Consider the following 72,089-nt stretch of genomic DNA (forward strand, 5'->3'; position numbering starts at 1 on the left):
GACACTGGGGTCCTGCCTTTTTGGTATATATTTTGTATCTGGCAAGTGGAATCTCTCTCTGTTCTTGATTAGCATATGTGGTGCTTCTCTCCACTACACTCTTCCACCATGATGTTGTGCCTCACCTTGAGCTCTAAGGAATTGAGCCTGCTGTCCTTGGATTGAAACCTCTGAAGCTGTGAGCCCAAGACAAGCCTTTTCTCTTCCAAAATTGTTCCTGTCAGACCTTTTAGTCACAGCAGCAAAAAAGCTAACTAAAACTGAAATTGGAACTGAGAAGTGGGGCCTTTGCTGTGACCATGTTGTTTGGAAGCTTTTGGAGATTTTTGGAATTTGGGGGAGGAATTTGAGATGTTTAGTAGTGCAGGCTGGAAATGTTGTAGACTGTTGTAAGCAGAGCTTAATGGCTGATTCTGGTGGGAGCTCAGGATACCAGAATGCCAATAGAACCATGGATTGTAGACAGGGCTCAAGAGGGTTTAGAAAGACAACTGTATTGGAATTTGCAGTAGAGACCATTTGTGTTATGTTCTGAGTGAGAAATTGTCTGTATTTTGCAGAAGTCTGTGAGGCTGATTTAAAAGGCATGGACTCTCTAATCTGGTGAAAGAAGTATCTAGAAAACATAGAATTTGGGTGGTGGCATACATGTTGCTGGTGGATTTTAACCACGTTTATTGTGATAATCAAGAGCAGAAAAGCAGAGCAGAAAGATTGGAAAAACTTTAACTTGAAAGGTGGGAGTAAAACTGGGTAGTTGCACTTGTGAAAGACATTACCTACACTAAAATGCTAAAACTTTTTCCCAGAAACAATAAGAAAGATGGCTATAGAGCATCTCAGAAAATGGCAAGTTCATATCCATCTCAGACTCAAGAAAGTCAAAGTAAAAATTCTCTTGAGAAGAGACCAGTGGGGACCCCTTCTTGAAGAAGGAAACGTAGGAGTTTTTTCAACAGAGTAAAATACCCAAACACTCAGAGGCTGCCACAGCCAGGGTCCCTGGAGTCTTGGCTAGTGTTCAAGATGGTGGCAGACCTTGCTGTCAACCACTTGGTTCTGCAGGAATATAACATGGTGGAGTCTGGAGGTCAGGGAAGCCTTCATTGAGATTCCAAATGAAGGTGTGGGAGTCCAGAAAAAGTGCAGCAGCATCATAGTTCCTGCAAGCAAGGAGGGCAATGCATAAAGATGTGAGGAAGAAGCAAAAGCTCCAGACCATCAAGAATAAGAAATTCTAGTACCATGGAACATCCATTGAAAAAGACTGCAGCAACTGAGGTGAGTCAAACCAACAGAAAGGCCACGTGGGCTACAATCAACAAGGCCACAGGTTGGAGTTAAACAAGCCCTTTAGACAGTACATAATGCCATGTGCCCAGATGCCAGATGTGGAACTACAGGACTTGTTTGCCCAGCTGGATTTCAGACTTCCTGAAGTCCCTGTACATTTATATTTTGGATGCATGTACATTGCTTTTGATTATTTACAGGAGCTCATGATATGAGCCTACCCTGAGTCTCAGAGGAGATTTTTTAATATAAACTTTTGGGCAGCTTGAACTGTTCAGCCTATGGGAACTCTTGGAAATGGACTAAGTGTATTTTTCATAATGAGATGAACATGAGCTTTTGTGGGTCAGGTGTGGAATATTATTATTTATATATTAGTTGCCCCCCAAAAGCTCATGTGTAAGACAATGCAAGCATATTTTGAGGAGAAATTATTAAGGTATGAGCGCCTCAACCCAGTTAGTGGATTAATCCCCTGAAGTGACTATCTGAGTGAAAATGGAAACAGGTAGGGTGTGGCTTGAGGAGGTGGGTCATTGGGGGTATGCCTTTGGTGTATATATTTTGCCTGGCAAGTGGAGTCTCTGCTTACTGATTATCATGTGAACTGCTTCCTTCCATCACACTCTTCCACCATGATGTTCTGCCTCACATGGAGCCCTGAGAACTGGACCTTGCTGTCTATGGATTGAGACCTCTGAAACTATGAGTCCTAAATAAACTTTTCCTCTTCTACAATTGTTCTTCTCAGGTGTTTTATTCATAGCAGCAAAAAACTAACTAAAACATCAATAGAACAGAATAGAAGATATAAAGACAAAATCACATAGATATACAGCCGTCTGATACTCAAAAGGTGCTAAAAACAAGGTTAGAAAAATGATGATCTTTTTAACAAATGTTGCTAATGAAAACTGTATATTCATATGTACAAGAATGAAAGTAGATGCTTACTTTTCACCCTGACAAAAGTCAGCTCAAAGTGGATCTGATGCCTAGGAATTAGACCAGAAACTGCAACTGTTGGAGGAAAACATAAAGTCACCACTCCAATATATTGGAGCAGGCACCAACGTCCTTAGCAAAATCCTAAAGCTCAAAAGAAAATTTATAATCAATAATTAGGATGGCATCAAATTAAAAATCTTATGCACAATAAAGGGAACAATTAAGTGAATGAAAAGAAACCCTATAGAAATCTTTGCCAGCTACTCCTCCTAGAGGGATTAATGTCCAGAATATATAAAGAACTCAAAATACTTAACAAAAAGGGAAAAACCCAGTCAACAAGTGGGAAGAAAAACTAAACAGATATTTCTCAAAAGAAGAAATATAAAAAGCCAACAAATACATGCAAATTCTCAATATCTCCAGCAATCACGGAAATGGACATGAAAAAATACTGAGATTTTATCTCACTCAATTTAGAATGTCAATCATTGAGAATGCAAAGAATAATAAATGCTGGCAAGAATGATACATTCAAATATTTTGGTGGCACTGAAATCTAGTACAACCACTTTGGAATGTAGTTTGTAGATTTCTCCAAAGCCCAGGAAAGATCAACCCTATGACCCAGGTATCCTGTTCCTTGTCAGACATGAAAAATAAATAAATAAATAAAGAAAGAAAGAAAGAAAGAAAGCCATTACAGTGAAACAAGAATATCAATATTTATAGCAGTGCCATTCACTAATAATCAAGTTATGGGCCCAGCCCAGATACCCATTAATAAATGAATGAAAAAATAGGATATGCCATATATACACAATGGAGTTTTACTCAACCATGAAGAAGACTAAGATTATGGCATTTGCTAGGAAATGAATTGAACTGGAGAACATAACACTAAGTGAAATAAGTTAGACTTATAAAGTCAAAGATTGAATATTTTCCTTCACATACAGAAGCTAGAGCAAAATAAGAGAAAAAGATAGGTGGAGGGCAGTTACTTGAAAATAAAACACAAGATAGTGGAGTAGTATAAAAGGATAGAAGGGGAAGGAAAAGAGAGAAAAAGTACGAGACTGTGGAATAAAATGAACCACATTATTCTATGTATGTATTTGAATACAACACAGTGGCTGAGCATGGTGGCACACCCCTGTAATCCCAGAAACTCAGGTAACTGAAGAAAGAGAATTGATGGTCCAAAGCCAACTCAGTGAGACTCTGTTTCTAAATAAAATATTTTAAAAAGGGCTGGAAATGTGGTTCAGTGTTTAAACACCTCTGGGTTCAATCATCAGTACACCCACTAAAATTTTTTTAATACAACACAGTAGAGTTTTCCTTTTTGTATATCTATAAAATATCCATTAAAAACAATAAATTAATCAAAGAAAGACCAGTAGAACTAAAGAAGGGGATACGGGACAGTGGACAGAAAGAAAAGAGGAGGTAGTAGGGACTGAAAAGGAGCAAATTATTTTCTATGCATGTATTTATGTGAAAATGAATTCCACTATTATATGTAAGCATAATGCACTAATAAAAACATTTTTTAAATTGAAAAGAGAAGCCATATGATCCAGCAATTCTACTACTGAGAATATACCCAAAGAACATGAAATCAGTGTGCAAAAAGATACCTGCGTGCCCATGTTCATTGCAGCCCTATTCACAATAGCTAAGAAGTGGAAACAAGCTAGGTCTTCATAGATGAATGAATGAATAAATAAAATATATATTCATATATATACGTATATATTCATAAAGAAGAATGAGAAGGAGGAGGGATTGCAAGGTGGGGGGAGGGGAGGCAATGGAATGTGGAGTAATGGGGATTGAAATGAAGCAAATTACATTTCATGCATGTATGAATATGTCACAATAAACTCCACTACAATGTATAAGTATAAGGCACTGATAAAAAATATTTGAACTTTTTAAATGCAAGAGCCTAGAAGCTAGTGGAATGAAAAAACAGAAACAAAATCCTGTCATTTGCAACAACATGGATGGATCTGGAGGTCTATATGTTAAGTGAAATAAAACAGGCTCAAGTATTGCATATCATAAAAGTGTAGAATCTTAAAAATTGAGAGTACAATGGTATTGCCAAAGGTTTGGGAGACTATTGTGGACAGATGGCAAAAGTTTGATCAATGTGTACAAAATGACAATTGGATGAGAGCATTAAATATCAGTGTGCTATTGTACAGTGAGGAGACTATAGCTCACAATAATGACCTGTACATTTTTAAAAGTTATAATAATAATTTTCACCATGAAAGAAATGATAAGGGCTGGAGCTCTGGCTTAGTGGTAGAACACATGCCTAGCAAGTGTGAGGCACTGGAGTTGATGCCCAGTACCACATTAAAAAAACCTACATAAACAAAAAGTATTGTGTCCATCACAACTAAAAATATTTTAAATAAAATAAATGATAAATGTTTAAGGAAACAGATGTTTGGCCATATTCCAATACTATACAATGTATAATGTGTCAAAACATAAAAGGGTACACAAAATATGTACATTTTTAATGCTTTTATGTATGACCTAAAAACATTTCACTTAAATTATCAAAAAGTCATTTCCTGAAAGAATTTGTGCATACTGGACAGAAATCTGCATTTTAAGATGTTGCACAGGAGATGGATTTAAAGTTAAAGAATAAAACCCTCTAGTTTGCATAAATAATTCCAGATTTTCTGTTTGGTTGCTTGTTTTGGTTTTGTTCAACCAGTCCAACTCCTTCCATTATTATCCTGCATGTTCTTCACCTTTGGAATATCCTGCAGGTACAGTTATGTCAAACATTTTTTATATAATTAGGTACTTATAATTATGTACTTTCTTGTTCATAAGCTGTCCTTTTAATCATTTATTGTCTCAGGAATTCTTCTTCACAAGTTCAAAGTTTTACTTCTAGAGAGATGACTCTCCTGTCCTGTTCTACCAAGGAATAATTAAACATTTTCTGTGAAATTGTTTATGTGTCTCTCTCTCACTAACTGGAACATAAGACCTTATAACAGCAAACTCATATACTATCTCCAAATTTGTAATTAAGTACACAAATATATTGATATAAAAGGCCAAAATGCTATTTGAATAAATTAACAAATCTGATAAAATAAACTGTGGCATAAAAGTTCTGTTTCCTTCTTCCCTGTCCCTTATACTTGTTTCCATATTTCAAAAACTTTAAAATCACTGTCACTATTTAAACTGAAACAGAATTTCAGTTACCAACAGTCAGCATTTGCATTCAATATCCCTCTTTCCTTTATTTTAACCAAGAATATTTATCACTAACTTCTAGTGAAAATTTAGTCCTAACTAAGAAAACCATGCTCTGTTCTTTACACAGTAATATCAGAAAGCCTTTTACTTTTGAGATTCCAACATTCCTTTTCTAAAAAGGACAGATCATTGAAAGGTATATTTAGGGTCATGTGGAGATTATACCCACTGAAAGTCCACGGTTGACTTCTCAGAAAGCTCAAAGATCAGAATCATTCACAGAGTAATCTTTTAAGCCGCGTTCAGTTGTCAGCAAGTAGAAGTCTCTTTGCCAAATATTTCTGTAGCTTTATTGAAACTATCTGCCTGCCTAAACCCATTATTCTGCAGCAGTGAGTCACAGCCCATCTAGGAGAAAGTTGAATGAGGATCAACACATTACAGGTCTTGGTGAAAGGAAGCATTTTCTCCTTCTGAATTTACCTCCATAAAGTGATTCCTTCAGGTGATCCCCTGTTCAGCCTCAATGTCCTTTGATGAGCTCCTGGATCAAGCTGGAGGCCTGGGGAGATTCCAAATCTTTCAGTTAGTTCTCTTTTGTATCACCAACCTCCTAACATACCCACATATTGTACTGGAGAACTTCACTGCAGCAATTCCTGATCATCGCTGCTGGGTCCAGATTCTGGACAATGACACTGTCTCTGGTAATGACAACGGGATCCTCAGCCAAGATGCCCTCCTGAGGATCTCCATTCCCCTGGACTCGAACCTGAAACCAATGAAGTGTCGTCGCTTCATCCATCCCCAGTGGCATCTTCTTCACCTGAATGAAACTGTCGTCAACACAACTGAGCCAGACATAGAACCCTGTGTGGATGGTTGGGTGTATGACAGAAGCTACTTCACCTCCACCATCATAACTGAGGTAAGGTGCCTCATCTAAATATACTGTTTGTATGATCAAAGAGTTTGGAGGTAATACCAAGAAAAAGCTTGCTTTATACATTTAGTCCTTCTGCAGGTAGCAATTGCTTATCTACTTACACTTCGATGCTGTGGAGAATGTATAGTATTGGAGTGAATGAATTGAACAAACAAAACATATACCTATAATTATCATTTAATCTAGTGAAAAAGATCTATAATTTTAAAAGTATTCAAATGTTATACTAAGTCAGTTGTTCTCAGTGCTGAAAAACTGACCCTGAGAGCAAATAAATCAGAATCTCTGGGCATAGGATCCCAAAACTAGCATTTTTGATGTTCTTTTAGTGATTCAATGTGTGGCCAAGGATGAGAGATATTGTAATATTTGAAGTATGGACTGCTAAGAAAAGTCAAAGTCAGGACTCTAAGTCACTTACATGATGAGGAAAAATGTTAGGGTTTTAAAAATTTTGGGGAATTGTGCTTTTATATATTTTAATTGTAGTAGCTAAAGAATGTGTATAAGTTAATGGAATAAAGAGATTTGGTGACCTGAAGGTAAAAATGAATAAAGTCATGCAGAAAAAAGGTGCAGAATATTGGATGGTTATGAGGCAAGAGAGAGGCAAGTGCACTTGAAGGGCTAAAATAAGTGGAGAAAGGGCGACCAGGGGAGAGTGACTGTAGGTGAAGCTGGAGATCGGGGCAGGATCCACAAAGCAGAGATCATATGCGGGAGTTTGCACTCTGTTTTCACTGACTGCAAAGATTTTAAAGGCTCAAAACCTTCTAAAACTCCACTGTGCTTTTTTATTTTCCTCCAGTGGGACCTGGTTTGTGAATCCCTGTCATTAAAATCAGTGGTTCAAACTCTGTTTATGACTGGGTCACTGTTGGGAAGTCTGATATATAGCCTTCTTTCAGACAGGTGAGTGACACTTCTCTTTCTTTTAGACTCTTGGTAAAATTAAGTATTCAATAAATGCTTATTTCTTTATTTAAGAAATCTGATGAGCTCTCTGTGCTTTGCACTGAACTGTGTACTGGACTCACTTTCTGACTCTAGCAAATTAAGTATTAGCGCTTAATACATACACTGGAAGTTAAAACTTGTTGTGAAAAATTAATTTTTTTCTGCATTAAGGAGGACAGAAAAGGGTATGTTAATCATATTAGTTTCAGGGAGCAATTTGCAGAGTAAATCCAGAATGTGAGGTGTATGAGTAACAGTTCAACAAAGGGAAAGAAAGCAGAGTTCAGGGAGAAGGCACTTGCATGTTTAAAAGTATGTTCCTAGTCTTGGCAATATTCTGAACCACCTAGACCCTGTAAGATAAATGAGCATAGATACTTTAATACTGGTCATCATTTCACACATGCAGTGTAGGCACACATACAGAGGTAATCATCATTATAAAATCTAAATCTGAGGATTGAGTAGCACTGTGGCCCTGATGGGAATGGTAAGTCACTGGATCTGTAACCGGGATGCTGGTCCTTGTGAAATGACTTTAATAGGTAACATTTGTAGCCATAAAAGTTAATTATTAAGAAGTTAGGAGGATGAAACTTAAGAGGTGAGAAGTTTGTGGCTTCTAGCACCCTGGCAGAGCTACAGAAGGCAGTCAAACATGGCTGTCATTCACACATGTCTCCCACAAGAACACTGATGGTAGTGCTGATTCTTAGAGCCACCTAGTATTCTCAGTTCAAAATTGTGAACATACAACAGATAATTGGTGCCTCTATGGCTTTCTAGATCAGAGAGTTCATTTCCCCCTGGTTTTCAGGTCTCTGTACTACCAATTTGTATTGGAGAATGAATTAACAAAACATTTAAAAGAAATATATGAATAAGTAAAGGCTCAAAACCTTCTAAACTCCACTGTGCTTTTTAATTTTCCTCCAGTGGGAACTTTGAGCATAGATTCAGGTTACTAACCATAAACAGTAGAATAAAATGTATTATATTTATATAAATTTCTATTGAGCCACAAGAAAAAAGAAACTAATGCCACATGTAATAACAGGGGCAATATTACATAACCCAGGACTATATAATACATGATTTCAAGTTCCATGAAGACCAAAGCATACAGAATAATATATGGTGTTAAAGTTCATGATCTTAGATATCTTTGGTGAGAATGGTGTCCAGGAGAATGTCCAAGAACAACTTCATGAGACTGATGTTATATTGATTTAGGATTGGTTAAATAGAATGGTTTTGTGAAAATAATTAAACTTGTACACATTTGATGTCTACACTTTTACGTGTAATGTAAACCTCAATGAAATGCTTAATAAGGGATGTAACAATGGTAGGGATGTGACTATTGAATTAGAAGTATAATTTGATAGAAGGCAATAGTAGCAGCCAGGAGAAAAGTTGTAAAAGGATTAACTTCAATACTGATGACAGAGATTTGTAAGATGGCCCTTTCCAATCTAAAGTAGTAAATGATGGAAGGCAGTAAATAAATTTACTTTATTAATTATTTTAATTCACAAATATATGGAGTACATTAATTTGGTGTATTTATATACATTAAATACATACAAACAGTGTGTAATTATCACAACAATATGGTTAATATTTCCATCACCTTAAACATTTAAAAAAATGTTTATAAACACATAATAATTGTACTATGAAGTACTATGTGATATTTCATTTTATGTATACCTTATATAACAATAAAATCCAGATAATGAAAATTTCCTTCTCCTTATCATTATTTTGGTTTGGAGCTTTCAAGCTCCTCTCTTCTAGTGACTCATAAAATATACTATGGGTTATTGTGAATTATAGTTGCCCACTTTTGCTCTAGAACATTAGAATTTATTACTGCCATCCATTTGTGCTTTGGTGCCAATTTTTTGACTTCCTTCTACACCCACTCACCTCCCCCTGCTTCTAGTACCAGAAGTCATGGAGTTCAACCCCCCTATCAAATGAAGGGACCTCTGCATTTCTGACAAATAACCACCCAGTTTCTTAGAACACTTTAGAGTATGTGTAGCTCACATTTGAAGCTAACATTTGACTTGCATTAATAACACACATTTTATCCACACATTATGTTGACCTGTGTGTTCTCAAGCTTGAAAATTTTCTGCCTTTCTTACCCAGGAAATAGCCAGCGATTTTCTGTCATACATAGAATAAAACTTTGAGTTTCTTATCAAGTCTTGCCATTCTATCATATGGCCCCAGCCTCCCTTCCTCATCTTGTCTACCCGCTTCTCCATTCTCTGCTAGTCTTCAGAACATCTATCTAGATTCTACCACATGGCATTTACATTTTCTATTCCTTCTGCCTATAATGCTTTTCCCTGTGCACTTGTCAGCCCAACTTCTAGGTACTCAGAATCAAATCTTACCTTCTGAAACGTCTCTTCCCTGATTCCCTATTTAGTGGTACTTCTACCCATGTTATTCTTGTTGCAATTCCCAGCCTTTTATTGAATGGGTGTATGGGCTCTCTCTTGTCCAGCAAGGAGGTCCACAAAACTGGGTAGAGGAGTGTGTGGCTGTGGAGTCCCTAAACAAGTTCTCCGGAGGCCAAGCAGGAAGCAGGTCTGATTTTATTGCACAGTTACCACATATTTATACTAGGGCAATAGCTAAGCAGATTACAGGTAGATACCAATGCAATTTCTGATAACTGTCCTTGCAGCAACCAATTGAGGAGTGGGCCGTGGCGCAAGCACAGGCCTCACACCCATGGCCTCACACCCAGATCTGTGCTTACAGGGTAAGCAGTCTGCCACTCACATGCCTGGCATGAGGGGAGTGGCCTGCCACTCAGATGCCCTTAATGTATGCCATGTATGCAGTACTCCATGCACTTATCCCCACAAATGGGAATTTTATAACTTTGCCTTTTAAATGTCTTATTTCTCCACTGAGTGGTAGCAAGGATCAACTGTCTATTGAAGTAGCCCAGAGGAGAGATGATAGGAGTCTGAAGTAAGTAGATATCTTGGAGATGGAAAGAAGAAGTTGGATTTGGGGAATGTAGAGGCATCAAGACCTTCTGGAGATTAAGATTATTTTCCACTATTATAGAACTACTAGTGAGAGAAATGGAAGAATCAAAGAGGATATAAGCTTCTGGCCTTAAAAAATGACTAGTTACTAGAATTAATGCCACTATAGAAGAAGGAAGAGAACTAGAGAAGAAGTGGAGAAATGTTGGTGGGGAAAATCAAGAAATCTGTGTTGGACTTGCTGAGTGGGAGCTATTTGGCATTGTTTCATTCAGCTTTTTTTTTTGGTGCTGTGACTAAAAGAGCCAAAAAAGCAAATTTGGAGGACAAATGTTTATCTTGGGGCTCACAGTTTCAGAGGTCTCACTCCATAGGTGGCTGACTCCATTCCTTGAAGTATCATGGTTGAAGAATATAGTGGAGGAAAGTATTAGCCAGGAACATGGCACAAAAGGGGAGTGGGAGAGAGAGAGAGAGAGAGAGAGAGAGAGAGAATTCTCCTTACCAAGACAAAATATAAACTCCAAAGGCATACCACCAGTGACCTTCCTCTTCTAGCCACATGCTACTCAACTATAGTTACCACATAGTTAGTCCATTCAACTGGATTTATGCACCAATTGGTTAATACTCCCATATGCCAATCATTTCACCTCGGAACTTTCTTGGATTGTCTCACACACATCAACTTTTTTGGGAACAGCTCACATCTGTTCACATCTAAACCATAATGGACATATATATGGAGATTCAGGTATCTAGTTGTACACGTACATTTGGTCCATAGAAAAGTTCAAGGCTGTGAATATCTTGAAATTTGCTATCATACAAATATTTGTATAGGTAGAGGAGTGAGGATAGGAAAAAATACCAATAAGCACAGTGATGCAAAATAGTTTAAACCTACCTAAAGCAATAACTCACCATGTGCACCATTCTACATCACTGTAACTGAACAGGTGTGTTGCCTCACGTGATCAGGCAAGTTTTTCAGTACTGACGTCTTTCTTCTTCAGATTTCAAATGCACACAAATTTATTTATTATGTACAATTCAGTATCCATCTATACCCTTCTTCCTTGTGCTCAAGGATAATGTCATTCTTCTCATCTACAATGTTCTTATTGGTTTGGGAAAAGACTCTTTTCCTTGTGTATTCCCATTCATGTCCATGAATTCCCATTAATCTCCATTCCCATCTGTCATGGCAGAGAAATGTCCCATGTGTTTACTATTTCTCTTTCTACATGTTATGAAATATGTGATGTTTTTTAGTATGATAGATTTCAAATCTATATAAGATGTATCTTTTTGTCTAATCTCTTTATTACTTTTTATTATTCACCACTAAGTTGTTTTAGGTCTACTTATATTTTCATGTATGTAGTCTTTTGTTTCAAAATAACCCAGAGCTCCCCATGATAAGCTCCCAACACTTTTACCTATTCTATTTTCCAGTGTTGGTTTCTTTGATTCCCACAGCATCCCTAAAACCACACCTATCTATTGAAACAGGGTTTTCCTCAGGTGAGGGTGACCTTTAACTTCTGATTCTGCCTCAGCCTCCTGATTCACCACCATGCCTGGCAATGAGCTTTAAAATTTTGCATCAGTTTTAGGTTTACAGAAATATTGTGTCCAAAGTACAGAGAGTTCCCAATACCCCCTCCCACAAACAACCTCACATATTATTAACATCTTACATCAGTGTAATGAGTTTATTATATGTGATAGACCAATATTTATATGGTATTGACTAAAGCCCATGGTTTACAACAGGACACAATCTTGGTGTTACATGGTTTTAGGAGTTTTGGCAAAAGTATAAAGCCATGTAGCCACCAACAGAGTATCTCTTTTAAAATATCCTGTCCTCTAGCTGTTCATCCCTTCCACTCAAGCTCTGGTAACCATTACCAGAAGAACTTAGTTGTTATTAATTTTTTACTGATTATGTTTCATTTCTCAATTTTCCAGTGATTGTTTCATCCTCAATCATGGCTTGAAAAAAGACAGTTCTATCTTGAATTCTCTTATTCAAGTTTAGTAACACAATGTATGTGGCAAGAACCTACATTTTGTAACAGAAGGTAACATAGTTCATAAGACTTTTAATGACTTAGATTGCTAAGTAACAAAGGTTATAGGGAAAATGTTCAAAAGTAAAAGTTTGTCCAGGTATTAATGTCCTAGTCAGCTTTTTCACTGTTGTGAGTAAAGGATCCAATCAGAACAACTGTAGAGGAAGAAAAGTTTATTTGAGAGCTCACTGTTTCAGAGGTCCTTAGTCCATAGAAAGACAGCTCCATTCCTTGAAGGTGGAGGCAAGGCAGAATATGATGGTGGGAGAGTGTGGCAGAGGGAAGCATCTCTCATGGTAACCAGGAAGCAGAGAGAGACTGCTGTCACCAGATGCAATTATATTCATCATAACTGTGACTCAAATAAACCACTTTCTCCAGCCACACCCCACCTGCCTCCATTTAGCACTCAGTTAATCCCACCATGGATTAACTCACTGATTAGAATAATTAGGTCATTTCTTTTCCAAACCTTCTTGCATTGTCTCACATGTGAGATTTTGGAATACGCCACATCTAAACCATAAAAATTAACATTACTGAAAACTTTGTATCAGCTCATGGAACTTTGTCCACGTTAACTCCAGAATGAGACCTTTCCCTGGAGCTCCATGACACAAATATCTCCCTGTTCTTTTTGTGTGATGTCCTTCTGATTCTTATTCTCTGTCTCTCCTCTGTGGACCTCCTATGAGTTCCTGTGCTAAAGGGAACAGTTGCCAGGTCATCTTCTGAAACACACTTCCCGATGCCTTTGAACACTGACATGGCCCAGAGTATTGATTACGTCATCTATCTGCAACTTTGATGTATTGTCTTCCCACTCTTCCTTTCAAATCCTTCAGCATTTACCTAATGATTACACAGATCCAAGTATGGATCTCTTGATTTCACTCCTCAACACTCTGAGAATGACACACAAATCCACTTTCCTAAATGAACGTTTTTAAAACAAACATTTTTTATGACCTCCCCTATTTCCTCTTCTTGATATGGCTCCACATGGCATCCAAGTCCTCCACCATGTGTTTTGCTGTGCATTCTTGCAACATTCTAAGATTAGCAGGGGTGCTTACATCTGTGAATTTTGTTGTTGAGTAGTATTATGATTCCGCTAGACCACAATACAATGTCCTACTTGTTAAACATTTTACCCTAATTCTCAAGTTATTTTATCTTTTCTTGTTTTCCACATATTACTTTTGTTCTGAAATAAGCTTACCTGTTCCGATCTTTCTTAGGTTTGGGCGGAAGGTGGTCTACCTGTGGTGCTTACTCCAGCTGGGCATCGTTGACACTGTGGCAGCCTTCGCCCCCACCTTCCTCATTTACTGCATATTACGCTTCTGGGCTGGGTTGAGTGTCATGACTATTATGATAAATGCTTTTTGTCTCAGTAAGTCAATAATTTGAGACTTTCATTTTCTCCATGCCTGAATTGACTGTGAAATTACCCTTTGCCTGGAATGACAATTATGTACATATTTTATTCCAGTGTCAGAATGGACAACATCCAAAAGGAAGTCTGTAGGAATAGTCCTGATGATGTCTTCCTACAGTATTGGGCAGATGTTCCTTGGAGGACTGGCTTTTGCTGTTAGAAGCTGGCACACACTACATCTGGCTGTGTCTGTACCCTTGCTTGTCCTCCTCTTGCCTTCCAGGTATGAACAATCTCCATGTTATTTACAAGAGAGGCCAAGGTGATAACAGAAGAGCTATGTCACTGGGTATGTTTTTGGTTCCAATATTGGTCCCTATTAACACCCCTTGTGCCATCCAAGGTGCAAGAGAGGAAATAGTATGGCAATTTGAATGGTGGTTGGCACTATGCATCACCATTTTTGTATAATAGGCAGAAAATTGTCATGAAATAATTGTAATACAAAAATAAAACATTTTATTATACTTTTATGAGTGCAGTATAATAATACATAATAGTGGAGTTCATTGTGACATACTCATAAATGCACATAATATAATTTCCTATGTCTTATTTTCCCTTACCTCCCTTTTGCCTACCCTCTCACTCCCTCTGATTGTCTTCCTTATGGTATCTCTTCTACATGTTTATTTTTTTAATTGGTTCATTATGATCATATATAAACATGGAGCTCATTGTGATTTGTTTATACATGGACATAGCACACTTTGGTTGATTTCAATGCCCAGCATCTCTCCTTGGCAACCCTCATCTTTGCGTATCTTACTCTGCTATACTGTTCTCCCTTCTATTCTCATGAGCTCCTTTTATTTTTCCCTTTTTCCCCTCTTTACCTTTCACCTATGAAAGAAAACATTCAATCTTTGGATTTCTGAGTCTGGCTTATTTCACTTAGCATTATGCTTTTCAGTTCCATTTACTTACCAGCAAATAACATAATTTCATTCTTCTTTATGGCTGAATAAAACTCTATGTGTGTATATACCATATTTTCTTTATCTGTTCATCTGTTGATGGACACTAACAATGGTTTTATAACTTGGCTATTGTGAATTGCACTCCTACAAACATTGAAATTCATGTATCACTAGAGTATACTGACTTGGGGGTTTTGGCATAAATTTCCTAAGTCTGGAACAGCTGAGTCATGTGGTAGTCCCATTCCTAGTCTTTTGAGAAATCTCCAAACTGCTTTCCAAAGTGATTTTACCAATTTGCAGTCCTACCAATGATAAATGTTATTTTATTCAGTTTTTTTGCCACTGTGATTTAAAGACCAACCAACAATTGTAATTATCTTTTCACATTGTTCATTAATAGTGTATATGAATACAACTGACCTTCTATGTTGACTTTGTATTATGCTATTTGGCTGCATTTTCTATTCATTAGCTAAAATATCTTTTTTTTCTGGAATCTTCAGGATTTTTTACATGGAAGACCATATCATCTGCAAACAGATAATTTTACTTTCTCCTTTTTCATATAGATGCCTTTTATTTCTTTTTCTTGCCTAATTAATCCATCTATAATTTTTAGTTCTATGTTGAAAATAAGTGGTGAAAGTGGGCATGCTTGCCTTATTTCTGATCTCTGAGAAAAATCTTTTAGTCTTTCACCATTGAGTATGATGTTCACTGACTTGGGTCCTACAAAAACATTATGATATGTGAATTAAATATCAAAATTATATATCAAAAATTGGAATGCAAATGGATGATTTATACCTTTTGATCCTTGTTTACTGATCTCTATAATTATTTTCACACATTGATGGACAGATGTGTCCCTCATCTTAGTGAAAGAGAAGTCCAGTGGAAAAGGAAGATTTGGTTAGAAATTACACTGCCACAATAATAAAGTATGTATAAATGGAAAGGCAAATGAATCTCAAGGTTTATGGAAATTAAATGGTTGAATATTTACTGTATCTTTCTTGTCTTCTTTAATCAGGAAGCTGGTGGAGTCCTTCCGGTGGCTGATTGTCAGAAATCAGCTAGAAAAGGGTGTAAAGGAACTTAGAAGAGTTGCACACATAAATGGAAAAAAGAATATTGAAGAGACCCTGACCATAGAGGTGATCTGGAAGGGGGACCTGGGATGAAATGACATGACCTCATAATCACACTAGGCTATGTTCCTGGGTCTCTGGGGGTGACTAAAGGGTCTGAATGAGAATGCTGAGTGAGCTCTTACATCTCGTCCTGGTTCTTCATTGATTCATTGTAGAGAGGGGATCTTGAAATAACATATCATGTATTTGGACATAGATGTTGCAATTCATTCATGGAAGTACACAAATTGTACCCTAATTCATTTCTCACTACTTAAATAAATCATGGTCCCTTTTAAAGAAAATCAGAAAGCTAGTAAGACAAAGAGTAATTGACCATGAAAAAGATAGCATGAAAATTATTTTTTAATTCTAACTGTTCATTTATCAATTCAACAAATATTTATTGTGCAACAAATGAATCACATACTCTTCTACACAATATAAACATGACAGTAAAATATATAAGTCCTTTCCTACTTCTTTTGACATTTAACATTGTTCTCACTAGAGAGTAATAAAATTGCACCTCTGTGAAAAATCTTTGGACAAATCTTTTTTTTCTTTTTTTCTCCCTGAAGTTCCCTCCTCATGGGAGCCAGATTCTGATGTGGCTTATTCAAAAATTACTCTCATTAACACATTTAAAAATACTTATGCATCTACTGTGTGCCAGCAGGTTAATATATATTAATAAGCAAATAAACCAGATTCTCTGCCTTTAAGGAACTTACATTTTAATTTGGGACAAAAATTAAGAGACAGTTACAAAAAGAGTGATATGACAAGTCACGTGAAAAGAATTTTTGAGAGAACACAGCTTTAATGGACCAAAAGGTATTGGGGGTTAACTGATAAAAAGGAAACTAAAAAGCACTTCAGGCATCACACAAACTGCTTGGTGGAGGGACAACTAATAGACTTCCCCACATTAACCCTGAAAGAGAGCAAATTCCCTAGACTAGAAATTGTTAATAAAGGAAAACACAAAGGATAGATTCTATGGCTACAAAATTATTCTATCCTTCTGACTCACTAAATAAATTGACACATTCTCAATTTCCCCAAAAGTCTTATTTTTATAGCATGTTCTTGAAGTCCAGAATATTTTTTAATTGCCATCATTTGAACTAAAGACTTCACTCTTGATAGAAGAGCACTCTAACACTGAGCTACACCCTGACCCCCAGAACCAAAACATTTCAATGAGGTCCAAATGTGGATAAGACTACTTATGTGTTGTTCTCTAATCATAGAACCTGTATTTGTAAATCCATGGAACTCAAGAGACAAAACACATGTCTGAAACATATCCAACATATACTGATGATAGAAGTTTAGAATAACTACTGAAGACATTCCCATTCAAAAAGGAGATTTGAGATACAGAGTCTATAGAAATTATGAAATCAAGAAAGGCAAAGTTTAGAAATTCTGCGAGTAGGTTTAAAGGCTTGAAAAATTGAAGCAATTTGGCTCTCACAACTGCTTGTCCCTTGGCTACAACTTCCGAATTTCTTCCCTCTCATAAAATGCATAAACATATTTTCATCTAAAAGATGTTTTAAGTTAGCTTATCAGTGTAGCATTTTGGGGAGCCTTTCTCATTTGATACTATTTCTGTTCCCTTCAGTCAAGTTGGAAATGTTTATTGTGACAAATATTTCTCAAAAACATTGTGGAGCTCGTATGAACTTCATTGGGGTTTACAAAAAATTGTAACAATCTAACAAATATCTTTGATATAAACCCTTCTCAGCTTTGGGTGCCTGAAATGGCTGAAAGAAAACACATCTAATTATCTTAGAAGTTCTATTGTTTGTTTGAGATCTGATCCCCCTGAGATCTTGAGAGACTTTGTACAGGAGGTGATGTATATGCTAATTACCCAATTTGTTCATGTATACAAAACATACATTGTGCTTTATAAATGTCAACTAAAGTTATAATTAAGTACTAAGAAATATTGTTCTTTCACATGCTGGACCTTATCTGTAAATTAAGACTTATTTCCAGCCATGTTTTCCCGAAAATGTTCCAAAGCTATTCCTCAATGGTAGTTTCAGTTGCCAAATGGAAAGGCTGAAAAATCCTAGTTCTTTTTATTGAGTTTTACTTCAATTTACCTTGCTCTCCTTGCTTTTATCATTATCAAGAAATCGGAATATTTCAACCCACTGCCCAATTCTACATCCATTCCAAAAATTTAAGCTATTTTTTTACAGTGGCATTTCGCTCCTAGTACCAACATGTAATGAGTTCTGTTTTTATGGAGTAAATTGTCCCTAAAAATATAGTATCTTAAAACAGCAACATGGGCAGTGATTAGCGGGGTTCTGTGGTTAACAGTCTCTCACAGTTTGTGGTCAAGATATTTATTGGGGGTGTAATATCACCTAAACTCTCCCTGGAGGAAAGCTTCACTTTCAAGACCAGTAACATGATTTGGGGAAAGATTAAGTTGCTCTCAGACTCTTGGAATAAGGACTTCATTCCCTGTCATATTGGTCTCACCAAAATAATAGCATTTAATTTAAATGTAGAGCTGGATAGGGGAATCTAGCAAGGTAGAAGTCACAATTTTTCATTATCTACCTTTGAAAGTAGTAATCCATTGCTTTTGGTGTATTCTGTTTACTGGTAACAAGTCACTATCTGCAATCCATAGTCAAGAAGAGGGGATTACAGAATTATGAAAATCAAGAGGTGGGGATTAATGAGGGCTACCTTTCTTTTTTCCACGTTTTTATTGGTGCATTATAGTTGTACATAATGGTGAGGCTCATATGAGAACAAAATATAACAATATAATTTAGTCAATATCATTCCCCAGTATTTCCTGTTTACGTAGCCTCCTACTCCCTCCTTTCTAATCTACTAATCTCTCTTTGATTTTTAGGAGGTACACCTCCACCTTTGTTTTCCTTTTTCCTCTCTAGTTTCTACATAGGAGGGAAAACACACAACCCTAACCTCTGAGTTTGACTTATTTCACCTAACATAGTCTTCTCTAGTTCCATCCACTTTCTTGCAAATGACATAATTTCATTATTAATGATAGATTAATACTCCCTTGTGCATATAGACAATATTTTTTAACCATTCATCTGTTGATGGACACCTAGGCTGGTCCCATTGTTTTGTTATTGTGAGTTGTGCTGACATAAATATGTGTATGCATGTACCACTGTAGTATGATGAGTAAGTCTTTAGGATAAATACCAAGGAATGGTATATCTGGGGCACGTGATGCTTCTTTTCCTAGACTTTTGAGGAACCTCCATACTGATTTCCATAATGGTTGTACTAATTTTTAGTTCCACCAACAGCCTAACAGTTTCCTTTATCTCCACACCCTCTCCACCATATGTTATTGTTTGTATTCTTGATGGCTGCCATTGTAACAAGAGTGAGGTGACATCTCAGTGTAGCTTTCATTTGCATTTACCTAATTTTTTAAAAATGTTGACTATTTTTTATTTACTTGTTGTCCATGTGAATATTTTGAGAAGTGTCTCTTCAATTTATTTGCCTATTTACCATTTAGGTTAGGTGTGTGTGTGTGTGTGTGTGTGTGTGTGTGTGTGTGTGTGTGTTTAGTTCTTTATGCATTTTGGAAATTAATCCTGTGTCAGAAGAGTAGCTGACAAAGATTCTCTTCCACTCACTTCACATTTTAATTGTTGTTTTCTTTGCTGTACTGATTCTTTTTAATTTTATGCCATTCCATTTATTAATTCTGGGCATGATTTCCTGACTTTTGAGTGTCCTTTTGAAGGGTCAGTGACAATGTTGAAGTGTTGACCCAGTTTTATTCTAGAAGTTGCATAATTTCTGGTATAATTCCAAAAGTTTTTGATCAATTTTTAGATGACTTTTATGCAGGATAGGAGATAGGGGTTTAGTTTCATGCTTTTACACTTAGTTAACCAGTTTTCCCAGCACCATTGGTTAAAAAGGGTATCTTTTCTCCAATGTATGTTTTGGTAATCTTATCAAGGATTAGATGATTGTAGATGTATTGGGTCATCTCTGTGTTTTCTGTACCATTGGTCTATGTGTCAGTTTTTACACCAGTACAATTATTGTTACTATAGCTCTGTAGTATAATTTGAAGACAGGCTTTGTGATGCCCCCAGCATTGCTTTTTTGGCTTAGAATAACTTTGGCTATTCTGGATCTTTTATTATTCCAAATGAATTTTAAGACTGTGAAGAGTATCATTAGCTTTTTGATGAAGATTGCATTGAATTTATATAATGATTTTTGTAGTATATATATTTTAAGAATATTAATTGTGCCTTCCCATAAACATGGAAATCTTTCAATCTTCTTGTGTCTTTTTCAATTTCATTTTTCAATCTTGTATAATTTTCATTGTACAGATCTTTCATATCTTTTGCTAGATTTATTCCTAGGAATGTGTTATTTTGATTTTGGTTTCTTTTATGTGTTTTTGTTTATTTGTTTGTTGTTTGCTTTTTTGTTTTGAGTTTATTGTGAATTGCATTATTTTCCTGATTTCATTCTCAGAAGATTTATTATTGGTGTACAACAAAGCTATTTATTATGTATGTTGACTTTGTAATCTGCTACTGTGCTGAATTTGTTTATTAAATATAGCAGTCTTCTGATCAAAGTTTTAGATCTTCTAAATATAGGATTGTATCACCTGGAAATAGTGATAATTTTACTTCTACTTTTCCTATTTTTATTCCTTTTATCTTCTTCTCTCATCTAATTGCTCTAATTACAATTTCTAATATATATTGAATAGAAGTTGTGAGGATATAAATCCTTGTCTTGTTCCAGAATTTAAAGGAAATGCTTTCAATTTTCCCTCATTCACTCTGATATTGGCTTTGAGTTTTTGGCATATACTATTTACAATATTGAGGTAGTTCCATCTATCCTTCCTTCCTTCCTTTTTTGTCAAGAATAGGTACTGAATTTTGCTAAATTATTTCTCTGCATCTATTGACATGACTATGTGATTTTTGTTCTTAAATTTATTTATGTGGGAAATTACACGTATTGATTTGTGAATGTTAAGACATCCTTGCAAGATTGGCATAAAAATCAACTTGGTATTGGTGTGTAATCTTCTAAATATATGATTGAATATGATTAGCTAATATTTTATTAAGAAATTTTTCATCTTAGTTCATCAGGGTAATAGGCCTGCAGTTTTCTTTCCTGGATGTGTCTTTATCTGATTGTAGTATGAGGATGATAGTGGCTTTATAGAATAAATTTGGAAGTATTCCATCCCTTTCTATTTTATGGAATAATTTGAGGACCATTAGCATTATTTCTTCTTTGAAATTCTGGTAGAATTCAGATAAGAATCCATCTGACTCTGGGCTATTCTTTGTTTGAAGACTTTTCATTACTTCTTCTATCTCATTGGTAGTTATTATTGTGTTCAGGCCGTCATTCAAAGCTGTGAACAATTATTTCCATATGAAAAACAAACTACCCCTTTATTCAAGTTTATACTCTGACCATCTTGATCGTTTTTCTTTTTCTTTTATTGGTTCTGTTTTAGTTATGCAAGACAGTAGAATTTACTTTGGTATATTTATACAAGCATAGTTTTTATCTTATTCTATTTAGGATCTCAGTCTTGTGGATGTACACAATTGTGAGGTTCATTGTGTTCTATTCATATGTGTACATATGAAATAATGTCAGATTAATTCCACTGTCTTTTCTATTTCTCTCTCCCCCCATCCCTTCTTTCCACTTTGTCTAATCCACTGAATTTCTATTCTTCCCCTCCTCCCACCTTATTTTGTGTTAACATTCTTGTAAGAGAGAAAAATCTGACCTTTGGTCTTTTGGGATTGGCTTATCTCTCTTAGCATGATAGACTCCATATCCATCCATTTTGTGGCAAATATCATAAAGTTATTCATTTTATGGCTGATTTATATTGCATTGGGTTTAGTATATATGCCACAGTTTCTTTATCCATTCATCTGTTGATAGGCATCTAGTTTGGCTCCATAGGCCTGCTATTGTGAATTGTTCTGTTGTAAACATTGATGTGGCTGCATCACTATAGTATGCTGATTTTAAATCCTTTGGATGTATACTGCAGAGTGGAATAACTGGTGTTTCCATTCCATTTTTTGAGTAATCATCATACCACTTTCCAGTATGGTTGCACTATTTTGTAGTCCCACCAGCAATGTCTGAGTGTTTCCTTTTCCCCACATACTCAATAACACTTATTGTTCCTTGTATTCTTGATAATTGCTATTCTGACTGAAATGACATAAAATCTCATTGTAGTTTTAATATGCATTTCTCTAATTTCTATAGATATTGAACCTTTTTTTCATATATTTGTTGACCATTCCTATTTCCTTTTTTGATATGTGTCTTTTTAGTTTCTTGTCCCATTTATTGACTGGTTTTGGGTGAAGGTGATTATGGTTGTGGTGATGGTGGTCGTGGTGGTGTTAAGCTTTTTAAGTTCTTTTTATATCCTGGAAATTAATGCCCTATCTGAAGCGTGGGTGGCAAAATTTTTCTCCCGTTCTGTAAGCTCTCTCTTCACACTCTTGATTGTTTCCTCTGCTGTAAGTAAGCTTTTCAGTTTTATACCAACCAGTCTGTTGATTTTTTATTTTACTTCTTGTGCTTTAGGAATTTTGTTAAGGAAGTCTGTTCCTAGCCAACATGTAGTGTTGTGCCTACATTGTTTTCTATCAGGTGCAGTGTTTCTGTCTAATATCTAGCTGACCACCTTAATCTTAGAATCTTTTCTTTCATAGGTAGAGTTAATATTGATAAAATCACCATATGACCCAACATGATCTACACATTCAATGCAATACCCATCAACATATAAACTCTTCATAGATCTAAAAAAAGAAAAAAAAAATGAGTCCTAGAATTCATATGGAAAGACAGGAGACCCATAATTGCCAAAACAATTTTGAACAAAGAAAATATATCACTGGATATATCATAATATCTAATTTAAAATTATACAACACAGTTGTATTAAGAAAAATTACAATAAATGCTGGGAAGATGCTGGGGAATTGGAACTCTGATATTTGAACTCTGTAAGAATGTAAATTACTACAGTCACTATGGAAATCAGAATAGAGATTCCTTAAAACTAGAAATAGAACCACCATATTACCAGGTATAAGAGTGCATAATTCAGTATTTATCCAAAAGACTTAATATTAGCATACTCTAGAGATCCATTTACATAAATATCTATGGCAGCACAAATCACAAGAGCCAACTAATGGAGCAGGTATTCATCAACAGATTAAGGGATAAAGACAGTGGTATATTTATACACAACAGTGTTGTGCTCAGCCATAAAGAAGAATGAAATTTTGTCATTTGCTAAAAAATAAATGGAATGTGAGATCATTATGTTAAGTGAAATAATCCAGACTCATAAATTCAAGGTCATATGTTTTCTCTCATATGTGGAAGTTGGATATAAAAAAGGAAAAAAGGAGAATCTCATGAAAATTGAATAAGATTGTCAGAGTAAAGAAAATTATCAGGGGGAGGAAATAGAGTTCAATGGGGTGTTAGTTGGAAATGAAATTAACCAAATTATGTTATGTGCATGTGGGAATAAACCACAATGAAACCCACTATTCTGTATGATTGCTATTTGCACCAATAAAATTTTGAAATTAAAAAATTATTCCTCATGTATGCTCTCAAGTTGATGGTTTCTGCTTGCTACTTGAGCACTTTGAGCATACAGGCACTTTTCCTACTCAGTAGACAAAACATCTCCCAAACAGATTATATTTTTCTTTTAGTTATCTGGTAGGAGGAAAATAGTTATAAATCATGGCAGGGAAATTATGTATTTTCTTGCAAGCATAAACTCTGCACTATCTTTAAACCAGGCAGTAGCACTAGATTTTAGCGGGGGTGGGGGGGGTGGGGGGTCAATATATTTTCATGCCAAGTATTACTAGGGAATGAAGGGATTCAAAAAGATCAAATGCCTCCACTCAGTTATAACCATCCCCAAATAAGTCCTATTTCTCAATTAAGGCCAGGTCTTTTCACAAAAGAAACCATATTCCACTGCACGACCAGCACACTGGCTTCATACTAGAGGTTTGAAGCATAGAAGTTAACTAGTGAGATCAAAATAAACACACAAAACTCAATTTAGCTTTTTCTTTGACCAGGTCTGAGATGGCTCTCCCTCGGGCTCCTGCCTCGAGCCACCCAATAGGGCAGCGAGGTTTTCACAAACTAGCAGGAGAGAGAGAGAGAGCACGCCAGGGAGTGGCCTTTTATTAGGGAACAAGAAATTCAGGGGAAAATTCCATCCAATGAAGGTCGAGGGGGACAGCATTCCAAGGTCAGGGTCAGTGATTGGTCTCAGGGTCGATGGTCAGTCACACCCCCACACGGATGGGCTCTTGCACCTAGAAAGGGTGGGGATTAGTTCTGACACAGTTTAGCCAGAACGCCTCACAGCCAATCAGGGAGGTGCCCTATCACATGCGAGAATGGCTTCCCACACCATATAATGTCATATAAACCTGACATTATTCTTAAAACTTAGTCCTGGGACTTGTTCTTCATATTTTTCTGCCCTCTACCTGTGGAAGATGAGGGTCTCCTTATATACTGCTCTTTATATACATCTTCTGGTTTTCACATTCCACTTTAGATTGGTAGTCAGTCACTACTAGTAAATGTCTTTCTTAAATGCATTCATAGCACTTTACAAGAGCTACTGAAGTCTAAAATCCTCACAATTATTCCTTTTTAAAAAAAATTTGAAATCCTGGGATCACAACCAACCCATTCCAGTTTACCACCAGTGAAAATTTAAATACCTGAATTACAACTGCATGCACCAGCTAACACCACTATGGGATATTCATTGGATGATCTAGTTCTAGATTCTCATTATACAATCAATTTATTTGACTACTACCATACAATTACAAGTATTATAGATCTGCTTTCCCAGAAACTGGGAAATCTGAGATTTGTGTGCAGAAGGTTTATTGAGGTCTTCTTTCAAAACATTATCTGTGAGGAGAACAAAAATGAAAATAGCCAGAAATAAAAGTCAGAGTATAATGCAGTTGTAATAGAGAACCCAGGAGATCTTGCAAGAAACACTGGAACTAGGATTTCCCATGAGAATTCCTCTGCCTTGAAGCAAGGAAGCATGGTTCTAATATGCTTGAATTCTTCAGTTATTGGATAAGGACAAGGGTATAGCATTGGGTGAGGAGATTGTCTTTATCTAAGGGCAATTCACAGTTGGGGCCACAACAACCAGCCATCAACACTCCCAGAAGCTGGAGAAGTGAATAAAACATGTGAATAGGATACAATAGCATCCACTAAACAGAGATTAGCAAACTCTTTTGAGAATAATACCTGTTTTTTTTTAAATGAAATATTATGGAACATAGTCAAACCCATTTGATCTTGTATTATGAATGACTGTTTTGTGCTACAGCATCATAATTAAGCAGTTGCAATAAAAATCATTGCCTGTATGGCCTAAAATATTTATTTACTGGAGCTCCAGGGAAAACAATTGTTTGTGGTATCCTGTGCTAAGTCAGTATAATTTTTGTTGTTGTTTTTGTTGTGGGGAGGGTGTTTTTTTGTTTTGTTTTGTTCATTTGATTATTTTTGTTTTGTTTTGGGCTACTTTGGGGGAGTTGATTTGTTTGTTCTGCATCAGGGATTGAAGCCAAGGTACTTAACCACTGAGCCATATCCCAGACCCTTTTTATATTTTATTTTGAGACAGGGTCTAGGTAAGTTGCTTAGTGTCCCACTAAGTTGCTGAGGGTGGCATTGAAATTGCAATTCACCAGCCGCAGCCTCTTAAACTGCTGGGATTACAGGCATGTGCCACCATGCTCAGCTCACTGTATCTTTATTATCAGAAATAAAGTATTACTATTTTGAAAATTATTAAGTGCCTTCTCTCTTGTTGAATACATTTGATATTATTTTGTGACACTGAGCAATCTTTAATAACTCCAGTAAGAACGTGAGGGGCTACTTTCACTTTTTAACTGATGCGTAATAAATTTACATACTTGGTGATATTATGTGACATTCTGATGCATGGATACATTGTGTAATGTTCAACTTGGAGTAAGGATATCTATCATCTCAAACAGTTATTCTTTGTACTGAGAACATTCAAAATTCTTTATTCTAGCATTTCTGGAAATACAGAATATGTTATCATTATCAATAGACACCCTGCTGTACCATAAAACACCAGAATATAACATTTAGGTACCTAATGACCAACCTTCCCCAAAATAAAAAGTAACAGTAGTGTCAGGCCTAAAAATTCTAACCTTGAAACCAAATGTTTTTGCAACTATTATATTTCACATGGAATTTCACCAAATTTCATCTGCTATAACATCTGGCCTGGGTGCAAATCATACTCCATTGACAGATAACCTACTTTTTACACTCATGTAACTCTGTACACTCCAATCATGAGTGGAGGTAGCATGACTACAATACCTAGAAAAGGTCCACTTGGGACCAAATCATAAAGTGGACCTAGCTTTTATAAAATCCATTGATGTACAGAGATAAACTCTAATTCTAACAATGAGGGAAAAGTCTCATTTACAGTGAATAGGAAAGAAAGGTCAAATCCTTAAACAAGTAACTTTTCATTGTTTTTGATTTACAGTGAAAATCTTTTGTTTAATCCTTTTTACCTATCATAAAATAAGTGTTTAAACTGGCTTTATTTGTAGGTAGTTTTCATTCTCCCCAATCACTTTGTAGCTCACGCTACATGAGGTAGATCATTTAGCATCCATATTCCCAATGAGTCAGATGTTTCAAACATAGTGAGCATATTTATCTCATCCTCTAGTACTTACTACTATACCTGCCCATTATTGACATATTATAAGTGCCTGTTGTTTTTGTTGTTTCAGTATGTGAAATCCACCATACAGAAGGTGTTGGATGCAGTCCAGACCAAACCATCAATTTTTCAATTGCTCCATGCACCCAAAGTGATTATGAGAACCTTCTGCATGTGCTTTTCCAGGTAAGTACCATCTGATGTTTAGTAACTTCAAAATGTTTAAGATGCAGCCACATTCCTCCTTTCAAAAATTATTAGCCATGAGGGACAAATATGGTAGAGTAGAGAAAGTTTGCACCTTTCAGTTTCTCTATGGCTTTGAATTGAATCAAGTGAATACTGTGTCTCAGTGAGGTAGATGTTTAAGGGAATTCACTAAAATTCAATACTGGACAGTCAAAGATTTGGAGAAAATCCTGGATGGCATCTACCATAAGGAGTAGAATACATGCTGTTCAAACAGGCACACAGAAGATTTCATCCAGGAGAATTCAGTTCAGGGATACAGAGAGGAGTGTGCCTTACTTTCCCATGGAGTCTGGCGACTCATTTAATCAGCTGAAGATATTTAGGAAGCCAAACAGGCAGGCATGATTACATTCAAGGATTGAGCCTTGGAAGGCCATAGTCCTGGGTAGTGAAGTGTGCTGTGCCCCCTCACCCAGGGAACTTGGTTACCTTATGAATAAAATTATTAAAAAGTGTCTGGGATTGGGACAACCAGAATAGATTGCCATCGACCTGGTCTTATTGGTTTCTTTTACTAATGTCTCCAGAATATGACAAAGAATATGACAAATAATGGATAGATCTCAACTGTGGGAACTTTCCATTTAGATCTTTGCCTCATCTCTTCCCTAAGCATACATTAACCTAGACTTTCTAGACAACATTCCAACAGATGGTAATTCTCATACATACTACCTTGTACTGATGAACTGAAAACCTAAGAGTCATTTCAATGAGCTTTGAGTCGGACCACTCCATATTTGGTTCTAGGTATATCAATTAAGAAAAAGTAGAAAGGGTTAATAATCCCCAAATCTTTGCTATAAGATGCACATACCCCCAGAAAGAATTGGAAGGAAGATCAGTCTGGCATTTGTAGTAAATATGCATCCTTGGCCAGTTTCAACCACCACAATGAAGACAATTCTTTCATTAATTGTTAACAAATTTTTTGTTCTTCCAATTGTATTTGCAGTGTGGTTTGTATGCATACATAAGTATGTGTGAATGTATATATGTATGTACATTTTCTTTTTCATATTTTAAAAGATTTTTATTTTATTATTTTGTTTTTTAGGGTTAGTGAAATTTTATCTTTTTTTCTATTGTGACTCTCTCTCCCATATTCTTCTTCTAATACTAAAATTTTCCTGCTCTCTCTCTCTCTCTCTCTCTCTCTCTCTCTCTCTCTCCCCACCCCATCCCTCTCTCTCTCTCTCCACTTTATTTCATTTTTTAAAAATTTTCCTTCTTGTTTTGGGGCTTCACTTTATGCCTCTTTTCTGCTTTATTTCTGTCCTTTATAATATTCTAATCTTTCTTTTGCACTTTTTCCCATTTTTTTCTCTTAATGAACCAAAATTTTCCCATATTTTAACACTATTTTATGTAATTTATGCCCACACCATTCATATTTTTACAGTTATTATTATTTTGGAAGTCATAGTTGACACCTGGTATTTCCTTTAGTGATATATTCATGGCTGATTGTAATTTTTGCTGTTGCTAATTTTTGACCCCACCATTTCTGTTTTGTGGCTTTTAGTGCTGAAAATGTCATAGTTCATCTCTGGTATTCATTTTAATGCTATATATAATTTACTACTATTGTTACTGTTATTTATTTTTCTTTTTCTGGGAGATGCTGGAGATCTGGTTTTAACACTTTACCTTCATTTGGTAGATATTATGCTTCTGAGCCACACACTCTACCCATTTAGGAGACAGTACATTTTCCTCCATATACTACCTAACTCACTCAAACTTCAGCAACACAATATCACAAAGAGTAGGAGAGAACCCCAAAATTGACAACCAGGAATGGCTAGAGGGACTCAGTGCTCACTCATGAACATATTTCCTTATAGAAACAGCAAAGATAATAACACTAAGACTGTGAATACCACATCTATGAAGGGTTTCAAAATAGATTGCTCCCATACCCTTTTAATATATACAGAATTATCAAGTCTAGAAAAGAAATCACAGAGGGTATATTCCTTATGCCCTTGTATATATAACACAATTGCCTGACCTACCAGAAAGACTCCCCCATTTGAAATCTCATAGAAATTGGAATTCTCAAGCTCCAATGCAATACACACTATTAGATTTTACTAAGCTTGATATATGTTGCTTCAGGATCTTCTAGGTTTCAAGGTCTGTGTTGAAAAATCTGACATTATCCTAATTGGTTTTCCCCTGTAGGCAATATGATTCCTTTCTCTTGTGGCTTTTAAAATGCTCTTTTTATTCTGTATGTTGGGCATTTTTATTATAATGTGACTTGGTGTGGATCTGTTTTGATTTTGTACATTCAGCATCCTGTAGGCTTTTTAATTTGGAATTCAAATTCATTCTTCATGTTTGGAAAGTTTTCTAATATTATTTCACTGAATAGATTGTTCATTCCTTTGGTTTGTACCTCTATGCCTTCCTCTATCCTAATAACTCTTAAATTTGGTCTTTTTATGCTATCCTATATTTGTTGAATGTTCTGTTCATGTTTTATTACTATTATCACTGTGTGGTCTATGTTCTTTTCAACTTTATATATTGTATCCTCATTATCTAATATCCTGTCTTCCAAGTGGTCTACTCTGCTGGTGATGCTTTCATTTGAGCTTTTAATTTGGTTTATTGTTTCTTTCATTTCAAGGATTTCTGTTCCTTTTTTTTTTTGAACCTCTGTCTCCCTGTTGAGGTAATTTTTTCCCTGTATTTGTCAAATTGATCTTTCACTGCCTGTATTTGCTCTCTTATGTCTTCCTGGAGTTCACAGAACATTTTAACCATGTGAATCATAAACTCCTTCTCTGTAATTTCTTCTGCTGGGCTTCCAATGATTCTAATGATGTGGTGTGTTAATTTGTTTGGGGCACTTCTTCCCTTGTCTTTTCATGCTGCTTGTGTGTCTTCCTTTCCAGCTTTGTGGGTCTGGAGTGTTATTGTTTTTACCCTATAGATTTTTAGTGCTCTTGTAGGGTTCCAAGACCTCTCATTTGTGGGAAAGAACAGTGTTAACAGGTCCTAATATCAACAATATACCACTTATGAACAATTTGTTTTTATTAAGACACTTACAGCTTAGTCTCAATGTCCAGAATTGTTGGATTCAATTATTATCTAAAGTATAATCAGGAGTTTTGTAAAAAGGTTTCCAGTTTGTGACAATGGACAATGAACTGAAGGTGGGGTGTAGGATGATATGCTGTGGAGGTAGGATGTGAGGATATAGAGTAATATGTCTTAGGAAGTCCAAAAGAGAAATTTAATGAAGAGGGTTAGTATCCAGGGAATAGACAGGAAGTAATTTATGGTAGACAAATACGTGGGAAGACAGTGGAGTACATAAAACAAACACAAATATGTATTTAGAAAAATACAGATGCTAAAATAGTAAAAGTTGAAGGGGGGGGAAATGAATGAAGAAAAAAGGGCATATACAACACCTCTGTATTATATTATTCAGATGACTCAATCCTCAAATCCTATTTTATGCAAAGTTCTTGGTTTCATATATATTGGGGTGTGAGGGCTAGAGAATAGAAAGGCAGAAGAAAAAAAACAACTTAAAGGAAGAAACCAGGGTTGTTGCTAGCTTTAGAGATCTGTATCTTTCCTTCTTCTATTCTCATCCAATAGGTGGCATTGTCTGTTGTAAGCTGATGTCTCTGCTCTTTGGATGGTGGAGGTAACCTGGGTGGGAAGACTGGTCCTGATGCAGGGCACCTGGAAGAGGGGAGTGGCACCCACCAGTCCCTGCCTGGAGACTTCACCTCACTGGTCTCCTTTCGGGACTGCTAATATGACTTTAGCGCGTGGTCCTATCTCCCTATCTTGCCTGGAGATTTCCCAGTTCCTTGTCTCTCTGTTAGGCTCCAAATTTAGCCCCACCTCCCTCTCCCTTATCAGTTTCCAATTGAGGAAACTCTCACCCCGGGGCTCCCATAGGTGGGCCCTGGTCACACTGCACACCTGTTTTGGGCAGCTACTGTGTTGGGTTACCTCCACTGAGGGGAGGGGATGTAATAAAATACATTACAAAACAAGTATCAGGAAAGATATACTATTAAACACACCTGGAATTATATTCAACAATTTACAGCAACATGATACCCAAAAACACTTCACCAAGAAAAGATTGTACCCTACAAAGTTCTTGACATAAATTTGGAAGAGAAATCCTTCCCAACAGAAGCACTAACCTTAAAAATGGAAATATGAAAAATTGTAGTAAAATGAAATATCCAAAGGTTAATAACTCACAAGCAAAGACTCCAAAGATATTGCAGTATATAAAATGCTGGATAAATAATTCAAAATAATAACTATTTAAAAAGAGGATTGAATACCAAGAAAAGTCAGGAAAATTGAATAAACTAAGGAAGGCATTACAGAAAAAGAATGAGAAATTCAACAAAAAGATATAGAGATATTGAAAAAACTGGAAGAAATCTTGAAAATAAAAGGCACAGTAAGTTAAATAAAAAATCCAGCTGAATTAAAGCCTTTTTAATGTATTAGAGCAGGTAGAAGATATAATCTCAAACCTCAGAGATAATGTCATCATTCAGACAGTATTTAAGAAAAAAAATGAAACTACAATAACAATATACAATATCTCTACGACATTATGAGAGTAAATTTAAGGCCTATATACATGGAGTAATGAGAAAAGATAGAGTCTAATAACATTGATAACCTACTCAGTGATATAATAACAGAAAATATTTGAAACTTTGGGTATGAGATGAATATCCAGATATTGGAGGCATGTAGAGACCAAAATAGACAAGACCAGAAAAGAATCTCCATGACATATTATAAGTTAAATACTAAAAAGTACAGACAAAAGAAAGAATTTTAAAAGTTTCCAGAGAATAATGTTGAGTCACATTTAGAGGTAAACCAATAAAGATAATTATGATTTAGCTCTGACCCTATAATCCAGGAGGGCTTGGCATTAAATAATACAAACTCTGAAATAAAATATTGCCAATCAAGATTGCTGATAGCCAACAAAGCAATCAGTCACAATGGAAGGAAAAGTTAAAACTTCCCAAGATAATGATAAAATAAAAGAATTCATTTTCCCAGAACTACAGGAAATACTTAAAGACGTACTACACTAGGGATGCAAGATGGTGGGCCAGACAGACGAAGAATTCTGTGTTGCTCTGTGACCTGTGATTCAAGAAGTGAGAATACCTCTTCTCTCAAGTAATATTCCTGCTTTTGCACAGGAATCACAGCACTATGCCATTCAGTACTCACCCATGCAGGACTACCTGGTGCCCGAGAGGGACCATAGGCATCAGCACCCACATAAAACTTTCATCCACCCACCTGAGCAGAAATCCCAGATGCAGCTCCCACACAGGATACCTGACAACTATCCACACACTGGATCTGAAGCCACCACTCTTGTGTGGGCCCCCAAGTCACTTCCATCTTGGGACTCTGCAGCAACAGAGATAGTCCCCTATGCACCATAGCCTGCCTGCACCAGAGAACTTCACATAGACTCTGAAGAAAGCCACAGCCACACACTGCATGCCACATATCCAGTCTCTGAACTCATCATCCAACACCATCACCTGGCTCCTTCCCCCAGCAAACCCGACACCCCATGGATAAAAGCAAATGCTTCCATCTTGGGTCACCTACATGAGCATTTTTCGTGGAGGAAACTCCCAGTTTGGAACTCCAGCTAGCCAGGTTCCCAGTTTCTAACTCCTCCTGCTCCCCAGCAGCTGCTTACCCAGCACAGTGACTGCCCAACACAAAATAGCTCTCAGCAGGCAGGTGCACAGCATGCCAAAAGCATCACACACAAGAGCCCCAGAAAGAAATGTCCTATATTAGGAAACAGTAATGGAGAGAGTGAGTGTGATAAGTTTAGAGACACAGAGACTAGGAACTGGGAGGTCTTCAGGTGAGATAAGAAAATAAGACCAGGTGCTCACATCACAGTAGTAGGCCTCAAAAGAGATCCTTCTGGTGCAGTCTCCCCTTGGGGACTAGTGCGTGTCACACCCAACTTCCAGGTGTCCTCCACCCAGGAACAACTCAACCTCCCATGGTTACCTTCACTATCCCAAAGGTGGAGTTACCAGCTAACAACAGAAGACCCCACCTATTAAACGAGAAGGGAAATAGGAAAGCTACTGATCTCCAACCAAAACAATCTGTATTCCTCCCTTCAATATTTTTTTCTTTCTTCTCTCTCTCTCTATTCTCCTGCTCTCATATCCCAAACATATATGAAACCAAGTACTTTGCATGAATTAGGATATTAAAAATGAGATGACTGAATAGTAGGATATTACAGTTATGTTGTATATTCTTTTCCTTTTCTTTTTTCTCCAATTTTTACTACTTTAATATTTTTATGTTTTTTAATATATATGTGTGTTTGTTTCATGTACTCTACTGTCTTCCCACTTACTTGTCTCCCAAAAATTACTTCCTCTCTACTCACCTGCTACTAACTTCTTACTTAGATTTCTCTTTCACACTTCTTAAGATATAATAATTCTGTATCCTCACTTTCTACTTCCTCAGCATATCATCCTACACCTCACTTCCAGTTCTTTGTCCACCATCAGAATCTGTAAACCCTTTTACAAACCTATGATTATATTGTAAATAATAATTGAATTCACCATTTCTGTAAATTATGACCAAACTGTTAACATCTATTATCAGCTATTTGTTTTTATGTGGTATATTGTTTATGTTGGTATCTGTTAACATTGTACTACCCATCAAAAGAGGGGTATTGAAACCCTACAGGGGCACTATAAGATTATAGGGTAAAATGGTAATGCCTTGAACCACAGTGCTAGAATGGAAGACACACACTCAACATGAAAAGACAAAGGAAGATAATGTCTCAACAAATTAAGATACCACATTATTAGAATCCATGGCCAGTATAGCAGAAGAAATTAAAGATAAGGAGAGGAGGAAAATAAGGAGCCCCCAAGGAGGGCAGAGAGGACTGGTATCACTTCAGGAACCAGATCAACAAAGGTTCCTTGCCAGCACAGATCCATCATGATTTCAGTCCATTCAGCATAGGTCTTGACTGGAGGTATCATCAGTAGCCAGGAGTTGGTAATTCCTGAGGAGAAGCTGGTTAAAGCTTGATTAGAAATTTTTTACCCACTCGAGTCTGAATGAACTTTATGATAAAGGGAAGGAACAGGCACAGGGAGTTTTTATACCAAAATCTAATGAGGTCTCTGGGTCTGCAAGCTGCCTTGTTGGCACAAAGGGGATTAAGTGTTCAGCCTTGAGCGGGGGCTTGGGTGTTTGGGCTTGAAGCAAAGAGGTGATAAAGAACCAGTCAGAGAGTTTGAGAAGCCAGGTCATCCTGCAGCTAACTTTGTTTGGCATGCCCTGCAGACCATCCTGTCCTGCACCTAACACCCTCAATTCCACTCTTCATTCCTAGTCCAGTCTAGCTCCCTTCCCTCTCTATTAAGGCTGCTCTTCAAACTCTCTCCTACCTGGGTGTCTCTGAAACCAGCTTGCTTCTCTCTTTACCTTTCTCAAAATATCCCAGCTTTCCAAACCAGCTTGCTTCTCTCACTTATCACTGTTCCCAGCTTTCCCTAGTCACACCAAGAAAGCATGGGCTTTGTAATAAAGAAGGCAGCTTCTCCCACGTGCTGAATGAAGGCGACCAAGGGAGGACAGTGGCCCATTTTTACCAGATTTCCCTTTAAGAGCAGTCAGATCTCTCCAGGTTTTATGTGAAACACCTCAACCTTAAATACTGATACTTGAAATTCTTATGAAACTGGGAGGGCAAACAAAACACATGTTTCTCCTTAGGCCCAGAAGACAACTGGTAAAGTGCTCTCTTATGATAAAGGTAGTTCACACTTATTCAGGGGTCACCATGCTCTGGACACCTAAGTGGTTTGTCAGAAGGACAACACACAATGGTCCCACTACCAACCAGATCCAAGCAAGTAGGGGAGGGGTCAGGCTGGAGGAGGCTCTTAGGGTCACTTGCCTTGAATCTCCAGACATAGGATGAAGAGAGGACCCAAGAGGGGCCAGAAATGAGAGGGAGCATTGACAAGAGTACTTAATGACAGGTAATGATCCTTGGCTCTTCTGATGAAGGTATAGGAGCACCAGGCTTAAGCCTGGAAATGTGAATCCATGGGGTAAGTTGGTTATTAGACAGCTTGAATTTGGCTGCCAAGGGAGTGCACATAATCACCTGAGCAGGACACACCCATTTTGGTTTTAGATGGGGCTATTCCCCTGGTGAGCAATAGTAAACAAGTTCACCAGGTATTAAGGAGATAGGGTTTTGAGAGAGACCGGTGAGGAAGGAGCCAGTCTTGATAGCGCTAGAGTTCAGAGCATAGATGGAAGAGGAGGGGCAGGGCATAGGTTTCGGAGATGGGTAAGGGTTCTGTAGGCAGTTTGGGAGGAACGAGGGGATGGCCATGCATGACTTCATAAGGTGAGAGATTAGAAGACTTCTTTGGCAAGGCTCTAATGCACAATAAAGCAAGGGGAGCACCTTTACCCAGTGATTGGTCCTTTCAACCTTTCTGGAAGACTGGGGGTGGTGAGGGCAATGCCAAGGGAGTGATAGCGCATGAGCCAGTCCCTGAGTTATCTGCGAGGTGAATTCTGGGCCATTGTCTGATTGGATAGAAGTGGGCATCCTGAAAGGGGGGATTATGTGAGTAAGCAACAGATCAACTACCATAGAGGCCCGCTTGTTAGAAGTTGGAAAGGCTTCAACCCATCCTGAAAAAGTATCTACCAATACAAGAGAATACTTTATGGTTTTTACCTGGGGCATGTTGGTGAAATCAATCTGCCAGTCTGCAGCCAGGGTATGACCACGGGCCTGATGAGAAGGGAAAGTTTTTAAGTTTCTTATCCTGTGGGGAAAGGGTGAAAAAAGAGTGAAGGAAAGTAGTGAGATTCTGTGGACTAGAATGGAATAGAGAGTGAAGAAACTGAAAGAGTTGTGGGAATCTTTGGGCTGATTCCCAGTGGTAAAGAAGAGTAGCAGAGAGGAGGTAAAGCTCTGTAGGGTGGCTGATTGAGCCGCTTGATTGGCCTTTGAAATACCCATAGTAGTAAGGGAGGAGTCAGTTTGGTGGGCCTTGCAATGGATTATTCCCAGTTGGGAAGGCAGCCTGGAGGCTTGTAGTAGGCCAGAAATAAGTGTGGAATTATTGACTGCCATCCCTCTGATGGTCAATAGCCCCCTTTCTTTCCAAATGGCTGTGTGGGAGATCAGGATATGGAAGATGCATTATATAGGGAGAGGGTTTTTCCCTCCACTAGTTTGCATGCCCTTGTAGCAGCTATGAGTGCAGCTTGTTGGTTGGTGGTATTGGGTGGGAGAGGTTTTGCCTCTATGATGGTTGAGAGGGAAACAACAGCATACCCCACCACTTTAAACCCTTCTTGTATAAGAGGACAGGGGTCCCTCAGAAATGGTGGTAGGGCAGGGCAAAATCATCTCTAATACCTCCAGGCATTTGTGGATGGGATCTTGTGAGGGAGAAGATGGGAGGAGGGAGGCCGGGTTTAATGGAGAGCAGGGTTGAAAAGAGATGGAGGGATTTTCAAGGAGAGACAAGGAGCAATAGAACCCTGGAAGGAGGAAGTGACTGTAGCCCCTTGTAAGTGAGGAAATCCTTTAGATGGTGAGGAGATGAGATGGTTAGTGGGGAGCCAAAGGTAAGCTTGTGTACTTCTTTCTGGAGGTCATGGGCTGCTGCTAGGGCTCTGAGGTATGGGGCCAGCCCCTGATGGTGGGGTTGGATAGGTATGCCACTGGTGCAAATGTGGGGCCATCCTGACCCAGAACACCCAGACTTTGTCCCTGTTTTTACATAGAGGGTGAAGGGTTGGAAGAGGTTGGGGTGATGCAGGGCAGGTGCCTGGAGGATTGCCTTTCTAAGGGTTGTAAAGGGCTTCCCTACCGCTGAGGGTAGGGGTTCATCTTGGGGGCCCTTGGTCAGATTATATAGCAGCCTGGCGAGGAGGGAGAAATTCCAGGCCCTGAAGTACCCAGCCAAACCCAAGAAGGATAAGCTGTTTTCTGTCTACTGTAATGGCTTTTTCCCTTGAGAGAGAGAGAACCCTAGATATGTGACCTCTTTACATGCTATTTGGGTCTTTTGTGGAGAGGCCTGATATCCCTTTAAGGCCAAGAAATTAAGTAGAACTGTGTCATCTGTTGAGTCCCCTTTGGATGGGCTAGAAGAATTTGTAGAGGTTTGCAAGAGGTTCAGAGAGCAGGATTGGATTGGAGCAAGAAGAAAGTCTGGAAGAGATCCCTTAGAATGGAGGGATCCAGGGACCCAAAAAGGGGCCATCTGCTTTGATTGTCTAAGGGATAAGTGGGCGAGGCCTGGGTGCTATATTTGATCCAAGAGGCATTGTAGGGGAGAGTTGACCAGCAGAGAGGACACATTACCCATGTAAGGAGGAGGGAAGAGGATGCAGAGAAGGAGGAAACTGATTTATTGGCAAAAGGGGTGTCCCCACTACAGCCAAAAAATCAGGAGTGCCTAAGTGGCAGGTTTGAGCTGCAGAGATTGGTCGTCACCGAATCCTGACAGTCAAAGGTCTCGTCCTCAACAGAGCTGGAGCCGTGGGAGACCTTGGCCAAGTCTTTAAGGGTCTCCTCCTGGAGAGGCCAGATACTCTCAGGGCCAGAGAGAGGGGAGAGGAAGGGCAAGAGAGAGGAAGGGGAGGGTAAGCCTCTCTTTAGTGGCCAAGTCTTAAAAGTGAGAGGACTAGGACTTTAGGAATCTGCCCAAGGAAGGAGTCCCTGAGGGCCACCATAGCCTTAAAGGCTGTGTTGGGGTGCTTTCCTCCCCACAGGTGGGCAAAGAGATTTGCCGAACGATAATCAACATATTGCAAGAGGGTGGATTCGGGGCACTGGGGGTGGAAAGATTGGAGGTTAGAGGCCAAGGTTTGTCCAAAGAGTTGTGGACTACTTCGAAATCCCTAAGAAAGGACAGTCCAGATTAAAGGAAAAATATATCCTTTAAATCTATGACCGAGAAGTGAGTGGCAGTGTGGGGGATATGAGACAGCAGGGTGTATGGGTTGGGAACCAAAGGATGTATGGGCCTAATGGAGGTGTTGATGAGTTGTAGGTCCTGAACTAAGTGATAGGACCCATTGGGCTTTTCTACCACTAGTATGGGAGTAAGGGGAATGAGCAGAATGGAGGTACTCTTTGCTAAGAGCTTTTGTGGACAGGGGGTATTGAGCCTGATTGGGGAAGGTGCTAGGATAACTGGTGGGCAGGAAATGGTGGAGGGGGTGTGGGTATCCCATACAATCGGGTCTACCAGGTTATTGAATTTAGAGAGAATATCTCGACTGAGCAAAGGAACTGGACATTGGGGCATAACTAGGACCATCAGAGAGAATGGGAAGTTGTCTATATAACAGAGAAATAGGGGAGTCTTTCTTGGATAAATGGTGTTTCCTCCTACCCCAACAATAGGAGAGGTGAATGTCACTGTTTGCCCCCAGAATTCTGTCAGGACTGAGAAGGTATCCCTGGTGTCAAGGAGAAAATCAACCTTGCACCCATCCACCTGAATCCACACCCTGGGTTCCTGTCTATGGATCTTTACAGCCAGGGACAAGGACCCAAGGCTCCATCAATCTTATATTGCCATGCCCAGAAGGTTGGAGGGTTCCCTGGAAATAGGCCACCTATGGGATCTAGGAAAGTCAGAGCCCCAATGACCTTGTTGTTGACATTTAGGGCATGGGGTACATGGAGTGCATGGTGCGGGGTATGCCCTGGCCCAGTGTCCCTTCTTGCCACACTTGAAGCAGGCGCCCAGGGGGGTTTTCGGTGATGGGCGGCGACTGAAGGAAGCATCCTGCAGGGCCTGGGTAAGCACAAAAACCTTAAAGACTACCACTGAGATCTCAGTCTGGGGGGGGGGGGCAGGACCTTGTTTGAGCTTTTTTAGTTTGGCCCACATGTCAGGGTAATATATCATAAGGACATGATGGCCTTCTGGGGTTTTGGGATCTAGGTTACTGCTGCAGGGCTTTCATAGGCCAATCCAGAAATTCCGATGGGGTCTCTTGTGTCATTTTTGGAAATTGACGGCCTTATGCGCTGCTTTTTTGAGCCCTGCAATAATACATGTGGAGAATCGGTCCGTACTCTGTATGCCAGCTTGTGTATAATAACCAGTCGGGAGTTTCTGGGGCAGCAAGTGGCCCCAGAGGGTGATTGGGATTAACAGTGAGTTTCATCCTCATGGGCTCTGGCAAGTTCCCAGACTCTGGTACGTTCCTCAAGAAGGAGAGTATTAGCCAATAATATATATATATATATATATATCATGGTGAGTGGAGCTATAACCCTGGAGGACATTAAAACTCTCGGGACCTAGTTTGGTGGGGACTAAATGTGTCCGCCGAGTCAGAGGGAGCACCTGAGGGGCTGGACGAAGCTGACAGGGGAGGTCGGTAGAGAGGGGGTTCATCTGCAGGATAAGTCAGGGTGAGAACGAAGAAGAGAAAAAGCCTCAACATAGGGGATCTCCTTCCACTTTTTCGAGTGCTCACAGAAGTTAAACAGATCTTTGAGAACTGCATGTTCTAGGGATCCTCCCGGGGGCCATTGACTTTGGTTGTCCAATTGATAGTAAGGCCAATCTTGTGTGCAGAATTTAATAATGGGGAGTCTGTAGGGAGGGAAGAAGAGGTCCCCATAGGTCAGGAGAGGGACAAGGGTGGTTAAGAGAGAGAGAGAGAGGAGTGCCTGTTCTTTCACCCCTCAGTACCTCCCGCTCATGAACTGGGCTCCAGAGAGTCCACCATGACCATGAAGGTCGTGGTGGGGTGCATCCTCTCCTCCAGATTGGGTGTCAGAGGTTTGCCAGAAAATCATGGTCAAAGCCCCTGCATATAGTCGCTCAGAAGTTGGATACCCAATAGGGGAACTCACCTACTGAAGAGCTGGTGTTGTGAGCAGTGCTCGAAAGAGTGGACGAAGATGGCAAGCCTTGAGAGAGGGGGCCCTCGAGCAGCGAGGCATTCCCCTTCCTGGGTTTTGGCACCAATGAAAGAACTAACATGGCTTGTTGTTGGAGAAAATGCCCATTTATTGAGGAATGGCTCTGCATATTTATAGAGCCAGGGGTGGTTTGACAGTTATGACAGTTTAATGGTTCAACGGTTTGACAGTTGGCATGGGGTGCTTTCTGATTGGTGAGTAAGGATCATGTGAGCCAGCAGGGCTAGTCTGATTAGTGGGTAAGGATCATGTGAGCCAGCAGAGCTAGTCTGATTGGTGGGTAAGGATCAGGTGAGCCAGCAGGGCTGACCATTGAACGGCTCTTCTCGGCGGATGGGGAAGTTAGTCTTTGGAGCCAGGGTGACTCCCAACAGCACCTAATTACATAAAATAAATTCCTCTTGACATTAAGACTAAGATAGACTTGAATACGAAAATACTGGTGATTTCAACACATCCTGCTCATAAGATGTAAAATCAACAGAATGTTATGGCTTGGGGATGAGGCGTCCCGACAAAACTCTTGTGTTTATGTTCTGAGGTGGAATGATTTAATTATGAAAGCTGTAACTATATCATCAGATATTTCCATTTCATGGATTAATAATTTTTTTTTTTATTTTGGGGGTACTGGGGATTGAACTCAGGAGCACTTGACCATTGAACCACATACTCAGCCCTATTTTGTATTTTATTTAGAAGCAGTGTCTCACTGAGATGTTTAGCACCTTGCTTTTGCTGATGCAGGCTTTGAAATCATGATCCTCTTGCCTCAGCCTCCCATGCAGCTGTGATTATAAGCATGTGCCACCACTGCCATCTGGGTAATAATTTGAATGGACTAACTGGGTGGTATTTATAGGCAGATGGGTCTCTGAGGGTGTGACCTTGGAAACTATATCTGAGGGTGTGACCTTGGAAACTATATCTGATTTCCCTGGCCCCTCTTTGTCTCTCTATGTTTACTGACTACCACAATGTGAACAATATTCCTCTTTCATAATATTCTTTCTGCCTTATTGTGGGCCCAGAGCAATGGAGACAGCTGACCATGGACTGAACCTCTGAAACTATGAAACTAAGTAAACTTTTATTCCTCTAAATTTTTCTAGTCCGGTTGCTTACAGCAACAAAAACAACACAACACAACACTTCTGATCTAAATAATACCATAAATCAAATGCACACAACAGAAAATTATAGGCTATTTCATCCAATAACAAGCAAATTCACTTTCTTCTCTATAGCTCACAGAATATTCTCCAAAATAGACCATATTTTAAGTCACAAAACAAGTGTTTGAAAATACAAAATAATCAATATAATTCCTTTTATCTTATCAGATCATAATGGAATTAAATTAGAAATAAACACAAAATTACATAAGCACATGGGGAATAAATAATTCATTTTTGAAAAGAAATGGGTCTTAGATGAAATAATAAGAGAAAATTTATAAATTTCTAGAATCAAACAAGAATAGTGACACAACATTAAAAGGTTCTGGGACATTATGCAGAGTTGTTGCTAAGAGGAATTTTATAGAAGTAGATGCCTACATTAAAAAAAGAGAAACAAGTCCCAAATAAATTATCTAATGTTTTATCTCAATGTGCCATAAAAGCAGGAACAAACTAACTCCAAAATGAGAAAAAGAAACTTCAGAGCCAAAACAAATGAAATAGTGTGGGGTTGGGTGGGGCGAGGATCAATGTAACAAATAGTTCATTCCTTGAAAAGTTCAAAGATTGATAAATCTATCTATCCAAAAGAAAGAGTTCAGAGTCCCAAATCAATAAAACTATAGATGAGAAAGGCAATATCACTACAAACATTTTTGAAATCAAGAGGATCATTAGAGACTACTTTAAAAATTTATTTTCTGATAAATTGGGAAATCTAGAAGATAATGACAATTTCTAGACATCTATGACTTACTCATACTGAGAAAAGAGAATATAAAAAACCTGAACAGAACAATATCAGGGAATGAGATTGAAGACATAAAAGAAGCTTTCAACAAAGACAACTAATATCAATCATCATCAAATTATATCATAAAATAGAAAGTGAGGGAACACTTCCAAATTAATTCCTTGAAACCAGTATCAGTATTATCCTGATGCCAATACCAAGTGGAAAAAAATACAGACAACATCTCTGATGAATATAAACACAAAAATCCTTACTAAAAATATTAGAAAAATGAATTTGAAAACACACTAAGGGGATTGTACACTGTGATCAAGTTGAATTAATCCCAGGAATGCAAGTTAGTTTCAGCATATACAAATCAATAAATGTAATTCTCTCACTAAGTTTCCCAAGGTGGCCTTGAACTTGCAGTGCTCCTGCCTTGGTCTCCTGAGTCACTGGGATTGCTAGGTGGGCACCACTGCACCTGACTAGGTCATTGTACTCTTAAAAACCAGGAAACACATGGAAAACTCTTCTTCCTAGTGCCCTGCACCCTTACTTACTAGGATTAAGGTGAAAAAAGGACTCCAAACCAGGAATCAAAGAAGAGAGACTCATTGTTGCAAAGAAACAACTTCCCTAATTTCCAATGTCTAACCTTATCTATGTTCATTCCTTTATCCCCTTAAATTGAACAATAATCTCAGATTTCAAATTACCATTTTCTGCCTAGAATTAAGCAGTTCAAAAATAAACTTTTACTGGAATATTTGTGTATCTGCTATATATTCTTTTGTGGCCTCAGTAAAAATTATAGCAATAAAGATCCCATGGTAATTTTATGGTAATTTAAGATCACTGCCTTAAAACATTTTTTCTATTATTCCATTCTATAATTATCATTGAACACTTGTCATCTTGGGACAGTATAATCATCATGTAGAATCTCCATCAAAATCTTAGGGAATGTTCCTTAGGCTCTAAATGTTATTAGATGTCTCTTCTCCTTTCACTTTAGATTTTCAAATGCTGTATCCTTTTATGGCCTCGTACTCAACCTGCAGCACCTGGGGAGCAATATTTTCCTGTTCCAGGTTCTCTTTGGAGCCATCACGCTCACAGCCAGATTTGTTTCCCTTTGGACTCTGAATTATATGGGTCATCGGACAAACCAGATATTGTTCTCATTCCTGGCAGGAATTTCCATTCTGGTCAACACATTTTTGCCCCAAGGTGAGAGAGACAAAGGTTTGGGGAAAGAAAGAGTTTCCCTCATTCCTTAGGAATTAAATTATGTTACCTGCCTGATGCACAAGAATATCATTAAAAGCCAAGGATTCTTTGTAGTTAATATGAAGATTTGAAATGGATTATGGCAAACACTTGGCAGGACTTAGGCTCCAACTGTGCCTATGTCCTTAAGGTATGGTTCAGACACAAAGCTGCCCTGACCACATCCAAGATGAAACTGAATATCTGCCAATGGTACAAATACTATCTTTAGAAGAGGAGCTAACCACATGCCTCTGGCTAATGACACTTTTCATAACAATCCTGGAGGGGATAGGCCTTGCAATTGCATCTCCAAGTGGGCTTGTGATAGTCTCCCTGGGACTCTTCCTGATTTTTAAGGCCTCCCTAACTCAATACGTTTTTAGGGAAGGCTTCTTGAATTCAATGAAATAAAAGTCCCTTGTCTTTAGACAGAAAGCAAGAGCACAGCAGGAGTAAGGGAATCATTTAATCTTAATATGTCTTCTAATCTGTTTTGTAATTTGTCCTTAGAGAAGAAAAGAATAATGACTTCTACGTTTATGTGTAATTATAATGCACCAATTAAAAACAATAAATAAATGAAAGGAAGATCAGTAGAATAGAGGATCAGGGAGATGGAGGAAGAGAGTGAAAGGGGAAGTACTAGGGGTTGAAATGGAACAAATTATGTCATATGCACTTAGGAATGTATCAAAATGAACCCCACTATAATGTATAGCAATAATGCACTAGGAAAAACACTAGAAACAGATTAAGAATACAACTCAACCTATTTTACTAACTTACCCAAATGATCTCATTAATGATTGTGGGAATTTCAGTGGTCACCATGCTCCATCATGTTCCCAGAGAAGGAACATATTTTGTAGGATTTCAGACTGGAAGTCTCCATTCTTCTCCCCAACAGAAGTTTCCTGCCTTACAGTAGAACAATCTGTATTCTTTTACAGTCCTATTTTGATTATTTTAGTGAATTAAAAATAATCTATTTAATCTCTGTAAGTTCAATAATTCAAAAGTATGTGATTAATACCCAGGATGGCATTATAAACTTCTGAATAAAATTTCTAATGTCAGGCCTTTGAAATCATGAATTATTGCCTAGAACTCGCCTCTATTCACATTGTCCAATCCCTTTGTCACTATGTGGAGGAAGACCTGCCCCACATTACACATTGTTCCCATACTCTTAGTTATAAGTCTTTCAAGACATGGGTTATAAACTCCTCAGTTTTTTGTTCACATATAGTTCTAGGCCCTTGAGAAAATGCCCTGAAAAAATGATGGAATTAATAAAACAAATATTTCCTGATTTCTCTATTCCCACCATTATGAGCAATACTCAAATATGCAGAGAAATTGAAGCAAGAGATATAGATCCTTTTGTTCATTGTTTCAGCCCAGCATTCAGCAGCTCATCAACCACTCCGTCATCTCTGAGGGGTTGCATTTTGTCTTTCATTTGTTTATCACCTGCAAACCCTACAACAGAATCACCTCACAATTAGTTACAGATAGACAGATTTCTTCAGCCAAGATTTTCTATTCTCCCTGGTCTCTTCTATCCAGAAATGCAGATTCTGCGTGTGGTTTTAGCAACTTTGGGAATTGGATGTGTTTCTGCTGCCAATACTGGTTCTGCTCTCCACCAAATTGAGCTCCTCCCCACTGTATTCAGGTACAAGTGCTAAACGACTTTCTGACTGCTTTCCAAACAGGACTTTCTGAACTAATTAACCCTTACTGCAAGGATAAATTTGAGGATGCTTATGTGTCCAAGACATGAATTGTAATACAAATTTTAAAAGCAACAAATAATTCACAATTATTTAAAACAAACTTTGTGCCTTGCAATGTGCCAAGTCTTTTACTGCAGTTTTTCACTTAATCTGAAGAGCCACTCTACAGAATTGATGCTATGAATATTCTTATTTTAATTATGATGAAACTGATTAATTAGAAATCAATAGTCGTCAATGTCACAATGCATTGTCAAAGCCCATGCATTCTATAACTATCCTGTATTGTCTCCCAAAATGAAATAGGGTTGAGAAGTGAAAACATATATACAGATTTGTACAAGATTTTCTTTGTTTTATTATTGTCATCCTAAGGTCCACACTTGGAGGCATCATTTCAGTATTCCACAGAACAGGGGCAATACTGGCTCCTCTCCTGATGACCTTACTGGGGTATTCTCTCCATCTGCCCTGGATCATCTATGGAGTCATCACCCTCCTTGCTGGCCTTGTTATCTTGCCCCTTCCAGAAACCACGAATCAGCCTCTTGTTAACACCATCCAGGATGTGGAAAATAAGTAAGCAGATGCCCTGGTTGTCACCTGAGTAGGAAGTGGCTATGTTCTATAGATCTCTGATGAGGAAGCTAATGACCATTTTCAGACATCTGTCCTACACATAGGCTCAGATCTGAGCTATTTCTGTTTAACCCCATGTCTTTTGTATAGCGGCAGCTCTCCTCTACCCACAAAGCTGTATCTCTCCTCGTGGGATTCTAGACACACAGACCATCTTGCACCAGTCTTTAGCAGTGAAAAGGTCAAAATTAGTCCTATTGTGAATGGCACATACTTTTTGCCCTATGGAAAGCACAGTGCTGGTGTTTTCTTGTAAATATATGAAGCCTCAAATACTTAATTCTCATACTTGTGGTATTATCAGGCATCAGTCCAATGAGTGCTCAATATATTATGGGGAGGAAATTAGCTTCCGTAAAAGATACAAAATTGATTACTGCTTCTAGTCAGAAAGGATTGTGAGATTAATACAGAGCAACCTTACTTATAAAGATGACATTATATCTAAAGGAAGTGGACCCTATAAGATTTAATCCAATTTAATGCCATATATAGTGAAAATTTTAAGGAGAGAGAAATTGAAGAAGTGGGATGACAGAATTTGAAATGAGGAAAACTGAAAAAATGCCCTCAGAAATTTTTAATTTCTCTTTGTTTTTTCCCCAAAGATGTCATTGGTCAAATGTCAATTTGGTAAATTGACAAGTGTAAGAGTAGCAATACTCAACACTGTCTTCCCAGTGTATCATTCCCAGGTATCAAGGCCTTTCCCAGAACAATGGTGTCTAGGGAGTCTTGGATTAGAATGATATCAAGTAAAACTTGTTACAAAGTTCATCATCTAGCATGGATGATATGTGCACTTATTCTACATCTTTGCTTGTTTTTTTCTTCTTCTTCCCAGCACAATATATTCAAGAAAAGTAAAGCAGGAAGATACTTCCACAAAAGTAACACAGTTTTAATGACTTCCCAAGAATTGATCCAAAGAAGAACAAAATTAGGGGAAAAAAGTCAAGATTCTTCTTTATGCCAATAAAACTAGTCATAAATATAATGGACAAATGGATGCCACCTAAAATCACTTTATATACAAACTTTCTCCAAATAATTTATGAGTTTATGTAATCTCACCAAACAATTGTTGGTTTGAAGGAAAAAATTGCAAAAATAATTTGAAGTTCATCTTGAAATTAATAATAGAAAATGAAGCCTTGTTTCTATGATCCAGCAATCCCATTACTTTGTATATATCCAAAAGAGATTATTTGTATGCCAAGGAGATACTTGCACTTCCATGTTTATTGTAGCACACCTCAGTGTCCTTCAAAGAATGAATGGTTTAAGAGAGTGTATTATATTACATGAAATGGAACACTACTCAACCACATAAATGAATAACATTCTGACATTTGAAATAACAAAAATGGACAGGGAGGACTTTATTTTAATGGATGTAGGAAGTACAAACAGAAAATGATAAATACAACATAACTCACTCATGTGTGAAACCTGAAAATGTTGATCTCAAAATACAGTAGGATGGTGATCTCTAGAGACTAGGGCACTTGGATGGGGGAGTGAATGGAAGATGATCAAAAGATTCAAAATTACAATTAGGTAATAGAAGTAAGTAAAAGAGATCTATTGTGCAACATATTGACTATAGTTAATGACATTATATTTTATTATTGAAAAATGCTTAAAGGATGGCTGAGTGCTATCACCACAAAGAAATGATCACTGTGTGAGGTAATTCATGGGTTAATAAGCTACATTTAACCATTACACAATGCACATGTACTGCAAAACATCATGTTGCACAAAATAAATACATATAATTTTGTATGTCACTTTGAATAGGTAAAATTTGAAAGCAAGAAAAGGAATTGGAGTAACAAAGAGGTTGGCTCATGTATCATGAATCATGTGCTACATTTTATCAAGTTACAGAGATCCAAAGAGTAAATGCCACCACAAATCATAATAATTCCAAAAAACATGCTTGTGTATGAATAAACACTTAATATATGAATTTTTTGGCACCAAAAAAACACTTATTAATTGAAATATTCTATAATAAATAATATTAATTAGATATCCAGGAATAAATTTACAAAAATATTTGAAATGACTCTATTTATGATAATATTTTATTGTTTTTCCCCTGGATTCTTTCTGACTTCACACTTTAAACAACTAATATGAATCTCTTAAAAATATTATAAATATTATCAGATACTAAATCACTATTGATATGATTGATGACTTCAACATATACATTTTTATATGTATTTCATATATAATTAGGAATAAAATTATACTTCCATACAAAAATGGGCAAAAGCAAGAGCAAATAATTCTCAGACAGAAAAAGCCACATAAAAATATGTAGAAGAAAATATTTCTAAATTTGTGATCAAATAAATATACACTAAAATGAAATACTAATGTTTATTTGCCAAAATAACAAAAATTCTTAAACCTCTTATTTTTATTCTCCTGATAGTTTTGATACAGTAAAATAAAAATTCATATAACACATTATCTCAATACAAATTGCAAAGCCATAGTGATCAAAAGAGCATGGTACTGGAATAAAAACAGAAACACACATCACTGAAACAGAACAGAAAATCCAGAAATTAATTCTCATATTTAGAGACATATGATGTTTTACAAAGGAACCAAGAACATACCTCGAAAAAAAGACCATTGCTTCAACAAATCATGCTGGAGAAACTGGATATACACATGTAGAAGAATGAAACTACACCTCTACGACTCACTGTACACAAAAATCAACTAAAAGTGGATCAAGTGTCTAAATGTAAGTGATGAAACTAAACTACTAAAAGAAGTCTTAAGGAAAACACTTCAAGATATTGAAATTAAAAAAAAAACAAACAATTTTTGTGTAGAACCTCCCAATGCACTGACAGTAAATGCAAACTAGACAGGATAATATCAAACCAAGAAGTTTCTGCACAACAAAGGAATCAGTCAACAGAGTCAAGGCAACCTACAGAATGGGAGAAAATATTTATAAACTATTCATCAGAAAAGTGGTGATTGAAAGGTGTGTAACCCACCCCAGAGGGAGATTCAACCCAGAGATTTATTGGGGGTCTGCCCAAAGGGAAAGAAAAGTAGAGGCAGAGAACAGAGAGAGGAGGGGAGGAGGGCAGAGAGGAAGAGAGCAGAAAGCAGAGGAGTGGAGCAGAGAGAAAGAGAAAGAGAGTAGAGAGAGGAGAGAAAGAAGACCTTGCAAGCTTCCTCTTAAGAAGGGTTGTGTAGGAGACATGGCCAGTGCTGATTGGCAGGGTGACTCAGGAACTGCTAGCTAACAATGTGACCCACGGGGATTGGATGAGAAAACATTTGAATTTGGCGCTCTTTGGCTTGGCACCCTTCACCCTTCAGAGAGGAGAGAGAGGGGTAAGGGATTACTCAAGAGGGAAACTTAACTTCAGCAGGGAATCTCCCACACACCCAACAATGATGATTGGGTGATAACCACTCAATAACAAAGAAAAACTGATTTTAAAATAGGCAAATGATCTGAATAGATGTTTCTCAAGTGGCCATCACTAGTCATTAAGTAAATGCAAATCAAAATTACAATAAGATAACATCTCACCCCAGTTAAAATGGATATATTTAAAAAAGACAAAATTTAAAAATGCTAGCCAAGATCCAGAGAAGGGTTAAATTTCATACACTGTTGATGGGAATATTAACTAGTATAGCCATTTTGAAAAATGGCATGGTGAGTGCTCATAAAACTAAAAGTAGAATTATACCATGATCCAGTAATCTCACCAATAGGTATATATATCCAAAGGTAAGGATATCATTCTATCAATGAGATATCTGCATGCGGAATGTTTGCTGCAACACTTTTCACAAATACAAGTTATGGACTTAGCAAGATTCAAAGATAAACATTTGAATGGAATTTTAAATGAGGGGAACTGGGGGGGTGTGGTGGTCTATGAGGCTCACAATACAAACAATGTGGCAGGATGTCCCTGAGTCAGGTGAATGCCACAGATGGGGTCTGGCCAGCAGCAAGGTGGCCTAGGCTTTTGCCTCCCTCCAGTTCCCTAGAAGCACGCAGACTGAAGCAGAAAACCAGAGGTGTCTCTTCCTGAACCTCAGACTGAGCCAGAGGAAGACAGGCAACTTGGGTGGCTGGAGAGGGTCCACTGCCCAAGAATGGGAATTCTATTCACTCAGACATGGAGATGATTTAATTGCCAAGAGCACAAAGTTATCATTGTTGAGTTGGATAATGCAGGGAAAACCAACATTATTTACAAATTCTGTGAATTAAGTTGTAAATAATACCATAAAAGGTAATGTAGAGGAGAGGATGGGGAAAAATACACATTACCAATGTTGGATATTGATGACCAGATGATCAATTCATTTTCCCTGGGACACTTATTATGCTAACATAGAGTTTGTAATAGTTGTTGTGGACATAAAGAGGACTTCTTTAACTAGAGAAGAACTCCATAAAAATGTTCAGTGCATCAGAACCTAAAAAAGAAACTAGGATTATTAATTTTTGTTAATAATCAAGATGTTAAAGAATTCATGGCTGTAGCAAAAATCTCTCACTTTTTGAAAAAAGTGAGGTTAACTTCTTCCTTTTGAAAAGGTTTAGATCAATTTAAATAAATACATCTAAACTATTAACTTTTGCAGCCCTTTGGTAAAGCTCAGCCTTTTATTGATAAAGAGTCTATGGAAAGGGCTGGGTATATAAGTTAGCTGGTAGAGTGCTTACCTTGCATGCACAAGGTTCTGGGTTCAATACCCAGCACCACACAAAAAAAGGCTTAGGAAATAGGAGAGTAGAGATCTTCTCATCTTTGTATGTGAGATCATCCATTCAAAATCACCACGTCAATGGGGACTCTTATTAGAAATTGATAAATATATAGAGATGAATGGTTTAGATGTATTTATCTGGGCTGAGGATATAGCTCAGTTGGTAGAGTGCTTGCCCCACATGCACAAGGCCTTGGGTTCAATCACCACCAACAAACAAAATTAAAGATATTTATCTAATGGTTTAGATATATTTATCATAAACCGATCTAAATTTTTGGTAGATATATTTAATATAAGTTGATTTAAATTTTTTAACAGGAAGAAAAATCAACATCACTTATTTGAAAACAAAGATGAAGTCTTACCTTCCAATTTATTTTCTCTTATTTCCTTCAGAAGTAAGATAGTAAAGCTGTGATTGATAGTTTCCCCATAATGAATCTATTCAGGACATGGTGTAGCCTGCAACAAATAAAAATTGAAATGAATATATTTTTGACATTAAGAGCTTTGTTATCAGTATAACCCTCTGTAGTTGAATGTTGATCCCTTCTTCTTCCATACAGTCCAAATAAATCAGCACAGATATTGTTTCTAGTACTTGAAAATGTAGTAATTATTTATATAAAGTATTTCACACACTATTGTGTATGTATTGTGTATACACCTCAAAGTCAAGTTAATGGCTTTGATTTATGTTACAAAGAAAAGTGGATAACAAAAAAATTAATAACTTCTTTATTTATAACCCTAAAAAGATAGGTACTGGCATTGGTGGGAAGTTCCATTTTGTTCTTTTCCTCAGGCTTTCCATAATATACCAATCAAAACCCAAAATCACTTAGTGACTTTCTAAAAAGAAGGAAATAAAAAGAAAAAAACCTTGAGAAAAAGATGCATATATACACAATGGAATATTATTCAGCCATAAAAAGAATGAACTCTAGTCATTTGCAGCAAGTAGAGAAAATGATGTTATGTGAAATAAGTCAGGAAATTACTGGAATAAGAAAGACAACTTGTGAATGTTTTCATTCATTTGTGGAAACCAAAAACCAAAAATAGTTAATCATATAGCATTAGAGAGTATAGAAGTCACTAAAGGTTAGGAAGGGGATATTTGGTCATCTTTCTGTCATTGTGAAAATATATTGAGAAAATCAATTTAAGGGGTAAAATATCTATTTTGACTGACAATTTTACCATGGTTGCTTGTTTCTGTTGCTTTGTCAGCAAGGCAGTTCACCATGGCAGGGAGTGCTTCATAGAGCAAAGCTGCTCATCTCTTGGTGACTGGGAAGCAGAAAATGATAGAAATGAGTTGGGTTCCCAATATCTACTTTAGGAGCACAGTCCGAGTGACCTAATAGCTTTCAACTAGGTTCCACCTCCTAAAGCCACCATCCCAATAGCCACCTCTTCACACCTCCATCTACTAGAGTGCAAGCCTTCAACACATGAGCTGTGGGGGAACATCTAAGTTATGAACTATACTGGGGGAGTAGCTCTAATGTCCTATAGTGTGAAAGGACAATTACAGTCTATGCAGTCTATGGCAATTAAGTATATATTCCAATATAGCTAGAGAACAAGAATTTGTAGCTGCCAATACATAAATATGACAAAATTCAAAGCAATGAAAATGCTAACTGCCTAATTTGATTGTTATATGGTATATATATATATATATATATATATATATATATATATATATATATAGAGAGAGAGAGAGAGAGAGAGAGAGAGAGAGAGAGAGAGAGAGTGTTACAATGCTGTACTCTGTAAATGAGCACAAATACATACAAATACATGCCAATTAGAAAAAATAAAATTAATATTTAAAAAACAGATGCTATAATTTTCTAGATCTATTGAGATAATCTGTTTTCTTTCTTTTTACTCTCCAACTATGGATAAGTACAGTGATGACTTTTTAAATGTTGAACCACCCTTATAATTCTACAATAACACAAACTTGGTCATGATGTTTTGGGGTTTTTTTCTTATAGAATTCACCAATGAATCTATGTGCCACTGTAGTTTTTTATTTTATTTTCACTGTTTTTTTTAAATGTAGAATTAGTATTGTTTTATCTACAAACTATATTTTTAGTAGATATATGAGGCTATTAATATTGTCTAATTCTTTTATAGTGATTTTTGTCTTATTAAGAATTTTAAAATGCAAATATAAACCATGGTAAATTTTATTACAATTATTTTGAAATCAGAGGCAGGATTAAAGTTTTTCTGAATGCAAAGAATATCCTCTAATATCATACACGGAATGGCTTGGAAATTAGATTGTGCTTTTAACTCTATAATGTTTCTTTATGAGTTCAGCCTAAAATTATAAGTCAAATCACTGAGGGATGAACCTTATAATACACCAAAGTCACAAATAATGTTTTTTGAATAACAATGATGTCAGCTGCTTTATATAATTCCTGTACTGTCTAATGTTCATGCAAAAGGGAAGAACCTTAATACCACACAAATTTTCAACAAAAAGCATTTTGACTCTTGTGAGAATTCACTCAAGGAGACCAATATTCCCTTCCAGAGACAGGTCCACAGTGAGCTAACGACATCCTACTAGACCTCACAACTTAAAGGGTCCACCACCTCCCAATACTACAGCCAAGTTCCTAGTGGAAGAACCTATGGGGAGACAGACAACACCAAAACCATAATAAAATCTATTGCCAGTTTTTATTTAGGTTTGTGTTATTTGTTTGTTTGCTTTGCTCTTGAGTTGTTGGAGTTCCTAATGTGGTATAGACATCAGCCCCTTGTCCAGTGAATAGCTTGAGAAGACTTTCTCCCATTCTGTAAGTTGTCTTTAGGCTGTTGATTGTTCCATTTGCTGTGCTGAAACTTTACAGTTTGATGCAATGCTGTTTGTCTAGTTTTGCTTTTGTTGCCTGTGCTTGAGGATCATATCTAAAAAACTTCTTTTCCTGTCCATCATATTTAAATACTTTTTTCTTAAATTTGTTTTGTAGTGTAGATGGACAGAATGCCTTTATTTTATTTGTTTATTTTTATGTGGCGCTAAGGATCAAACACAGTGCCTCATGCATGCTAAGCAAGCACTCTACCACTGTGCTAAAGCCCCAACCCCATATTTAAGGATTTCATGTATGTTTTCCTCTACAAACTTCCTAGTCTTAGGTATTACATTTATGTCTGTAATTCATTTTGAATTGATATTTTTGTGTGATAGGAGTCAGAGATCTGGTTTCATTCTTCTACATGTAAACATCTAATTTTCTCAGCATCATTTATTGAATAATTTGTTTTCTTTTTTTTCCTTTTTTTAACTAATGTGTGTTCTTGGCACATTTGAAAATGATCAGTTAACTGTTGATGCATTGATTTATTTCTGAGCTCTTTTTTGTTCCATTGATCAATGTGTCTGTTCTTATGCAAATAATATGCTGCTTTGCAATCCAGGAGCTTTTGTGTAACCTAATATCTAGAGAACACTCTAATAGAATTCTTTTTTATTAGTTCTTCAAAACATTACATAGCTCTTGACATATCATATTTCATACATTTGATTCAAGTGGGTTATGAACTCCCATTTTTCCCCCGTATACAGATTGCAGAATCACATTGGTTACACATCCATGTTTTTACGTACTAGTGTCTGTTGTAGTCTGCTGTCTTTCCTATCCTCTACATCCCCCCTCCCCTCCCCTCCCCTTCCATCTTCTCTCTCTACCCCATCTACTGTACTTCATTTCTCTCCCTTGTTTCCCCCCCTTTCCCTTCAGCTCCTCTTATATGTAATTTTGTATAATGATGAGAGTCTCCTTCCATTTCCATGCAATTTCCCCTCTCTCTCCCATTCCCTCCCACCTCTCATCCCTGTTTAATGTTAATCTTCTTTTCATGCTCTTCCTCCCTGCGCTGTATGCTCATGAATTAATATCAGTTTTTAGTATTACCTACCTGTGTGAAAAGACAATTGCAAAGATTAAATATGCACAAGTTCTTTGTGGATCATCATTAAAACATGAATATGAACAATTGGCTTTGAGAGGTAGCAATAACTTTGAACTCAAATAAATAAAATGTCTCAAAGGAAAAATAATGTAATTCTGATTGGCAGGCTTTTATTGCAAAAATTTTTACTCAATTGTTGTTATAGTTTAGTCTTGTCAAAAAACTAATTAGGGAGGAATCATATCTGCCACGTGTCACATCTAGGCCTCAGTGTCAGTGCAGGACTCCCAGCTACTTGTCTATAGAGTACCTCTGGGTGACCAAGTAGGACCACCTGCATTAGCACCCATGCAAAACACCTGGCCACAGCCCATGGGCAGGAACTCTGGCCACCACTCCTGTGTGGACCCCTGTCTACTAATGTCAGGATCCCCTGGTTGCTTCCATCTTGGAACACTGCAAGTGGAGTTGTTGTCTGGAGACAGCTGCCAGTCAGAATACTGCCACAGAGCTGCATCTCTGAACATGCTGCTCAATGTGACTGCCCAGCCCCACCTGACCTGACACCCCATTTCTGAAAGCAACCACCTGCATCCTGGGACACCTTCATCACCATATTTACCTGGATAAACTCCCAGCTTGGAACACTGGCTAGGGCTTAGAAGCAATATAAAGGCACCAAAATCCCCAACTCCCCTCTGATTGGCAGCTGATAATCTGTCACAGTGCTTGCAGCTATGAGGCTGATCTGTAGCTCACAAAACTGGGACCTGAACTGTCCAGTATAAAACATCTCTCCTTAACATTTGTGCAGCCCCCAGAACACAGTCCACAAGACCTCTGGAGAGAAAAGTTCATGATTGGGAAGTAGAAAGGGTGGGAGTAAGAAAGATACAGTTTAGAGACATAATTAGAGACCAGGAATTATGAGGTCTACAGGCAATATAAGGAGATAAGACCAGGCACCCACATCACAAGAGTGGTCCTAAAGGAGATCCTTGGGGTGCATTCTTCTATCAGGGATGGGCAAGTGCTGTACCCTACCTCCAGGAGCCATGCCCCCAAAAGCAATCCTCCCACCCTAATAACTTTCACCATCCTGAGGGTGGAGAAACCAGCAAGGAACAGACAACCCCACCTATTGGATGAGAAGGGAAGCTGGAAAGATACTGATCTCCAACAAAAACAATCTTTGTATCTTCCTTTGAGTTTTTTTTCCTCCTGCCCTCATATCCCCAAAATTTCTGAAACCAAATACTTTTCATGAATTAGGCTACTGAGGACTGGGATATCAAAATAGTATACTGCAATGATGTTCTATATTCTTTTATCTCCTATTTTTATATTTTTTAATGTTTTTAAATATTTATGTTCATTTATTTTTAGTACTCTACTGTCTTCCCACTTACTTGTTTCCCACAAATTATTTTTCTATCTTCTTCTGCTTTTAACTAACTTCTTTTGTGCTAGAAAGGAAGACACAAGAACAATCAAAAAACAAAAAAAAGGAAAGATAGTGCTCCCTACAAACAAAATATTACATAATTAGAATCCATGGCCAGCACAATAGAAGAAATGACAGAGAATATTACTTCAATAATGAGATAGAAGTTCTGAAAATAAAATCAAACAGAAATCTGTGAAATGAAAGAAACAATAAACCAAATTAAAAGCTCAATAGAAAACATCACCAACACTTTAGATTATTTGGAAGGCAGTACCTCAGACAATGAACACAAAATATATAATCTTTCATGCTTTCTAAGATCTAATAACTCTATATCCTTACCTCCTTCCTCCTCAACATCTCAACCTACACCTCATCCATGGTTCTTTGTCCTCTATCAGAATCTGTAGATCCTTTTGCAAACCTACTGTTTTTATTATAGATAATATTTGAACTTACCATTTTTGTTTATTGTGACAAAACTGTAAATGTCTTGATAGCAGCTATCTGGTTTAAGGCTGTGTATTCTTTGTATTGGGGTCTGTTTACATTGTTCCCTCCATGAAGGAGAGGTATTGGAAACCTGAAGGGACACTATAAGCCTTCAGACACTATTACATTTCAGATGCACAGTGTCACAAGGGAAGACACAAGAATATCATGAAAAAGCAAGGGGAGATAGTGCCCTAAAAAAACCAAGATATTACATTATTAGAATTCAAGGCCAGCACAACAGAAAAAATGACAGAGAATGAGTTCAAGATGTACATAATTAAAATATTCTCTGAATTAAACGAAGATGTAAGAGAAAAATACAGAAACAAAAGATCATTTCAATAAACATCTACATAAGTCAAGACTGGAAGCAAAAGATTACTTCAATAGGAGTTGGAGCTTCTGAAAATAAAACCAAACAGAAATTCTTGAAATTAAAAAAAAAACAATAAACAAAATAAAAAGCTCAACAGAAAGCATCACCAACACATTAGATCACTTGAAAGACAGGATCTCAGACAATAAAGACAAAATATATAATCTTGAAAAGAATGTCAACCACACAGTGAAAATAGTAAGAACCCATGAGCAGAATATTCAAAAATTATGGGATAATATAAAAAGACCAAATTCAAGGACTTATTGGGATATGGGAAGGCATAGAGTTCCAAAACAAAGGAATTAACAATCTGTTCAATAAAATAATATCAGAAAATTTTCCAAAAATGAAGAATGAATTGTAAAATCAAATACAAGAGGATTACAGGACACCAAATGTACAAAACCACAACAGATCCACACCAAGGCACATTATAATGAAAAAGAGTAGCATACAGAAAAAGAAGAGAATTTTAAAAGGCACAAGAAAAGTGAATCAGATTAAATAGAGGAGAAAACCAATTAGGATATCTACAGATTTGTCAATCCAGATGTGAAACGCTAGAAGATCCTGGAACAACACATACCAAGCTCTGAAAGAAAATGAATGCCAACCAAGAATCTTCTATCTAGCAAAATGAAGATTTAGATTTGATGATGAGATAAAAACCTTTTGTGATAAACAAAAGTTAAAAGAATTTACAACTAGAAAGCATACACCACAGAACATTCTTCACAAAATATTCCATAAGGAGGAAATGAAAAACAACAATGAAAATCAGCAAAGGTATGTATTACACCAAAGGAAATACTAATCAAAGGAGAAACTAAGTCAAGTTAAATACCCAAAATAAACAAATATGTCCAGGAATACAAATCATGTCTCAATAATAACCCTGAATGTTAATGGCCTAAATTCAATAATCAAAAGACATAGACTGGCAGGCTGGATTTTAAAAAAGACCCAACAATATGCTGCCTTCAAGAGACTGATTTCATAGGAAAAAGCTTCCACAAACTGAAGGTGAAAGGTTGGGAAAAAAACATCCCACTCATGTAGACTGTAGAAACAAGCAGGGTTTTCCATCCTCATATTAAATAAAGTAGACTTCAAGCCAAAGTTAATCAAAAGAGATAAAGAAGGACATTCACACTGCTTAAGGGAACCATTCATCAACAAGACATAACAATTATAAATATATATGCCCCAAACAATGGAGCATCTATATTAATCAAACAAACTCTTCTCAAGTCCAAGAGTCAGTTACACCACAACACAATAATTCTGGGTGATTTTCACACACATCTTTCACTACTGGATTGATCTTTCAAACAAAAGCTCAACAAAAAAATGATAAAAATCAATAATACAATCAATAATTTAGACTGAAGAGACATATATAGAAAATTTCATTCATCCACAAATGAGTACTCATTTTTCTCAGCAGCACATGAATTCATCTCTAAAATAGACCCCATTTTATGCCACAAATTAACTCTTAGCAAATACAAGAAAATAGAATTAATATCCAATCATTTCTATATGATCATCTCAATAGTTGCAGAAAAAGCATTTGACAAAATACAGCACCCCTTCATGTTCAAAACACTAGAAAAACTAGAGCTAACAGGAACATATCTCAATGCTGTAAAAGCTACCTATGATAAGGCCAAGGCCAACATCATTCTAGATGGAGAAAAATTGCAAGTGTTCCCTCTAAAAACTGGAACAAGACAGGGATGCCCTCTTTTACCACTTCTATTTAAAATAGAACAATGTGTTGCAAAAGACATCAAACAGGAGATTAAAAATTCCTAAAGGTAATACTCTAGCCAGAGCAATTAGACAGATGAAAAACCAAAAAACTTAAATGGACACAGATCAGAAAAGAATCCAGATTATCACTATTTTCTAATGATATAATTCTATACCTAGAAGATCCAAGAAGTTACATCAGAAAACCTCTAGAACTGTTAAATAAATGCAGCAAAGTAGCAGAAAATAATAAAATCAACACCCATAATCTAAGGCATTTCTGTACATCAATAAAAAAAACCCTCCAAAAAAGAAACTCAAAAAACAACCCTATTTCCAGTAGCCTCAACAAACAAATAAACAAAAAGCCTTGGAAAACAACTTAATGAGAGAGGTTAAAGACCTCTACAATGAGCACTACAGAATTGCAATTAAAGAAAATAAAGAAATTCATAAAAGATGAAAGACAGGCAGAATTACTATTGTCAAAATGACCATACTACCAAGACCACAATACACATTTAATGAATTTCCACTTGAAATCCCAAAGACATTTCTCATAAAAATAGAAAGAGTGGTCATGAAATTCACCTGGAGAAATAAGAGACCTAGAATAGCTAAAGCAATTCATAGCAAGAAGAGTGAAGCCAGTGACATCATTGTACCAGACCTACATTATACTACAGAGAAACAGTAACAAAAAAGGCACAGTATGGGCACCAAAATAGGTTTGTAGACTCATGGTGCAGAATAGATGACACAGAGACAAAACCACATAAATTCAGTTATCTCACAGTAGACAAGGCACCAAAAACATATATTCAAGAAAGAACAGCCTCTTCATTGCCGGGAGTTCAATCCTCAAAAAAAAGAAAAAAACAACAAATAAATGAGCTCACACTTCACTTCAAAACTTTAGAAAAGGAAGAGCAAAACAACAGCAAATGTAGCAGAAGGCAAGAAATAATTAAAATCGGAGTGGAAATCAACAAAATTGAAACAAAAGAAACTATTGAAAAAATTGCCAAAAGTAAAAGTTGGTTCTTCGAAAAAATAAATAAGATCGACAGACCCTTAGCCATGTTAATGTAGAGAAGAAGAGCGAGAACTCAAATTACTAACATATGGGATGAAAAAGGCAATATCACAACAGACACTACAGAAATACAAAAGATAATTAGAACTTATTTGAAACCCTATATTCCAATAAAATAGAAGATAGTGAAGACATGAATAAATTTCTTAAGTCATATGATTTGCCCAGATTGAGTGAGGAGGATACACACAATATAAACAGACAATAATAATGGAGGAAATTGATGAAGCCATCAAAAGACTACCAAAGAGAAAAGACCAGGACCAGATGAGTATACAGCGGAGTTTTACAAAACCTTTAAAGAAGAATTAATACCAATACTTTTCAAGTTATTTCAGGAAATAGAAAAAGAGGGAGCTCTTCCAAATTCATTCTACGAGGCCAACATCACCCTGATTCCAAATCCAGAAAAAGACACTTAAAAGAAAGAAAACTACAGAATAATATCTCTAATGAACCTAGATGCAAAAATCCCCAATAAAATTCTGGGGAATTGAATACAAAAACATATCAAAAAATTGTGCACCATGATGAAGTAGGATTCATCCCTCGGATGCAAGGCTGGTTCAATATATGGAAGTCAATAAATTTTATTCACTACATCAATAGACTTAAAGATAAGAACCATATGATCATCCAATAGATGCAGAAAAATCATTCAACAAAGGACAGCATCGCTTTATGTTCAAAACACTAGAAAAACTAGGGATAACAGGAAGTTACCTCAACAATGAAAAACTATTTATGCTAAGCCTTAGGCTAGCATCATTCTAAATGGAAAAAAATTGAGGGCATTCCCTCTAAAATCTGGAACAATTCAGGGAAGCCCTCTCTCACCACTTCTGTTCAATATAGTTCTCAAAATACTGGCCAGAGCAATTAGACAGATGAAAGAAATTAAAGGCATAAAAATAGGAAAAGAAGAACTTAAATTATCACTATTTGCAGGTGACATGATTCCATACCTAGCAGACCCAAAATGTTTTACAAAGAAACTACTAGAACTAATAAATGAATTCAGCAAAGTGGCAGGATATAAAAATCAACATGCATAAATCAAAGGCATTCCTGTATATGAGCGACAAATCTTCTGAAATGGAAATGAGGACAACCACCCCATTGACAATATCTTCAAAAGAAATAAAATACTTGGGAATCAACCTAAAAAAAGAGGTGAAAGATTTATACAATGGAAACTACAGTACCCTAAAGAGAGAAATAGAAGAAGATCTTAGAAGATGGAAAAATATACCCTGTTCATGGATAGGCAGAAATAACATCATCAAAATGGCAATATTACCAAAAGTTCTCTATAGGTTTAATGCAATGCCAATCAAAATCCCAATGGCATTTCTTGTAGAAATAGATAAAGCAGTCATGAAATTCATCTGGAAAAATAAAAGACCCAGAATACCAAAAGCAATTCTAAGCAGGAAGAGTGAAACAGGTGGTATAGCAATACCAGACTTCAAACTATACTACAGAGCAATAGTAACAAAAACAGCATGGTACTGGTACCAAAACAGGTGGGTGGACCAATGGTACAAAATAGTGGACACAGAGACCAATCCACAAAATTACAACTATCTTATATTTGACAAAGGGGCTAAAAGCATGCAATGGAGAAAGGATAGCATCTTCAACAAATGGTGCTGGGAAAATTGGAAATACATATGCAACAAAATGAATCTGAATCGCTTTCTCTCGCCATGCACAAAAGTTAACTCAAAATGGATCAAGGAGCTTGATATCAAAACAGAGACTCTGCATCTGATAGAAGAAAAAGTTGGCTCTAATCTACATATTGTGGGGTCGGGCTCCAAATTCCTTAATAGGACACCCATAGCACAAGAATTAAAAACAAGAATCAACAAATGGGACTTACTCAAACTAAAAAGTTTTTTCTCAGCAAGAGAAACAATAAGAGAGGTAAATAGGGAGCCTACATTCTGGGAACAAATTTTTACTCCTCACACTTCAGATAGAGCCCTAATATCCGGATTATACAAAGTACTCAAAAAATTAAACAATAAGAAAGCAAATAACCCAATCAAAAATGGGCCAAGGACCTGAACAGACACTTCTCAGAGGAGGACATACAGTCAATCAACAAGTACATGAAAAAATGCTCACCATCTCTACCAGTCAGAGAAATGCAAATCAAAACCACTCTAAGATACCATCTCACTCCAGTAAGATTGGCAGCCATTATGAAGTCAAACAACAACAAGTGCTGGCGAGGATGTGGGGAAAAGGGTACACTTGTACATTGCTGGTGGGACTGAAAATTGGTGCAGCCAATTTGGAAAACAGTATGGAGATTCCTTGGAAAGCTGGGAATGGAACCGCCATTTGACCCAGGTATTCCCCTTCTTGGACTATTCCCTAAAGACCTTAAAAGAGTGTACTATAGGGATAGTGCAACATCGATGTTCATAGCAGCACAATTCACAATAGCTAGACTGTGGAACCAACCTAGATGCCCTTTAATAGACGAATGGATAAAAAAAAATGTGGCATTTATACACAGTGGAGTATTACTCAGCACTAAAAAATGACAAAATCATGGCATTTGCAGGGAAATGGATGGCATTAGAGCAGATTATGCTAAGCAAAGCTAGCCAATCCCTAAAAAACAAATGCCAAATGTCTTCTTTGATATAAGGAGAACAACTAAGAACAGAGTAGGGAGGAAGAGCATGAGAAGAAGATTAACATTAAACAGGGATGAGAGGTGGGAGCGAAAGGGAGAGAGAAGGGAAATTGCATGAAATGGAAGGAGACCCTCATTGTTATACAAAATTACATATAAGAGGAAGTGAGGGGAAAGGAAAAAAACAAGGGAGAGAAATGAATTACAGTAGATGGGGTAGAGAGAGAAGATGGGAGGGGAGGGGAGGGGAGATAGTAGAGGATAGAAAAGGTAGCAGAATACAACAGACACTAGTATGGCAGTATGTAAAAATGTGGATGTGTAACCGATGTGATTCTGCAATTTGTATACGGGGTAAAATTGGGAGTTCATAACCCACTTGAATCAAATGTATGAAATATGGTATTTCAAGAGCTTTGTAATGTTTTGAACAACTAATAATAATAAAAAAAAACATGGCACGGTATTGTCACCAAAATAGGTTTGTAGACCATGGTGCAGAATAGATTCCACAGAGACAAACCCACATAATGCTGTTATCTCATATTAGACAAAGCCAACAAAAACATATATTGGAGAATGGACAGCCTCTTCAACAAATAGTGCTGGGAAAACTGGAAATCCATATGCAACAAAATGAAATTAAGCCCCTATCTCTCACCATGCACAAGAATTAAATCAATGTGTATCAAGGTCCAAGACCCTGTGCCTAATAGAAAAAAAGTAGGGCCAAATCTTCATCATGTCTAATTAGGCCCTGTCTTCCTTAATAAGAGTCCAATAGAGCAAGAAATAAAATTAAGAATCAATAAAAGGGATGAATTTAAACTAAAAAGCTTCTTCTCAGCAAAAGAAACAATCAGTGAGGTAAATAGAAAGCCTACAGAATGGGAGCAAATTTTTACCACATGCACATTAGACAAAGCACTAATCTCTGGGATATATAAAGAACCCCAAAATCTTAACATTCAAAAAGCAAATAAGCAAATCAATAAGTGGGCTAAGAAATTGAAGAAAGACTTCTTAGAAGACAATATACAATCAATCAACAAATTCTTGAAAAACATGTTCAATATCTCTAGCAATTTGAGAAATGCTAATGAAAATTAAGATTTCATCTCACTCCAGTTAGAATGGCAGTTATTAAAATTACAAGTAACAATGATAATTGGCGAGGATATGGGGAATAAGGCACATGTATACATTGCTTGTCAGAGTGCAAATTGTTACCACCAATCTGGAAAGCAGTTTGAAGATTCCTTTGAAAAGTTGGAAAGGAATACCCATTTGACCCAGCTATCCCACTCCTCAGTTTATACCCAAAGGACTTAAAAACACCATACTATAATGATGTAGCCACATCAATGTTTATAGCAGCATAATTCACAATAGCTAAATTGTGGAGCCAACCTAGATGTCCTTCAGTAGATGAATGAATGAAAAAATGTGGTATATATACATAATGGAATATTACTCAGCATTAAAAGAAAATAAAATTATGGTGTTTTCAGGTAAATGGATGGAGTTGGAGAATATTTTGCAAAGTGAAGTAAGCCAATCACAAAAAAATAAATGCTGAATGTTTTCTGATATGAGGATGCTGATCCATAATGGGGAAGGGGAGGGGGAGCTTGGGAGGAATGGAGGAACTTTAGGTAGGGGAAAGGGGTAGGAAAGAGGGTGGAATGAGAAGGACATCATGGCCCTAAGTATATATATGAAGACACAAATTGTGTGACTCTACTTTGTGTACAACAAGAGACATGAAATATTGTGCTCTATACATGTACAATAAATTGAAATACATTCTGCTGTCATATGTTACAAATCAGAGTAAATAAATAAATTTTTTAAACTAATTTGGGAAATGAATTATGGAAAATAACAAAAAATGTGGAAATTTGCTTTTTTCTTTTTTATATAAATACCTATGTAATAGCTTCGAATTTGCATCTTGGTCTACAGATCTTAAATTATTTATTATCTAAAGGTCATTTCCTAGACCTTACAGAAAACATCTGCCAATTCGTGATACAAGATTCTTCACATCTGAGTTTTGAGCCACCTGCCTCATGATCACTTCCAGAACAGAGTTTCATTATCATTTCCTCAAGGGCAGTTATTAAGCAACTGAGGAATCAACATTTGATCTTCAGGATAAAATTGATTCTTTTGTTTATTCCTTTAAAATCTCTTCTATAGTTATGTACCCCCTTTAATATCTGACTATGTTAAGAAAGCACAGAGTACATAATGATCCCATGTTCCTCTGCCCCTCTATTCATAGTTGTATTGTTATTACTCAGCCTGGAATGATATTTTCCCAGTGTTTAATTCCACCTACCCTTCTTTAATTCTGGAGGGTTCACTCATCCTCCGATACCTGGTTGAAACCTCATCTCTACAGCTGAGACTTCTTTACTTTGCATTTACTAAGTACTACAAACACCATCTTATTGATTCTTCTACAGCATGTTGTACATCCTTCCCTCACAAACTGAACTCTTCCTTTTTTGAAGAAATGTGAGACCATTAGAAATCCTTATTATGTTCTTTGAACTCTGTGTTCCTAGCAAGCACAGATGATGTTCTGAAAATATGTTAAATAAATGAACAATAATATAAAGAAAGTAAACTGCTTTGTCAGAAGGAATACTAATTCTCCCATGTCACCACTCAGACCCAAATCCATTTCCCAATTTTTATAAATTTAAAATCATTCTTAACTCCTGGTTAGATGTCCATTGAGGTAAATCATTAGTTAATAAAATTAATATTTTATATTGAACATTCCATCTGGATTTAATTTAACTCATAATTGATAGTTTTAACTAACTATTTTAACCAAAATGTAATGCTAAATAACCTAGCATTTATTCTTTCTAAAAAACAAAAAAAAGTTTGAACGTGTATCAACCTTTTTACTTTAGAGGAAAATTGCTATTAATCCTTATCATTTTGGCTATGTAGTCTATGTACTTTTCAAGATGGTCTATTTGATCTTTATTGTCTGATGTCCTATCTTCTAAGTGGTCTACTCTTTTGGTGATGCTTTCATTTGAGTTTTTAATTTGGTTTAGTAGTACTTTCATTTCAAGGATTTCTGTTTGTTTTTTTAAATAACCTCTATATCCCTGTTGAGGTGATCTTTTGCTCCTTGGATTTGTGTATGTGGTGGGGTGTCTGGTGATGTGTGGGGAGTTGGGCGATGGACTTGTGCTATGGATAGGTAGCATCCGCGTGACCTGCATGAGAGCTGAGCACAGTCTGGAGTTCTGCAGAGGTGCTGATAGGTGTTTCTGCTAATCTGCTTGTGAGTCCTGTGTGAGCTAGAACTGCGGGCTTTGGGTCTGGAGTCTGGAGACTTATTTGAGCCCAGAGGCTCTGATTTCTGTGCAGGTGGTTGCAGCACTGGTGATTTCTGCTAAAATCCACTGTATAGGGGTCTTCTCACACTCTCTGAGATGTTGTATTCTACCTAGGCAAGACCTTGTGGGGAACTCTGCCTGTCTGCTTTCTTGGTTTCATGTCATAGAGCAGCCAGAAACAGGCTTTATTTTCCTCTATGATCTTGGAATTAGGAGTCCAAGAACCTGCTGTGAAAGCTGGAGGCCTACTTCCAGCCCAAATAAGACTTATTGCAGATAGGGAAGGAGGAGAATCTGTTAGGACCAGGGCTGACCTTGGAGTTCTGAGCCTGGCACAAAAACTATAGATACTGCTCAAGGCCCTTTAGCAGGTATACTTTTGTTTATTTATTTTATTAAACTACAAGTTCCTTCTGGTTTTATAGTTGTTCCTGAAGTCAGGGACATTTACAGAAGGGGAATTTAATATGTTCATTTATCAGTTATTAGAAAAAAACATTTTAAATAATTCCCCTTTTGACTCTAATGAAAAATGTCTCTGCCTGAACTAACAAAAACCCCAAGAAACTGTTAATATTACTTTTCTAAAGCATTGGTGAAGGAAATGTTGATGGATAAGTGATGTTAGGATTAAAGCTGGGTGTGTGAATTAGTGGCAGAAGCTATGCTCTATCTCCATAAAGACATTCTTTGCCAACAATAACCTGTTCAACCCTGATAGTCTTTAAGGAGCCCCTAAATCAAGCTGGAAGCATAGGAAAATTCCAAACCCTTCAAATGGCTTTCTTCTTACCTCTATCAAGACAATGTGCCCTCACTTTTTTTTTGAAAAACTGCACCAACATTTTCCTAGTTATCGCTGACAGAATTCACTTCCTGGACCATGATGTTTTTTTGCTAATGTCACTGGGATCATAATCCCAAATGCCCTCAAGTGAATTTGCATCAAAAATTCAAAAGTGGAGTCATATGACTGTTATAATATCCTCCACACTCCGAAGCAGCTCCTACATATTTTTTTCATATTTTATTTTTTAGTTGTAGTTAGACACAATACCTTTATTTTATTTATTTATTTTTATGTGGTGCTAAGGATTGAAACCAGGGCTTCACACATGCTATGCGAGTGCTCTACCACTGAGCCACAACCCCAGCCCAGCTGAGGATTTTTCACACACATGAATGAGTAAAAGAAACCAGATCATTCCACACAGACCAGCTAAATAAGTAATTCTGTTCATGGCCCAGGAATTTGCACTTTGGAAATTTACTTGAGTGATCGACATATGCCAAAGTTAAGAGTCACTGTGCTAAATGACGAAAGGAGAGTAAAAGGATGGTGAAGCAGGAGTCCTAATATAATGTACAGGGATCAAGAGAGCATCCTGAAGAAAGTTATGTTTCAGGTGACACTGAATGGATGTTTATCAATTGTTGAACTACTGAGAGTTGGTTGTGTAATAACTAACAAAATATGCATTCAGATGAGATAGGAAGATTGCTTAAAACCCAGTAGGTGAGAAAGAGTCTGGAGCAGTTTAAAAACTGATAGAATTTCAGTAATTTTTGAGTGTGGCATTCTCAAGAAAGCAGCCAATGAAAAGAATGGGAAAAAGTGGGGCCACATTAGTTTCTTATGGCTGTCATAAAGTAGTACAAGTGTTGTGATTTTAAACAATGTAAATTTATTTTTTCACGATTTTGGAGTTGAGTAGTCAAAAATAGAGGAGTCATCAGGGCAATGCTCCCTTTAAAAGCTCTAGAGGCTTTTAAATCACTAATTGCCTCTTCTTAGCTGAAAATTCTTGGATTTTTTAGGCTTGTAAAAAAACCCTCAAATCACCACCTCCATCATCTCATGATGTTCTACCTATATATCAGTGTCCAAAGCTCCCTTCCAATAAGGACACCAGTCATTAGAAGGGTACAATCTAATCAGTATTGACTTCTTAACTTGATTATATCTGCAAAAAACCTATATTCAAACAAGGCCACACTCATGGGTCCCCAGGTTTAGGATTCAACATATATCTTTAGATTATACAGTTAAATTCACAATAACCCACCCTCTGACATACCCAAATTCATATACATTCCATGTGCATTCATCCCATATTGACTTCCCCAAATGTCACAACTCATTACAGAATCAACTCTAATTCCAAAATTTTAACTAAACATCAACTCAAAGTGTCCCAAACTTTTTCATTTTATCATCTAATTTAGAAATGGGGGAGAGACCTGAAAGACTAGGGGAAACGTTATCTGCTTCCAAAATAAAATGATGGACAAGACACAGGGTAGATATTCTCATTCCAAAAGGAAGAGAATGAGGCCCTGGGATTGTAGTTCAGTGATAGAGCACTTGCCTAGCATCTGTGTGGCACTGGGTTCAAATCTCAGCACCACATATAAATAAATAAAATAAAGGTCCTTCTACAACTAAAACATTTTTTTAAAGGCAGAGAATGAGAGGAATGAAGGTATTACTAATCTAAAATATATTTGGGATAGAGAAGAGTAAGTTCTACTAGGTTTTAAGGCCTGAGAATAATTCTCTGAGGCTCAGTCCTCTTTCCTCTGATCCCTTCATTGCAGCAGTCCAAAATCTAGCTTTCACATGAGTGGCTCTCCCTTTGTTCACTTCTCTTTTGTTTCCTGCTCCTGTTCCTTTCCATCTAATCTGACAGTTTTCCTGCTGGTAAAATCCCCACTCAACCACCCCCCAAAAAACCCCTTGTGGTTTTGCACAGGTGTCAAGAAGATTCACATCATCAGACAAAAGGGTTGGACAACCTAAAATAAATGAAATAAAATCCTAGACACGTGAAACCTACCAAGACTGAATCATGTAAGCATGGGAAGTCTGAATAGGCCAATAATGAATTTGGAGATTGAAATAAAAAATGTTTTTAGACATCTCATCAAAGAGAAGTCCAGGACCTGAATGAAGTCTTTATTGTTAAATTCAACAAACATTTAAAGAACTACTACCAAAACTTCTCAAACTTTTCAAAAACCCAATGAAAAGAGAATACCCCAAACTCATTTTACAATGTCAACATTACTCTACACCAAAGAAAACCAAGAAAGAAGGTTATAGGTCATCAGCAGGATGCTTTTTTCAATATCTATTTTATTATTGCCCTTTGCCATATCATGAAGTTCTATTTTGTTTTTTGAGCTCATACAGACCTAGGTTAATGTTTTGCTGATCAGTTCTATTTTTTGACTATAGAGTTTTTAAACATTGCAATGGAGATTTCACCTGTAAAAAGTTATAAGGCCTTTACTATAATGTTATGTGTTGTATGTATTATGTTATGTGTGCACACTTGTGTTTTGTGTTATATGTTTGAATGTCCATATATCATATATGATGAGCGCTCATGATAAAATGGATCCAAATATTTTTTTTCACGTGATTTATATGGTTTAATTTATATTGGGTAAACAACTGTTGAGGATTGTTTTAATATGTAAACAAAAAAGAAGGTTAACAGATCTGTTTGTTTACTTTCACCTTTCCTTTTCATTATATTTAATAATTCTCTTAAAGATAATGTAAATTGTTAAGAAAATTGTTTTCTTTTAGTGCCTTCTGTAATGTTACATAATTTTTTCTTTAGCCATTATTGCCAGAATTCCTATCTTCATCCCAGTGCCGGTGAAGACAATGTAAATTGTTAAGAAAATTGTTTTCTTTTAGTGCCTTCTGTAATGTTACATAATTTTTTCTTTAGCCATTATTGCCAGAATTCCTATCTTCATCCCAGTGCTGGTGAAGTCAAAGATAAAACCAATCTACAGCTTCTACAATAGCCATCACTGAACTGCTTGCAGAACTTGCCTGGACACATTGTGAGCTCACCTGTATGCATTGTGAACTATCTGTTGGTGCAGCGACTTGTGGTAGTGTTGGGGTATTTTTGCTGATGATGTCACCGGTGGTACAATTTTTCAAAGGAGCCCTCAATTGGCTTAATGTCATGGCATTTTGCATCCTCCTCTACTAGTGATGGTCTAAAATTTGGGGGCCAACAGAGGTGAGGCAAAGAACTTCACCCCCCCACTGGTGCAAAGGCCTATCCACAAGTATAGCTGTATGCTGGACCGGTAGTCAGTGACGGGTATGATCCAATTGCAGTGGTACCAACCTAAGACAGGAGGCTGACGCCTAGAGGTCAGTTCATCCGATGACGGGTAAGGACCATATGTTGAATTGGACTGCCTAACAGACACGGTCCCTAAGCCACATGCTTGTTGTTTAAACAGAGATGGGGAGATGTTGAGAGCCACAGCCAAAGGGGCCCCAGCAAACTTCCAGCTGCCAGCAATCCAGCTGCCGGCTGATGATTGGCTCACAGCGGCCCCAGCAACATCTAGCTGATTGGCTCCTCGGCCCCAGCAACATCTAGCTGATTGGCTCCTCTGCGGTGATGCTCATTGGACTGTTTCCCTGCCCTTTCAGACCACGGAGCTGCTCATTGGGGGACTTTTTGGCTCTGCCCACGTGACCCAGCCAATCGGCCTCAAGAGCAGGAGGTTTGTGGGAGGTGGAGAGAAGCTTGTGGGGGGAGAGAGAGGCTTGTAAAAAGCCGGTGGTGGCAGTTGAGGCTCTGAGGATTTTTCCTGAGGAGCTGTTTTGTTTGGTGTGTGGTTCTAAAAATAAAGTTAGTTTCTTTTGACAAGTGGCTCCTGATTGTGCCCAGCCAGACTGCGGCAATAGGTCAACATCCTTGATGAACATCAGTGCAATAATCCTCAACAAAATGGTAGCAAACTAAAATCCAATAGCACAGTGCAGGGAGTTTTACCATGACCAAGTGGGATTTATCCCAGGAAAGAAAAAAGTACCCATGGAAAGTGACGGATATGTTATTTTGCAATCATTTCACTATATGCATCAAACACATTGTGTAGTACACCTTAAACACAAACAATAAATAAAACTTAAAATTTAAGGAAAAAGAGAAGTACAAGTGTGGAAGACATGGGATTTTCCACTTCAGAGAATAACGAGGCCAAACCAGTTATTTGTTACACTTTATTCTGCTTTTGGTTACACTTTATTCTGTTTTTTAAAGTTTATAGAAACCATTGAGTTAAAATAAAGTAAAGTACAATGTTCAGTGTAAATTTTTGGTTTTTCATTATGTTCCAATGATGGAGAGAAATTATTCCTGTTGGTTTTCTAGAAAAGAATCATAAAGAATTCTTAGGTTAAAGGTCATACATAATCAGAAAGTTAAAAAGAAAGAAGAAAAGAACAATTTAGAGAAGATGCCACCACCTGACGTGCTAAGAATTAAAATGGAAAGATCTGAAATTACCAAGTTGGGCCCTTGTACATAGTGCTTGTTCCTCTTAGCATGCAGGAAGCTCACCATGATCTGATCTATGAGGAAAAGCATATCTAACACCTGCTACTAGAAGAAGAGAGGATAATGGGTGATGAGGTTGATTCAGTATTTGTTGGGAAAATATCCAAACAGGAGTTGGTTACTTCTAGAAGAAAGAACTACAGCCACTGTGTGAAGAGTCACCAAAGAGCAACAGACAGGAAGGAATCCCACAGAAAGCAGTCAGGAAACCCTCTGAGCTCCTTTCTGATGATGCCTAACAGGACCCAACCAGCAAAACAGAAAGTTGATTTGCTTATTTCCAGAACCAGGATCACAAATCAAAACTGATGGATGGATGTGGAGCAGAGACAGTAATGAAAAAACTGACTCAACTAGTAACAGAGGTTCTGCTTCATTGCCAATATAACCACTGCTAACTCAGTGATTTTGAGTTCCAATAAACTGGAAAACAAGAAGAGTCATGCCAAGGAAGGTCATAGTAAGAGAATAACTCAACTGGTATGAAAATTTAATTCTCCAGGTTATTATTCAAAGAACATATTAAACTACTCAGAGACAGAGTAACATGAAGAAGAAGTTCATTGTCCTTACAATTGCTATACCCATTGAAAAATAATAGTAATGAGGGTTTATATGGAGAATTCACCAGATCCACTGGGTACTAGAAAAAAATTTAATGTTTCCTGTGTAGATGACAAAGGATACAAAACATTCTACTGTAAAAGTGAACTTTGAGTCAGGCATTGAAGGATGAAAGTGACTTCCTGCAACAAAGAAAAATTGGGTGAAAGAGTGAGGAAAGACTATTTTAGGTAGAATAAAAAGTAAATAATGATGTGCTTAGAAAGAATACAAAGTAATTGTGAAACTTAATATGTTTAACACCTAGAGATCAAACATTTTTCTTAATCTGCTATCTTCATGATTTTGAATATTTCTCTACTGAGGGCTTGAAATTTTACATGTACATCCTTAAATAATTCCCTAAACAGCAGAAGTGTACAGCCATGACATTCATGGCTCATCAGAGGCCCAGAAACAACAAAGCTCAGTGACTCTGGAC

General features: G+C 37.2%; 1 protein-coding gene across 1 annotated transcript; it reads left to right on the forward strand.

The window, feature by feature from the left end:
• Positions 1 to 6,013: 6,013 nt before the first annotated feature.
• LOC114100112 (steroid transmembrane transporter SLC22A24-like) lies at positions 6,014 to 46,639 on the forward strand. Its single transcript, XM_027944751.2, has 10 exons — positions 6,014 to 6,415; positions 7,242 to 7,345; positions 13,733 to 13,887; positions 13,987 to 14,155; positions 15,889 to 16,012; positions 26,944 to 27,059; positions 43,100 to 43,314; positions 44,926 to 45,034; positions 45,471 to 45,674; positions 46,579 to 46,639. The coding sequence occupies exons 1-10, from the start codon at positions 6,014 to 6,016 to the stop codon at positions 46,637 to 46,639; spliced, it is 1,659 nt and encodes a 552-aa protein (XP_027800552.2).
• The last annotated feature ends 25,450 nt before the right edge of the window (positions 46,640 to 72,089 follow it).

The sequence above is a fragment of the Marmota flaviventris genome, chromosome 9, assembly GCF_047511675.1.
Source record: "Marmota flaviventris isolate mMarFla1 chromosome 9, mMarFla1.hap1, whole genome shotgun sequence".
NCBI lineage: Eukaryota > Metazoa > Chordata > Mammalia > Rodentia > Sciuridae > Marmota > Marmota flaviventris.

Bases quoted from the DNA above. Each gene is read 5' to 3' on its own strand.
- LOC114100112 (XM_027944751.2), top strand. From the start codon at position 6,014: ATGTCCTTTGATGAGCTCCTGGATCAAGCTGGAGGCCTGGGGAGATTC. The intron at 6,416-7,241 runs GTAAGGTGCCTC...ATTTTCCTCCAG, and splicing joins CCTCCACCATCATAACTGAG to TGGGACCTGGTTTGTGAATC. The intron at 16,013-26,943 runs GTGATCTGGAAG...TTGTTGTTTCAG, and splicing joins AAGAGACCCTGACCATAGAG to TATGTGAAATCCACCATACA.